This window comes from Hyla sarda, chromosome 2 (genome assembly GCF_029499605.1).
Source record: "Hyla sarda isolate aHylSar1 chromosome 2, aHylSar1.hap1, whole genome shotgun sequence".
Classification (NCBI taxonomy): domain Eukaryota; kingdom Metazoa; phylum Chordata; class Amphibia; order Anura; family Hylidae; genus Hyla; species Hyla sarda.
Window position 1 is genome coordinate 146,391,756 of NC_079190.1, and position 72,089 is coordinate 146,463,844.

A 72,089-nucleotide genomic window follows, 5' to 3' on the forward strand; every position below is an offset into this window, starting at 1 on the left:
AGTGAGTTACAGTAATTGTTGTTCATCTTTTTGCAGTGAGTAACAGGCTGATGTTATATTATTTTTGTTTATTTTATTTTTTTGTACAGTAGGACCGGCATGTTTGTATTTACTTTTTTCATTCGATAAAGCAGGCATATGATATAAAATCATTTAGTCCTCCCGGTTTTACAGTCTCCAGTGTATATGTCCAGAATGCCTCTCTCTGTAGTAGGCTCCTGTCCCAGTCCCCTCCTCTTGGTGGGGGAGGTATCACTTCTATCACCTGTACTCTCAAACTTTTAATGTCACTTTCGTGTTTGAGTGCAAAGTGATTCGCAACTGGGGTGTCCCTCATATGGATTATATCTCCCACATGCTCCTGTAGCCGTTTCTTAAGGGCTCTAAACGTTTTCCCCACATAATTTACTGGGCACGAGCACGTTAGGAGATATACAACGCCTTTTGTTTCACAGTTCGCGAATTGTTGCATTTTATATTGTTTGCCTGTTACACTGCTTGTGAACTCACTGCTTTTATGTACATATTGGCACATTGTGCATTTACTGCACGGGAAGGTTCCTTTTGGTTTTTCTGTAAACCATCCTTTTTTCTGTTCAGGTTCAAAGTTGCTCCTTATTAGTTTGTCCTTTAGATTTTGTCCACGTTTGTATGTTATTTGTGGGGTATGAGGAATTATACTATCCAGGGTTTTATCCATCCTTAATATTCCCCAGTATTTGTTTAGGATCTCCCGTACTTCATTGGCTTTTTCATCAAAGACTCCAATAACTCTTGTTACATCGTTGGAGTCCTGCTTTACTTTTGGGGTTAGTAGATGGGATCTATTAGATGTTAAAGCTCTATGGTACGCTTTCTTCAGAACTTTATTCGGGTATCCCCTACTCCTTAGTCTTACCCGTAACTCCCTTGCTTTAGTCTCAAAGTCTTCCAGTGAAGAACAATTCCTTCGTATCCGAAGATATTGTCCCGTTGGTATTCCCTGCTTCAGTGGGCGTGGATGGCAACTGTCCCACTGAAGCAGGGAATTAGTAGCTGTCTCTTTTCTATACACTGTAGTTTGTATGTGACTGTCAGGTGTGATCCATATTTTTAGGTCCAAGAATGCAATATGATCCTTACTTATACAACTGGTAAACTTTAGCCCCAGGTTATTTCTATTTAGTATTTCCACGAACCTTAAGAACTTCTCCTCAGTGGACGACCAAATTATGAGAATATCGTCTATGAACCTTAGCCATAAACTTACATGACTGGTCCATGATGCCATCTCCTCACTGAATACCTGTTGGTCCTCCCACCAGCCGAGGTACAGGTTTGCGAAACTGGGGGCGCAGGGGCTCCCCATCGCTGTACCTCGGCTTTGGTGGAAGGACTCCCCCTCAAACTGGAAATAATTCCTGGTGAGAACAAATCTCAATAGTTTTATAACCAGTGTGTTATGCGATGTATATTGAATGCCTCTGGAGCTTAGGAAGTATTGCACTGCCTCCAAACCCTTGTTGTGGGGGATGGAGGAGTACAACGCCTCCACATCAAGGGATGCTAATATCGATCCCTCCTCCAATCTTAGATCTTCCAATTTTTGTAGTACATCTGTCGTATCACGGACAAATGATGGTAGGGCATATACGAAGGGGCGCAGTATGCAGTCCACATACTGACTCACCCCTTCTGTTAGATTACCGATACCCGACACAATGGGCCTCCCTCTTAAAGGGGGATGGTCCTTGTGTATCTTTGGTACTGAATAGAAGCATGCCATTCTGGGGGTTTTTGGCTTCATGTATTCGTATTCTGTTTTACTTAGTAGGTTGCAACTTCTACCTTCATCCAGGATAGTCACTAACTCTTCTGCAAATTCTCTTGTAGGGTCCTTCCTCAGTTTGCTATAACACTCCCTGTCTGACAAGATGTCCAAGCACATCCTTTTGTATTCCTCCCTGGTCATCAAAACTATATTTCCTCCTTTGTCCGAGGGTTTGATGACCAGGGAGGGATCTTTGGCCAATGCAGTCATAGCCTGTCTCTCTTCTCTCGTGAGGTTCTGTTCCCTCATTCTTTTTTGGTCTAGCCTTTTTAAGTCATTGGTTACCATGTCAACAAATATATCTATATTAGAGTAGTCACCAATCGGGGGTGGTTTTTTACTTTTATTGCTTAGTTGACTAAAAGGGCCTTCTCCCTCTGTTCTTTCATTATTTTCTCGAGAGAGGGTTTCTAGATCCCTAAATAGTATCATGTCTTCTTGATATACTCCTAAATTTTGCCCATCTTTTATGTTTTTTATGTGAAAATATTTTCGCCATTTGATCTTTCTGGCAAAGAGGTTGACATCTCTTGTCCATGCAAAGGAACTGAATTTAACAGTCGGGACATATGTCAGACCCTTCGCCAGGAGATTCATTTCTACTTGGTTTAGGGATTTTTTTGATAGATTTATTATTTGTAATTGTTTATCTTTTTGTTGTATGTTATCTTCTGGTACTTTTGGTGTTATCACTTGTGTATGTTCGAATTGGTACTCCTGAGTACATAATCGTTCATAGTCGGTGTCCTCTCTAAAAAATGCCCCCGACCTCTATGTCCTCTAGAGCCTCTCGGTCTCCCTCTTCCTGATCCCCTTCCACCTCCTCTCTTTCCCCTATAGTTTTGATATCCCCCTCCTCTTTCGGTTTCACTTTCCTCACATTCAGATGATGATATTGATATATCTGTTTCTTGCACCGTGCTTGTTTTTATAATTTCGTATTCTTGTTTATTCTTAAAGTCTTGCAAGTCCCTTTTGAACTGTAGATGTTTCCTTTCTTTTAAATATGCTACAAATTTTGAGATACTTTCTTCCAGAAATTGTTCCTTCTTGATGAACGTTGGATCACTTTTGAAAGTATTTATTTGTTCTATTGCTTTATTTAGATTTGCTGTTATTGTTTCTAATTGAAGTTTTTCCTCCTCCAATAGAATTTGCATTAACTTGAGGGAGCTCTGCGTTGCTTCTCTCTCCCACCGTTCTTTTATGTGTGGGGTCTGGATACGGGGTGATGGTGTGAGGGGGATCCGGAGTCCTCTTGGTACTATTTTATTTTTAAGATAGTTCTCCAAACTATATATCTCCCAGTTTGATCTCACTTGATCTTTATATAATTTAGTTACATTTTTAAAGGCTGATTTAATAGAAATCATTTGACTGCAGAAGCTTATTTCCTTTTCTGAAAAAACGTCTTGTATATCCTCAAGCCATCTACTGTTGTCGACTTTGCCGGATAGTAATTTAGCCATGCCCTATGCAGGGGGATATTAACGTAATACACTAAGGTACTTGTCCGTACCGTATATTGTTAGGTCTCCCAATAATATGTAGAACAATTGATAGCGCAAAGGGAACCTTTTAAATTATTTTATTGTATAAACATAACACTCGTGGTAGTGATTAAAATGTATTAGCCACCATACACTACTTATATTGCCGTATCCATTTATAAAGATGTATCACAAGTTGTAGTCCATATGTTCCTTTCGGCCACAATATTCATTAGTGCGTTTTTAAAGTGCATATGCGAGTGTGCGTTTTCTACTTCTTATTCAAGGTGCGCTAGTACATTTGTGACCTCTCTTCTGTACGCGCCTCTCACACACCTCGATTGTCCATGTGTGGTAACCGTACTGGTTATGTGCATGTATTAACAGAAGTATTGGATGTGCTTTTATTATTCATAGAGGTATTTTGATTGTGTGCCTCTATAGCAACTTAATGTCCATCTGTTAATGGCAAATTGTGTCACAGTCTTTTAGATATTGCACATAAAACGATGCATGTTGCACATTTATGATCATGTCTATTTAGATTATTGCACACACTTATTGCACATATTCCTTATTACACATAGCACTTATTGCACTTATCTCTTTTTCGGCTTCTTAAGTAGTTGGTGCTTCTAGTTTCTTTCGGATGGGAGCCTCTTTATAGGTAATTGCCGGTCCGACGCGTTTCCTCTTACGATTCTTCCGGGACTGTATCCACCTTTTCCAGCCCACCGGAGCACCTGAAAGCTGAACTCATTTATGCAGGCTAAAGTCAGCAACTGCCGAGCCGAGAAGTTCATGACGAATCGAATTACTGGATGTTCGCTCATCTCTAACTACAACTTTTTGTCACATGACAATCACAGTCACAGTGCATAGTAATACACTAAGCTGCCTGAGAATCACATGTTTAAAATTCATTTGACTGTTATGTAACAAATATATACAATCATAGCCGTAAATGTTTGCACCCCTGAAATTTTTCAAGAAAATTAAGTATTTCTCATAGAAAAGGATTGCAGTAACACATGTTTTGCTATAAACATCCAACCAAACTCCAAAAATGAGCGGGACAAAATTATTGGCACCCTTAACTTATATTTGGTTGCACACCTTTTGGAAAAAACAACTAAAATCAGTCGCTTCCTATAATCATCAATAAGCTTCTTACACCTCTCAGCCGGAATGTTGGACCACTCTTCCTTTGCAAACTCCTCCAGGTCTCTTATTGGGTCTCTTTTCCCAACAGCAATTTTAAGATCTCTCTACAATGGGATTTAGATCTGGACTCATTGCTGGCCACTTCAGAACTCTCCAGCGCTTTGTTGCGATCCATTTCTGGGTGCTTTTTGACATATGTTTGGGGTCATTGTCCTGCTGGAAGACCCAAGATCTCGGATGCAAACCAAGCTTTCTGACACTGGGCTGTACAGTGCGACCCAAAATCTGTTGCACCCAGTGCCAGAGGCAGAAATACAAGCCCAAAACATAATTGAACCACCATATTTCACTGTAGGTACTGTGTTCTTTTCTTTGTAGGCCTCATTCTGTTTTCGGTAAACAGTAAATTGATGTGCTTTACCAAAAAGCTCTATCTTGGTCTCATCTGTCCACAAGATGTTTTCCCAGAAGGATTTTGGCTTACTCAAGTTCACTCAAATGTAGTCTTGCATTTTATGTCACTATGTCCGCAGTGGGGTCCTCCTGGGTCTCCTGCCATAGCATTTCATTTCATTTAAATGTTGACGGATAGTTCACGCTGACACTGATGCTCCCTGAGCCTGCAGGACAGCTTGAATAACTTTGGAACTTGTTTGGGGCTGCTTATCCACCATCCAGACTATCCTGCTTTGACACATTTCATCAATTTTTCTCTTCCGTCCATGCCCAGGGAGATTAGCTACAGTGCCATGGGTTGCAAACTTCTTGATAATGTTGCACACTGTGGACAAAGGCAAATCTAGATCTCTGGAGATGGACTTGTAACCTTGAGATTGTTGATATTTTTACACAATTTTGGTTCTCAAGTCCTCAGACAGTTCTTTTCTCCTCTTTCTGTTGTCCATGCTTAGTGTGGCACACACAGACACACAATGCAAAGACTACGTGAACTTCTCTCCTTTGTATCTGCTTTCAGGTGTGATTTTTACATTGCCCACATCTGTTACTTGCCCCAGGTGAGTGTAAAGGAGTATCACATGCTTGAAACAATTTAATTTTTCCACAATTTTGAAAGAGTGCCAATAATTTTGCCCAGACCATTTTTGGAGTTTGATGTGACATTATGTCCAATTATCTTTTTTTCCTCCCTTTTTTGGTTTAGTTCCAATACACACAAAGGGAATAAACATATGTGTAGCAAAACATGTGTTACTGCAATCCTTTTGTGTGAGAAATACTTCATTTTCTTGAAAAATTTGAGGGCTGCCAACATTTAAGGCCATTTTTGCCATATATATGTATATATATATATATATATATATATATATATATATATGCCTGCAAGTTATGTGTCGATTGCTTCTTTTATCAGGATCCCTGTACTAACCTGTTGGTTAAGGCTTGTAGTGTGGGGGACACTGATAACATGGGCGTTTGCCAGTCTGCGATAGGTGGCTCCGTTCCTTTGTTTTGCCCATTTTACTGTATATGTAAATGAGCTGGTGACTCCAATTGAGCAATTCCAAGCCCAAAGTGCACCCTGGCATGCTGCCCGCTTCCTCCTAGAAAATGCCTACCATAACCCCTTAAGAACATGCACTGTAAATGTACAGCCCTGCATAGCATCACTTAGCGCACAGAGCCGTATATTTACGGTGCGGCTGTGACATGAGCACAGAAGCTGTGCTTGCTTCATTCCCAGCGATCTCACTGATGTTTGCCATTAACCGCTCATGTGCTGTGATCAATACAGATCACGGCACTGCCGCGGGGATCCGATCGGCCAAGATGGCGGACGAAGGTCCCCTCACCTGCCTCCGTCCGTCTCCCAGGTCTTCTGCACTGATCTGCCTTCCAATAGACCATAGCAGAAGATAATAAGATAAGCCCTATGTATAGCACTGAACAGTATTAGCAATCTAATGATTGCTATTAATAGCCCCCTATGGGAACTAAAAAAGTGTAAAATAAATGTAAAAAAAGTTTTTTTTTTTATTGAATTTGTTTTTTTTAAAAGCCCCTTGTCACGATGCCGGCTGGCAGGTAGTGGATCCACTGTGCCAGAGAGGGATTGGCGTGGACCGTGCTAGTGGATCGGTTCTAAGTCACTACTGGTTTTCACCAGAGCCCGCCGCAAAGCGGGATGGACTTGCTGCGGCGGTAGTGACCAGGTCGTATCCACTAGCAACGGCTCAACCTCTCTGACTGCTGAAGATAGGCGCGGTACAAGGGAGTAGACAGAAGCAAGGTCGGACGTAGCAGAAGGTCGGGGCAGGCAGCAAGGATCGTAGTCAGGGGCAACGGCAGGAGGTCTGGAACACAGGCTAGGAACACACAAGGAAACGCTTTCACTGGCACGATGGCAACAAGATCCGGCAAGGGAGTGCAGGGGAAGTGAGGTGATATAGGGAAGTGCACAGGTGAACACACTAATTGGAATCACTGCGCCAATCAGCGGCGCAGTGGCCCTTTAAATCGCAAAGACCCGGCGCGCGCGCGCCCTAGGGAGCGGGGCCGCGCGCGCCGGGACAGGACCGAGGGAGAGCGAGTCAGGTACGGGAGCCGGGGTGCGCATCGCGAGCGGGCGCTACCCGCATCGCGGATCGCATCCCGGCTGGAAGCGGAATCGCAGCGCCCCGGGTCAGTGGATCTGACCGGAGCGCTGCAGTGGGGAGAGTGTAGCGAGCGCTCCGGGGAGGAGCGGGGACCCGGAGCGCTCGGCGTAACAGTACCCCCCCCCTTGGGTCTCCCCCTCTTCTTAGAGCCTGAGAACCTGAGGAGCAGACTTTTGTCTAGGATGTTGTCCTCAGGTTCCCAGGATCTCTCTTCTGGACCACAACCCTCCCAATCCACTAAAAAAAAGGTTTTCCCTCTGACCTTTTTAGATGCTAGAATCTCTTTGACGGAGAAGATGTCCGAGGAGCCGGAAACAGGAGTGGGAGGAACAGATTTGGGAGAGAAACGGTTGATGAAGAGTGGTTTAAGAAGAGAAACGTGAAAGGCATTAGGAATACGAAGAGAAGGAGGAAGAAGAAGTTTGTAAGAGACAGGATTAATCTGACACAAAATTTTGAAAGGACCAAGATAGCGTGGTCCCAACTTGTAGCTAGGGACACGGAAGCGGACATATTTAGCGGAGAGCCATACCTTGTCTCCAGGGGAAAAAATGGGAGGAGCTCTTCTTTTCTTATCCGCGAACTTCTTCATGCGTGATGAAGCCTGTAAGAGAGAATTTTGGGTCTCTCTCCATATGATGGAAAGGTCACGAGAAATTTCATCCACAGCGGGCAGACCAGAGGGCAAGGGGGTAGGGAGGGGGGGAAGAGGGTGACGGCCGTACACCACGAAAAATGGGGATTTGGAGGAAGATTCAGAGACTCGGAAGTTATACGAGAATTCGGCCCATGGAAGGAGATCTGCCCAGTCATCCTGGCGGGAGGAAACAAAATGTCGTAAATAATCACCCAAGACCTGGTTAATTCTTTCTACTTGTCCATTGGATTGGGGATGATATGCAGAAGAAAAATTTAATTTAATCTTGAGTTGTTTACAGAGAGCCCTCCAGAATTTAGACACGAATTGGACGCCTCTATCCGAGACTATCTGTGTGGGCAACCCGTGAAGACGAAAAATGTGTACAAAAAATTGTTTAGCCAACTGAGGCGCTGAAGGAAGACCAGGAAGAGGGATGAAATGTGCCATTTTGGAGAATCGATCAACGACCACCCAAATAACAGTGTTGCCACGGGAAGGGGGTAAATCAGTAATAAAATCCATACCAATCAGAGACCAAGGCTGTTCGGGGACAGGCAGGGGATGAAGAAAACCAGCGGGCTTCTGGCGAGGAGTCTTATCCCGGGCACAGATAGTGCAGGCTCGTACAAAGTCCACAACATCCGTCTCCAGAGTCGGCCACCAATAGAAGCGGGAGATGAGTTGCACAGATTTCTTGATGCCCACATGACCTGCGAGATGGGAGGAGTGACCCCATTTGAGGATTCCGAGGCGTTGGCGTGGAGAAACAAAGGTCTTTCCTGGAGGAGTTTGCCTGATGGAGGCTGGAGAAGTGGAAATCAGGCAGTCAGGAGGAATGATGTGTTGCGGAGAGAGTTCAACTTCCGAGGCATCCGAGGAACGAGAGAGAGCATCGGCCCTAATGTTCTTATCGGCAGGCCGAAAGTGAATTTCAAAATTAAATCGGGCAAAGAACAGAGACCACCGGGCCTGGCGAGGATTCAGCCGTTGGGCAGACTGGAGGTAGGAGAGGTTCTTGTGATCGGTGTAAATAATAACTGGAAATCTTGATCCCTCCAGCAGATGCCTCCATTCCTCAAGTGCTAATTTGATGGCTAGAAGCTCTCGATCCCCGATGGAGTAGTTCCTCTCCGCCGGAGAGAAGGTCCTAGAAAAAAAACCACAAGTAACAGCATGCCCGGAAGAATTTTTTTGTAGAAGAACTGCTCCAGCTCCTACAGAGGAGGCATCAACCTCCAATAGGAAGGGTTTAGATGGGTCAGGTCTGGAGAGCACGGGAGCCGAAGAAAAGGCAGACTTGAGCCGTTTAAAGGCGTCTTCCGCTTGAGGAGGCCAAGACTTGGGATCGGCATTTTTTTTGGTTAAAGCCACGATAGGAGCCACAACGGTAGAAAAATGTGGAATAAATTGCCTGTAATAATTGGCGAACCCCAAAAAGCGTTGGATAGCACGGAGTCCGGAGGGGCGTGGCCAATCTAAGACGGCAGAGAGTTTGTCTGGATCCATTTGTAGTCCCTGGCCAGAGACCAAGTATCCTAGAAAAGGAAGAGATTATAAGCACCTCTTAAGTCCAGTTTAGTAAAGATGTGGGCACCTTGGAGGCGATCAAAGAGTTCAGAGATGAGGGGTAGGGGGTAGCGGTTCTTAACCGTGATTTTATTAAGACCGCGGTAGTCAATGCAAGGACGTAGGGAGCCATCTTTTTTGGACACAAAGAAAAATCCGGCTCCGGCAGGAGAGGAGGATTTACGGATAAAGCCCTTTTTTAAATTTTCCTGGACGTATTCAGACATGGCAAGAGTCTCTGGGGCGGACAGAGGATAAATTCTGCCCCGGGGTGGAGTAGTGCCCGGGAGGAGGTCAATAGGACAATCATAAGGCCTGTGAGGAGGTAGAGTCTCAGCTTGTTTTTTGCAGAAAACATCCGCAAAGTCCATATAGGCCTTAGGGAGACCGGTTACTGGAGGAACCACAGAGTCACGGCAAGGGTTACTGGGAACCGGTTTTAGACAGTCCTTGGAACAAGAGGGCCCCCAACTCTTGATCTCCCCAGTGGACCAATCCAGGGTTGGGGAATGAAGTTGAAGCCAGGGAAGTCCAAGGAGAATTTCAGAAGTGCAATTGGGGAGGACCAAAAGTTCAATCCTCTCGTGATGAGATCCGATACACATTAGAAGGGGCTCCGTGCGGAAACGTATGGTACAGTCCAATCTTTCATTGTTTACACAATTGATGTAAAGGGGTCTGGCGAGACTAGTCACTGGGATGTTGAACCTGTTGACGAGAGAGGCCAAAATAAAATTTCCTGCAGATCCAGAGTCCAAGAAGGCCATAGTAGAGAAGGAGAAGGCAGAGGCAGACATCCGCACAGGCACAGTAAGACGTGGAGAAGCAGAGTAGACTTCAAGGACTGTCTCACCTTTGTGCGGAGTCAGCGTACGTTTTTCCAGGCGGGGAGGACGGATAGGACAATCCCTCAGGAAGTGTTCGGTACTAGCACAGTACAGGCAGAGATTCTCCATGCGGCGTCGTGTCCTCTCTTGAGGTGTCAGGCGAGACCGGTCGACCTGCATAGCCTCCACGGCGGGAGGCACAGGAACGGATTGCAGGGGACCAGAGGAGAGAGGAGCCGAGGAGAAGAAACGCCTCGTGCGAACAGAGTCCATATCTTGGCGGAGCTCCTGACGCCTTTCGGAAAAACGCATGTCAATGCGAGTGGCTAGGTGAATGAGTTCATGTAGATTAGCAGGGATTTCTCGTGCGGCCAGAACATCTTTAATGTTGCTGGATAGGCCTTTTTTAAAGGTCGCGCAGAGGGCCTCATTATTCCAGGATAATTCTGAAGCAAGAGTACGGAATTGTACGGCATACTCGCCAACGGAAGAATTACCCTGGACCAGGTTCAACAGGGCAGTCTCAGCAGAAGAGGCTCGGGCAGGTTCCTCAAAGACACTTCGGATTTCCGAGAAGAAGGAGTGTACAGAGGCAGTGACGGGGTCATTGCGGTCCCAGAGCGGTGTGGCCCATGACAGAGCTTTTCCAGACAGAAGGCTGACTACGAAAGCCACCTTAGACCTTTCAGTGGGAAACTGGTCCGACATCATCTCCAGGTGCAGGGAACATTGGGAAAGAAAGCCACGGCAAAACTTAGAGTCCCCATCAAATTTATCCGGCAAGGATAGGCGTAGACCAGAGGCGGCCACTCGCTGCGGAGGAGGTGCAGGAGCTGGCGGAGGAGATGATTGCTGAAGCTGTGGTAGTAACTGCTGTAGCATAACGGTCAGTTGAGACAGCTGTTGGCCTTGTTGCGCTATCTGTTGTGACTGCTGGGCGACCACCGTGGTGAGGTCAGCGACAACTGGCAGAGGAACTTCAGCGGGATCCATGGCCGGATCTACTGTCACGATGCCGGCTGGCAGGTAGTGGATCCTCTGTGCCAGAGAGGGATTGGCGTGGACCGTGCTAGTGGATCGGTTCTAAGTCACTACTGGTTTTCACCAGAGCCCGCCGCAAAGCGGGATGGACTTGCTGCGGCGGTAGTGACCAGGTCGTATCCACTAGCAACGGCTCAACCTCTCTGACTGCTGAAGATAGGCGCGGTACAAGGGAGTAGACAGAAGCAAGGTCGGACGTAGCAGAAGGTCGGGGCAGGCAGCAAGGATCGTAGTCAGGGGCAACGGCAGGAGGTCTGGAACACAGGCTAGGAACACACAAGGAAACGCTTTCACTGGCACGATGGCAACAAGATCCGGCAAGGGAGTGCAGGGGAAGTGAGGTGATATAGGGAAGTGCACAGGTGAACACACTAATTGGAATCACTGCGCCAATCAGCGGCGCAGTGGCCCTTTAAATCGCAAAGACCCGGCGCGCGCGCGCCCTAGGGAGCGGGGCCGCGCGCGCCGGGACAGGACCGAGGGAGAGCGAGTCAGGTACGGGAGCCGGGGTGCGCATCGCGAGCGGGCGCTACCCGCATCGCGGATCGCATCCCGGCTGGAAGCGGAATCGCAGCGCCCCGGGTCAGTGGTTCTGACCGGAGCGCTGCAGTGGGGAGAGTGTAGCGAGCGCTCCGGGGAGGAGCGGGGACCCGGAGCGCTCGGCGTAACACCCCTCCCCCAATAAAGTTTTAAATCACCCCCTTTTCCACATATTAATACAAAAAAGCGTAAAAAACGATAAATAATAAACATATTTGGTATTGTTGCATGGGTAAATGGCCGAACTATAAAATATAATGTTAATGATCCCCTACGGTGAGCGGCGTAACCATAAAAAAAAAATTCTGTCACATCAAACTGCAATTCTTTTTTATAAAAAGCGATCAAAAAGTCATATATATGCAAACGTAATGCCAAAGCAAACTACAGATCATGGCGCAAAAAATTAGCCCTCACACATCCCTGAATATGGAAAAATTAGATTGTTAGAGGTGGTCAAAATAGGGCAATTTTAAACATACTGATTTTGTAAATAAAAGTTTGAGATTTTTTAAAAGCAGTGCCATAATAGAAATGTATGCAACCATGTGTATCATTTTAATCATATTGACCCAGAGAATAAAGAAAACATGTAATTTTTACCGTAAATTGTACAGCGTGAAAACGAAACCCCCCCAAATTTGCTAAATTTTGATTTTCGTTAACATTTCCTTACACAAAAAATTATTTTTTTATGTTTACCATACATTTTTGGGTAAAATGAGTGATGTCAGTACAAAGTACAAATGGTCACACAAAAAACAAGCCCTCATATGGGTCTGGGAACTGAAATATAAAAGAGTTATGAAAAAACTTACGTCCTTACTGGGTTAAGCATAACAATTCCACTGAGATCGCTCTAAAAAAAAGGTGACATTTTACTTACTGCCTTCTTTTGGTGGGTATTGCACATGTGCCACACTTGTCGAAAGGGGACAGTAACTGGAATCTCTACTTTTGCAAGACAGATTACACAAGGATTGCACATAATTTTTAGAGTGGGCATTGTCTAGAAGAAAGGGGCTGGACATCAGAGTGCACTTGGGCTTTGGAATATAGACTTAAACAGCCTTGTCATCAGAATTACAAGCCCATACCAACAGGTAAGTGTGGGTGATGCCAATGACTAATTCCTTCTATAAAGGATATGTGGCCAACCCAAAAAAATGAAGATTTCAGATTAGGGTGTCCTGATCACACACACCCTGTTACAGTTTTTTGATACGCTGTTCTGTATATGTGGGTTTAATGCTTGTCTGACGATATGGGGAATCAGTCAGATTGGCGTGAACTTAATTTTAGTCATGGGAGTGAATACCAGCTGACGGGCAGAATTATACTGTCAATGGGTGTAAATGTGTTAGGTTGAGGGGACTCTCCTGCAATGGAATTTCCAAGCTGAAATTTTTTCTTGATGGATTCTGCTCGGACGTTCCCCCTCAATCTGCTTCAAATTACTTGTGTGCCAAGGTTTTTGCATTGAGAAATAGAGAAAATACAGTGAGGAAATTCAGCATTGTGTATAAGCCCTAATTCTGTTTGTCAACCCGGCAGCAAGCGTTCAATTCTCCTACGGCACATCTGCAGGGTATTGTCTAATGAATCAATTGGCTGTCTGTGTAATGCATTAAGATGATATGTCTCCAGTACAGGGGATGCTCTTTGTAGCAATCCTTTGCTTTCTTACTGAACTCCTTCTACTAGAAATGTTATAATGGCGTGTAGATTTTTTTTTTTCATCTTGAAAAGGCTACTCAAGGAGATCTGATCCATCCCTTTTTTTTTCAGGCACTGTAATTTGAGAAGCTTCACTACAGCCCTACCTGGACCTTTCACACAGCGGTGTTATAGTTTATCAGTTCATTGGCAGTTAAAGTGTTACTGTGACTTGCAGGGGTTTTCCAATCTACTAAAATTGCCTTCCCGACCCATCTGATCTGGTTTCGGCCACCGCTCAAAATAAACTCTTTTTTGTTGGATCACATAGGTTGCAAAGTAGGGGAGTGCATTTTGCCATCTCTACCATATTCCCTTCACATCTGTGTTGTTCTTTCTGCCTTCAAATCCATCATAGAAGGAAAACAACACAAATAATGATGGTGCCAGATCCCTTGCATGCAGGACACTAATGGTGCCCGAAGGACTCCATCGACTAATATGTCTTACCTCTTTCTTTTTGAAAGCTTTCCAAGAGCAAATAAAAAGTACATCGTCAAGAACTATTGATGTAATAGATGCATAAAATAAAATAACAGCCTATTCAACTACCTTTTATTAAGTTTCATACAAGTTACTCTATAAATGTTTTCCTTTGTATGCTTTCCTACACATTGAAATCATTAAGGCTATGCTCACACAGCAATGTCCGCACGGAAAACATCTGTGCAGACATTGCCTCATGACATAACATGCCGGTGCTGGGGCTGCTCGAGAATGCGGCGTCTCATATATGGCAATGCATTTCGTGCATTGTTCGCAGAAAGAATAAACATGACACCGGAATTTGAATTTGAACATCTGGCGCGGAATTTCTGCTATGTAAACAGCGCTGCAGAATCACACTGAAATCAATGGGGCTTCAGAATTCTGCTGTGGGAATATAGCCTATGAGGGAATTTATTAAGCTTATATACCAGATTCTTACCATAAAAAACAATTTTGCATGGAATTTTTAGTGCAAAATTTTTCAACTGTTCCCTATTTCTCACTATACCTATGGTGATAGAAAAAATGGTGGGCAGAAATAATTGGAAAAGGGTGTGGTCCTGCAGGGCCCAGAGGGTTTAACATAATTTTTACCAGAAATTGACTCCAGCTCCCAGCAAGTGTAAATTCCAAACTGAGAGAGATAAACCAAATATAATGGGAGTCTACCACCAGTTTTGGCTAAATTAGGCTGGGTTCACATATGTCTGGCATCCGACGAAGCCTAAATCTCAATGCAACTGATGCCAAGATGGAAAGGGTCCAGGAGGGCATAGTGGTGTCCTTAATGACCCTGCATTCACACCCACGCTGCACCTTAGAGCTCATTTGCATATTGAATACAAAATATTTTCCCAGACAACAACACAACGCATCAAGATACTAAAGGCAGTATTTATCCCAATAATGTTCTCTACTCAGCAGTTTAATTTGCCAAAACTGGTGGTAGACTCCCTTTAAGAGGTTTACACCTCTTCATACATCTGACACATCATACTTCAGTATACTTTAACTAAGATGCTGAAACTAGAGACTGGAAATACCCCCCCAAGTCTCTGGCCCCTTTCGTCTGTGTAGATGTAAAATACCTACATAAGGGGAGTTGCCACAGCTGCAATTCATAGACACCCACATTTTTCACTTTGTCATTTTGTGACACAGAGGCATTTTCAGTTTATTTCCTTCTAACTTGGTGATCTAGTTGCTAAAGAGATTAAATGGGTCTATTGTACATGCCAATTTAGGATTTAGTGATGACAATTGGGAGAAAGGGGATGATAAAGAAAGCTATACATATCAATGTGACACGCTGAAGGATTATGAGGATGATAACATACCTTTACCCTTTACTGAAGAGAAAACAGATGACAATTGTTTAGCCATGTGTAAGCAAGCTCATTTTGAAGGATACTGCAAAATATGGAAACATACAGAAAAAATTGAAAATATGGTCTTGTCACCACACATCTGTCATATCTTATCTTTATATAATAAAAAGTAGAGCATAACTCTACAGAACACAAATTAGCAGGATTGTGGAAAGAGAGAAGCTGGCGGGGCCAGAAAGTTTAGATAAATAAGACTGGTTTTAGACAGCAGTATTTGGCTCAGTATTTGTAAGCCAAACCCAGGAGTGGGATTAAAAAGGTATAGAAAAGGTAAAAGGGCCCATTCCGGGTGGACATCCAGCAGGAAGAACAATACCTCTCGGAAATGCACTGTCTCCATAGACAGCAATGCATTTTCAAGTGGATTCATCAGAAAGAATGAACATGAGTCCAAAAATGTTATTAACCCTTTCAGGACCAAGCCCATTTTGGCCTTAAGGACCAGAGCGTTTTTTGCACATCTGACCATTGTCACTTTAAACATTAATAACTCTGGAATGCTTTTAGTTATCATTCTGATTCCGAGATTGTTTTTTCGTGACATATTCTACTTTAACATGGTGGTAAATTTTTGTGGTAACTTGCATCCTTTCCTTGTGAAAAATCCTAAAATTTGATGAAAAATTTGAAAATTTTGCATTTTTCTAACTTTGAAGCTCTCTGCTTGTAAGGAAAATGGATATTACAAATAAAAAATTTTTTTATTCACATATACAATATGTCTACTTTATGTCTGCATCATAAAAGTGACGAGTTTTTACTTTTGGAAGACACCAGAGGGCTTCAAAGTTCAGCAGCAATTTTCCAATTTTTCACAAAATTTTCAAACTCACTATTTTTCAGGGACCAGTTCAGGTTTGAAGTGGATTTGAAGGGTCTTCTTAATAGAAATACCCCACAAAAGACCCCATTATAAAAACTGCACCCCCCAAAGTATTCAAAATGACATTCAGTCATCATTTTAACCCTTTAGGTGTTTCACAGGAATAGAAGCAAAGTGAAGGAGAAAATTCACAATCTTCATTTTTTACACTCGCATGTTCTTTTAGACCCAATTTTTGAATTTTTACAAGGGGTAAAAGGAGAAAATGTATAGTTATATTTATAGCCTGATTTCTCTCGAGTAAGCACATACCTCATATGTCTATGTAAAGTGTTCGGCGGGCGCAGTAGAGGGCTCAGAAGCGAAGGAGCGACAAGGGGATTTTGGAGAGTACGTTTTTCTGAAATGGTTTTTGGGAGGCATGTTGCATTTAGGAAGCCCCTATGGTGCCAGAACAGCAAAAAACCCTCACATGGCATACCATTTTGGAAACTAGACCCCTTGAGGAACATAACAAGGAATAAAGTGAGCCTTAATACCCCACAGGTGTTTCACGACTTTTACATCGCCGGGTTAACTGAATGTCATTTATAAACGCCGGGATGCGCGAACGCACTGCACAACCCGGCGTTTATATATGACATTCTGCGGGAAGGGGTTAATCTGCAGCGGAAATTCTGCAGTGTTCACAGTGCAGCAGAATCCCATTGGATTCCGCCAATCTAAAATTTTACATTTATTAACACCAATGTTTTTTTTTTTATTTTATTTGTAAATCCGCACAATAAGGAATGTCAGCTGTATGTGGCCATACCCTTTAAGAGGTTGTCAAAGGCTCTAAAATCAGTAAGAACAATCCTTGCTCCCCAGCCCTCAACTTCCATGCCCATGTCAATATGGTCCAATCACTTTCCAATGTCACTGGGGAATGTGCTAAGTTTCAACCACTGTGTAGGAGCCTAGATAACCCCTTTAAACATATAAAAGTATAGTACATATGGCAGAAAAACACCTGCACATTTTTTCACTTAGTGAAGAGGGGATGATGACCACGGGTATAAGAGTTAAACCATCCTGTAAAAATCTTCCAAATTTGAAGCTCTGATGGAAACTTTCAGTTTCCTATTTGGGGAATATATGGATGAGTAACAAGAAATTATCCCACTGGCAAATTATGAGGGAAGTGAATGAACCAAAACATTCAGCAGAGATTTATTTGTTATATACATCTTTGAATACATTTTTTTCCTTTATATGATTAAAAAAGCTAATTTGTTAAGCCTGTTCTTATGTCAAAGAGCTACAAATGAGCAAAATGTTGTCAGGCTGACATTTTTGTACAATAAGGTCACAATGATCCTATGGGAGTAAATCTATTAGCAGGATTCAGCCAATTAAGGTATCAGCTTCACAAATTCACAGGATGATTTTCCCAGGATAAATATTATAAACCTTTTAACACAAACAGGAGGTTTAATCCCAGTCAATGGGTTTGAAATCTAGTTTTATACCCTCGGAACATCTGCCATGAAAGGTAAATCCTAACTAGAATTACTGTTTTATATAATAATTCCTGCAGTGCGGGTGATACTTGGTGTGTATTTAACTCTTCTGCCGATGTAATGGACAACACTAGAATCAAGAGCTATAAAATAATGTGTCTCTGTGGTAGGCAATAGGTTAATTCCTGTATCATGTACTCATTTCACCATCTGCTCAGAACACTTAGGAAAGATCTGTTTTCATACTGAGGTAGTCCCCCAGGGACACATCCCCCGAGACACCCTTAGACACTTAATAAGAAAAAGGATAACACTGTTGTTTTCATTTTAGAAATATGGGGAACCATAGCATTCACATGTCATAACATTTTTCAGTTTTTTTGTGTTTAAAAAATGGTTGCATGGTTGTATTCCATATATAAAAATATTGTCTTATTGTTTTGTTTTAAATATTTTTAAACTCTAAAGAGTAGAATGCATGTCATCTTTCTTTTTTGCATAAATACTTGTATATTCAATAATATTACATTCAACACACAGAAGTATCAATGTTCTCAGACATATCTAAAGACTCTTATATGTGTTAATATCCACTAATATCCACAACATAGAACAATATCTCTTTTCTATAAAAATTACACTTAAAGTAAGTATTTAGTAGTTTGTAGAGAATTTGGAATATAATGATCTCCTCCCCATCATGCAGTCCCATTCTTCAAATTCACAGGTTGTAGGACTTTTACATAGTAACATAGTTTGTAATCCAAACCATCAGAGCTTAATCAAAACCAACATTTAATGTGGTCCAGTGTGAGAAACACACCCAAGAACACCTACCTATAAGTCACACCAGACACAGAAATCTTTATTAGGGAATCATGTTAAAAACAGACTAAAAGGTAAAGCAACAGTCAGACTACAACTGGCTGCTACGTGCAGAAGAAGATGGGTACTAGTCTTGATTAAATACAGAAAAACAATGTATATATGCCAATGGTGTACACATACACAGGTAACTGCTGTATCACAAATACTAGCATACATACATAATGTCACTATGTAACCATATTGGTAATAGCAATGCAAAAAGAAAGTAACTTGTATGAGATAAGACATAAAAATCATATCACAAGGGGTTAAGGAAGTGAAACCTTCTTTTCTCTAGACGTAGAGGATGCCCCCTAGTCATGGTTACTGGCCTAAGTATAAAAAGATCACTAGAAAGATCTCTGTACTGTCCACTCATATATTTGTACATTGTGATCAAATCACCCCTAAGATGTCTTTTCTCTAAACTAAATAACCCCAAGCTTGATAACCTGCCTTGGTCCTGTAATCCTCCCATACCATTATTTATCTTTATCGTCCAATTCTGTACCCTCTCCGGTTCAGCCACATCCTTCTTATACACATGGGCCCAAAATTGGACACAATACTCCATATGTGGTCTGACTAGTGATTTATACAGAGGCAAAACTATGTCCTTGTCATGAGCCTCTGTGCCTCTCTTGATACATAGCATAACTTTGTTGGCCTTGGCAGCAGCTACCTGGCACTGATCACTAATGAAGAGTTTACTGTCCACCAGTACCCCCAAGTCCTTTTCAGTACTAGTTTTTCCTAATGTCTTATTATTTAGCATATAATTGTATATATATATTTATTTTTACAGCCCAAGTGCATCACCTTACATTTATCCACATTAAACTTAATTTGCCATGTCTGTGCCCAAGCCTCCAGCTTCCCCTGATCTCTTTTGACAGCAAGTACATGTAAGGGCATATTAACACCTGGCAGATTTGTTATTTTCTGCAAATGAACATCTGTTTCATACATCTTTATTGTTTTGGTGGCAAGAAAAAGATTTCAGGAAACCAAATTCAGATGGATGGGACCGTTGTATAAAATGTTTATACCAAATCTACCAAGTATGAAATTACAAATTTGTCTTTTCTCCATTGCAATATAGAATCTAAAAACATGCACACACTATACAGTTAACATCATGATTGGCCAGTTATAAAGGACGATGAAGGAGAAGATGGAGCATAAACTAGAAAAATATAATGTATCATGAATCATGACACCATCATGCCTATAAAGACACAGCCTTAGCAAGTCTGCTCAAAGGCAAATGTAATAGGGTGGAGAAGTGGGGTCTTTTTAATGGGTTATCCAACATGATGTGACTTTAGTAATTAGGTGTCATACAGTATTGGACATTACCAAGGATTTGTGTTTGTGTTGGTGGTAAATGGCCGTGTCCTTTGTTGCCATGATGCAAGCCTCCCTCAGACTACAATCCCCAGAATTGTTTGTTTCAAGGTAGGAGGTGACTATTGGCCTCCCACATATGTCACCCCACCCATTGCAGGACAATCTGACACTCAAGCTGTGGATATTTTTGATGATGAATGCACGCACATGTGTGATGTAACATCATGAAGGGGCCGGCTTCACACACAACAGGCAATGCAGCGAAGCCCCCTCTTAGCACTTGCCTTGTGATGCATTGTCTATGGACACACAGTAAGCGGGGAAAGGTCTGAGAAAACACTCTTTTTGTAGGCTGCAAAAAAAAAAAAAAACTTCTAAGGAAAAGAAAGAAAATGAAATTCCATACCAGCCACCAAACTTAAGTAAAATATATTAGTAACTAGACTAACTTTGCTGCTCCTGTTTTACATTCAGAGAATCAAAAATCCAAAAAAATACCCCTTAAACCCCTTAACTACTCATGACTAATTATTTATTTTATTTTTTGAAAAATTTGATTCGGACAAATTTTCCGAAAAATTGGGTTCGGTCTGAATTTATTTGTGGCTAATCTCTATTAAAAACGGCTATTTATGGCCTGCAGAGAGCCTCAATATGGGGGTGTCGAACACTTAGCCTTGCTGTAAACACGCATAGTTGGGTTAGTGAAATAATACTGTTATTCAGTATGACATGCAGATTAGAGGCTTCGTTATTAGAATCACTGTCACACGGCGGCACAATGACAGAGCCTGGAAGTGGCATCAGTATGAGGAGACCATATAGTGGCTGAATAACACAGCGTGGAGGTGGCGGCAGCATGAGGAGACCATATAGTGGCTGAATGACACAGCCTGAAGTTGGCGGCAGCATGAGGAGACCATATACTGGCAGAATGAGGAGAACATATGGTGGCAGAATGAGAGATGCTGGAGGTGGCAGCAGCATGAGGAGAACATATGGTGGCAATATGAGACAGCCTGGAGCTGGCATCAGCATGAGAAGAACATATGGTGGCAGAATGAGACAGCCTGGAGCTGGCATCAGCATGAGGAGAACATATGGTGGCAGTATGAGACAGCCTGGAGCTGGGAGCAGAATGAGGAGAACAGATGGTGGCAGAATGAGACAGCCTGGAGCTGGCATCAGCATGAGGAGAAGATATGGTGGCTGTATGAGACAGCCTGGAGCTGGCAACAGCATGATTAGAACATATGGTGGCAGAATGAGAGAGCCTTGAGCTGGCAGCAGCGTGAGGAGAACATACGGTGGTTGTGGAAGGAGCTGGGGTGCGCTCGGAGGGGCAGCCCCAGGCTCAGGCAGTAACATCGCCCATGGAGGAGGAGCCATCAGTGTCGACTCCAGCAACAGCTAAGCCAGTAAAAAAGACTCTGTTAAAACCAGCAGTACTACAAGTCCCAGCCAGCCCAGGATATGTTAGGCAGGACGCGAGTGTAGGATGTGAGGATGTTGGGTGTGGTAGTGTTGTGAATGAGAAGAGTGCATGTGGGAGTGTTAGTGGAGTGAATGATGGTGGGAGTAGTAGTGGTATGAATACAAAGTCTGGTATGGATGATGAGAATTGTGGTGTAGATGTTGGTGGGTGTTGTGGTGTGAATGGTCGTCCTGGGTCTGAGTCTCAGGACTGGTTGATAGTACGGGATCCCTGAATCGGTCAAGATCAGGGATCCTGGGTCGTCAGATCCTTCTACTTGCACCTCTTGGGGAGGAAGGATCTAGATCGAGACAGGATGTCGGCTTTCCTGGCTGAAACCATTCCTGAGCCAGGGGTAGATCCCTCTCTTGATGTTTTGGCAGAAGATATCAGGGAAGAGGAAATGAGACTGGCGATCGAGGGGCTTGCCCCCAAGAAGTCGCCAGGTCCGGATGGCTTAGCATCCGAGTGGTATAAGACCTTTAATTATAAGATCCTAGCCGGATTGAGAATTGGAGGCCCATAGCTCTTCTCAATACGGACAGGAAGCTTCTGGCCAAGATACTGTTTAATCGGTTGGTGAAGTTTGCACCCCGGCTCCTTTCAGGGGCTCAGCACTGCTCTGTTCCAGGTCGAAGCATCTTAAGTGCTGTCCTCAGTGTCAGGGAGGTAGTGGAGCGGAGTAGTGCGGGTCTCTGGAAGGGATACTTGCTGTCCTTGGATCAGGCCAAAGCATTTGATCGGGTGAACCACGAGTACCTCTGGTCCGTCCTCCTGAGATATGGCTTACCGTGTACTTTTGTAAATTGGCTTAAGATCTTATATGCAGGGGCAGAGAGTTTCCCGCTGGTGAATGGGTGGTCTGGCCTCTCTTTTGAGGCAGGGTCCGGAGTCCGTCAGGGTTGTCCTTTGAGCCCGCTTTTATACGTGCTTGCGATTGATCCTTTCGTCCAGAGGGTAGATTTTGGGCCGTTGGTGGGAGTTGGGATGAGTCTGGCAGAGCTGGATGTCACCCAGAGAGTGGTGGCGTACGCTGATGATGTCACTATTTTTGTCTCTTCGAGGGAGGAGGTCGATGTGGTAATGTCGGAGGTGGACCACTACTCGCAGGCATCCGGGTCCAAGTTCAACCAGGATAAGTGTGAAAGTCTCCCGGTCACCCTCCCAGGGCCCCAAGACTCAACAAAAATTCTGGGCATCACATTCGGCCAGGATGATTATCCCACCAAAAACTGGGACGGTAAGCTCCAGGATGCCACTCGGAGGGTGAACCAGTGGAAGGGTTGGTCTATGACCCTCAGGAAAAGGGTACACCTGATCAAAACGTACCTTCTCCCCTTCTTTATCTATCTGGGCAGCGTAGGTATCTTGCCAGAGGCTTACTACACTAGGATCTACAGCCTGTTTTTGCAACTGTTATGGGGGAACAGGATGAACCTGGTCAAGAGGCACCTTAAATATGTTTTGCACTATCCATATTTGTGAAGTGTTGGGGTGGCACCATGGTCAATCTACTCTGATGCATCAGGCATTGGTGGGTGGAAATCCTGGCTGATCCATGCCTGATTCATCTTCACAAAGGTCAGTCTCTCCACATTTTTCATGGACAGACGAGTTCTCCTTGGGGTTGCTATGGCCCCCCCAGCTGCACTAAACACGCACTCTGATGGCACACTACTGGCCCGGCAGGACAGCTTTTCCAGGGTAAACTCTGCTAGTTGCGGCCATAAATCAAGTTTGGCGGCCCAGAAGTTCAGCGGATCTTCAAGGTGTGTTGGCATGAGCGTTTCAAGGTATGCCACCACCTACTGATTCAGGTCCTGCTCCAGGTCTACCTGCTGCTGATGAGTTGCTTCACTGTGCGGGTGAAGAAAGCTACTCATTAGTGACTGTAGACTTAGGCTGCTGCTGATGGAGCTGGTACTGCTCCTGCCACCCCACCACTCCCCAGCAGCCATGGCAGTGGAAGGTGAGCGCAGAGGGCCTTAGGCAGGTTTCACGTATGAGCTGCCACTGGTTGACATTGAAGTTACACAGGGGAGTTCCCCTATCCGCCTGGATCATCAAGAAATTGGTGATGGCTTTTCTCTGCTCGTTTAGTCGGTCCAACATATGGAGGGTGGAATTCCAATGTGTGAAAATGTCGCAAATCAGACTATGTTGGGGGATACCGTTCTGATGCTTTAGCTCAAGGAGGGTGTGCTTTGCGGTGTACGAGTGGCTGAAGTGCACGCAAAGTTTCCTTCCCATTGTTAGGATGTCTTGCAGATGGCGGGAACACTTCAGAAACCGCTTGACAACCAGATTGAACACGTGTGCCATGAAAAGCGCAGGGCTCAGGCTTCCTTGTTGAAGCTCAGATATATTCTTCCCGTTGTTGGTCACCATGGTTCCCATTTACAGTTTTCATGGAGTAGGCCATGCTTCGATTTCTTGATGATTGACTTTTAGCATTTCCTCCCCTGTGTGACTCTGTTCACCAAGGAAAACCATGTGAAGAACAGCGTGGCACTGCCGTGACACATGGTATGCTGGTGGTGCACTGAAACTTGTCCATGCAGTGGAGGCTAAGGACACGGTGGAGGATGAGGAGACACACACTGTCACAGGACCAACGGCCTGAGTGCGTGGTGGCGGAAGCTGCGTGACCTGTCCAAGTTGCTGTTGTTGCTGTGCAGAAACCACGTTCGCCAAAGAGGACATGTATTGGCCCTGACCGTAGTTACAGCTCCAGACGTCAGCGCTGCCGTGCACTTTGGTACACACTGAAAGGCTCAAGGACCGGCTAACCTTCTGTTCCACAAAATTGTGCAGGGCTGGTACTGCCTTTTTTGCAAAGAAATTACAGCTTGGGACTCTCCACCTTGGCTCGGCACAAGCCATCAGTTCTCTGAAAGGTGCAGAGTCCACCACTTGAAAAGGGAGGGACTGCAGCACCAGCAACTTGGACAGAAGCACATTCAGCTTCTGCAGAGTTGGATGAGTGGGCGCATACTGTTGTCTCTTGGACATGGCTTCGCCAATGGATTGCTGGCGGAATGACTGATTGAAGTAGTAGGAGCAGGAGCATCTGGAGCGATAGAAGATGGATATGACACACAGCCCTCTTTCGCTGAGGTGGTGGAGCCTTGGCTGGCTGAAACAGGGAGCGGCGTGCCACTGGGTGATGCAGCAGGCTGGACCACCACATCGGAGTCACGGTTCTCCCAGGCCGCTTTATGGTGACACTGCATATGTTGATGCAGGGCCGTGGTGCCAACATTGGGACCATGGCCACTCTTCACCTTCTGCCGACACATCTTGAATGTGGCCATGTTAACTTGCTTGATGAAAAACTGCCACACCGCCGAGTAGCTGATTTTCCAACCAAAAGTCCGCACTGATTGACTGCTACTGCCGCCGACTCCAGGAACCCCTGTTCCACTACCTCCCGGGAAGGTTGGCTGCCACGAAGCAGGTGATCTACCCCAGGCATGTTTGGCTTCAGACTTTCCACTTCTGCCACCATGCTGACTGCCAACCATGCTACTACCTTGCTCGCTCAGCTGCTGCCTCACCGGCAACCTGCAACCCTCTTCTCCGGATGATGATGATGAAGCCCCTTGTGCACCCGGCTCCTAAGTGCGATCAACTTTATCATCATCGAGTTGTGTCTGCACATCACCGATGTCCTCCTCAGCTTCCTCAACAGTGTCTTCTTCAGGAGCCTGAACGCTCACAAAACCACCTCCCACACCACTCTCCTCATCACTACTTGCCCGCTTAGCGGAGGAAGCGGCGGATGTATCCTCCACTTCTTGGCTGGGCAATAGTTGCTTACTGTCCTCTATTAGACCGTCCTCACTGAATAGTGGAGCTGAACCCAAGGCATAAGATACTTCTGTGGGGGAGGCAACAGCATAGGACAGAGGCAATGGGAGGACAGGGACATCTCCCGGGCCATACCAACTGAGTGTTGTGTCTGAGGAACCCACCAACTATTGACTAGGGTGTCAGATGTCACTTGTGATGAAGTAGATGACCGTGTTAACCAATCGATGAAGGCAGATGGGTTGCTGGTTGAGACACGACCCCTAGCTGATACTGGGAGCTAAGGCCTCTCGCTGTGACTCATGCTGCCACTCGCCCCTAGTCTGCTGCGACCTCTGCCTGTGCCTGATGAATTTAGGTCTTTGGCACTCCTCTGTGCACATCCTGGCACTTCTCTGCCTGACATACTTAGTGTGTATATGAGGGAAGGACAATACTCTCCACTACATTTAAAACAGTATTTGTCTAAAAACACCAGCAGGTGTTTACTTTTGGCTAGCCTTTCACATTATCTTGGTCCTTATGACTATAACAGGAACAAAATGGTACACCACTTAGATGTACGTATGTGGTATGCACTTATGAAGGGAGTACAATGCGCTCCAGTACTCTTGAAAACAGTATTTGTCTACAACACCAGCAGGTGTGTACTTTTGCCTAGTCTTTCACAGTAAGTAGGAACTTAAGACTTTAACAGGAACAAAATGGTACACCACTCAGATATACGTACGTGGTATGCACTTATGAGGGGAGTACAATGCGCACCAGTATGCTTAAAACAGTATTTGTCTACAACACCAGCAGGTGTGTACTTTTGGCTGGCCTTTCACAGTATCTGGGCCGCCCTTATGACTATAACAGGAACAAAATGGTACACCGCTTAGATGTACGTATGTGGTATGCACTAATGAGGGGAGTATAATGCGCTCCAGTACGCTTGAAAACAGTATTTGTCTACAACACCAGCAGGTGTGTACTTTTGCCTGGTCTTTCACAGTAAGTAGGAACTTAAGACTTTTTAACAGGAACAAAATGGTAAACCACTCAGATATACGTACGTGGTATGCACTTATGAGGGGAGTACAATGCGCTCCAGTATGCTTAAAACAGTATTTGTCTACGACACCAGCAGGTGTGTACTTTTGCTTGACTTTTCACTGTAACTAGGCCCTTAAGACTTGAACAGGAACAAAATGGGACACAACTTAGATGTACGTTTGTGGTATGCACTTATGAGGGGAGTACAATGCGCTCCACTATGCTTAAAACAGTATTTGTCTAGGACAATGTATTTCGCCGCCATATAGAATCTTACAGAATTCTGAGAGCGGAGATTCTGTTCACATTTCTCAATGTGAACATACCCTAAGTTGCAGCACATAAATAATAATTTTTAAATGTATCAGGGCAAAATTATGCTTTTCAACATGTCTGGACACACAAGTAAACCTCAACATCAGGGTTAGATGTACACCTGCTTTATCAGTCAAAGACAAGTGTATATGTTACGCCTAGCGCTCCGGGTCCCCGCTCCTCCCCGGAGCGCTCACGGCGTCTTTCTCCCTGCAGCTCCCCGGTCAGTCCCGCTGACCGGGAGCGCTGCACTGTCATGGCCGTTGGGGACGCGATTCGCACAGCGGGACGCGCCCGCTCGCGAATCGCATCCCAGGTCACTTACCCGTTCCCGTCCCCTGCTGTCATGTGCTGGCGCGCGCGGCTCCGCTCTCTAGGGCGCGCGCGCGCCAGCTCCCTGAGACTTAAAGGGCCAGTGCACCAATGATTGGTGCCTGGCCCAATTTGCTTAATTGGCTTCCACCTGGTCCCTGACTATATCTAACCTCCTCCCATGCACTCCCTTGCCGGATCTTGTTGCCCTTGTGCCTAGTGAAAGCGTATTGTGTGTCTATAGCCTGTGTACCAGAACTTCTGCTATCCACCCTGACTACGAACCTTGCCGCCTGCCCCCGACCTTCTGCTACGTTCGACCTTGCTTCTGTCTACTCCCTTGTACCTCGCCTATCATCAGCAGTCAGAGAGGTGACCCGTTGCTAGTGGATACGACCTGGTCACTACCGCCGCAGCAAGACCATCCCGCTTTGCGGCGGGCTCTGGTGAAATCCAATAGTGTCTTAGAACCGGTCCACTAGCGCGGTCCTCGCCAATCCCTCTCTGGCACAGAGGATCCACTACCTGCCAGCCGGCATCGTGACAGTAGATCCGGCCATGGATCCCGCTGACGTCCCTCTGCCTTATATCTCTGATATCACCACGGTGGTCGCCCAGCAATCCCGACAGATCGCCCATCTAACCCACCAGCTGTCGGAAGTATTCACCATTGTGCAGCAACTTCAGCAGCAATCATCTCCTCCGCCAGCTCCTGCTCCCCTTCCGCAGCGAGTGGCCACTCCTAGCCTCCGCCTGTCCTTGCCGGACAAATTTAATGGGGACTCTAAGTTTTGCCGTGGCTTCCTTTCGCAATGTTCTCTGCACTTGGAGATGATGTCGGACCAGTTTCCTACTGAAAGGTCTAAGGTGGCTTTCGTAGTCAGCCTTCTGTCTGGAAAAGCCCTGTCATGGGCCACACCGCTCTGGGACCGCAATGACCCCGTCACTGCCTCTGTACACTCCTTCTTCTCGGAAATTCGAAGTGTCTTTGAGGAACCTGCCCGAGCCTCTTCTGCTGAGACTGCCCTGCTGAACCTGGTCCAGGGTAATTCTTCCGTTGGCGAGTACGCCATACAATTCCGTACTCTTGCTTCTGAACTTTCCTGGAATAATGAGGCCCTCTGCGCGACCTTTAAAAAAGGCCTATCCAGCAACATTAAAGATGTTCTGGCCGCACGAGAAACTCCTGCTAATCTACATGAACTCATTCATCTAGCCACTCGCATTGACATGCGTTTTTCTGAGAGACATCAAGAGCTCCGCCAGGAAAAAGACTTAGATCTCTGGACACCTCTCCCACAGTCTCCACTGCAATCTGCGCCTAGGCCTCCCGCCGAGGAAGCCATGCAAGTGGATCGGTCTCGCCTGACCCTGGAAGAGAGGAATCGCCGTAAGGAAGAGAATCTTTGTCTGTACTGTGCCAGTACCGAACATTTTTTGGTGGATTGCCCTATCCGTCCTCCACGTCTGGGAAACGCACGCTCGCACCCAGCTCTCGTGGGTGTGGCGTCTCTGGATGCTAAGTCGGCTTCTCCACGTCTCACGGTGCCTGTACGGATTTCTACTTCAGCCAGCTCTTCCCTCTCAGCCGTGGCCTGCCTGGACTCTGGTGCTTCTGGGAATTTTATTCGGGAGTCCTTGGTGAATAAATTCCGCATTCCGGTGACCCGTCTTGTCAAGCCACTCCACATTTCCGCGGTCAACGGAGCCAGGTTGGATTGCACCGTGCGTTACCGCACGGAGCCCCTCCTAATGTGCATCGGACCTCATCACGAGAAAATTGAATTTTTTGTCCTTCCCAATTGCACTTCCGAAGTTCTCCTTGGACTACCCTGGCTTCTACACCATTCCCCAACCCTGGACTGGTCCACTGGGGGGATCAAGAGTTGGGGTCCCTCTTGTTCCAAGGACTGCCTTAAACCAGTTCCCAGTACTCCCTGCCGTGACCCTGTGGTTCCTCCTGTATCCGGTCCCCCTAAAGTCGTTAGGGACTCTGCCTGCCACAGAAAATGCCTCTCCCCCCCTCCCAGTCCCTTCAGGCAAGCCTCTGTGTCCCCTCATGGCCCCCGTCCTTGTGTCTCCCTGCCCCGTGCCAAGCTTCACCCTCTGCCCTCCCTCCCCATTCCTACTCCTGCTGTACTGCCTGCCATTGAGGAAACCATCCATTCCTTCCCGGTGTCCTCATCCCAGGGGAGGCAGTCACCGGACAAAAAAAAGGGGAGACCTAAGGGGGGGGGGTACTGTTACGCCTAGCGCTCCGGGTCCCCGCTCCTCCCCGGAGCGCTCACGGCGTCTTTCTCCCTGCAGCTCCCCGGTCAGTCCCGCTGACCGGGAGCGCTGCACTGTCATGGCCGTTGGGGACGCGATTCGCACAGCGGGACGCGCCCGCTCGCGAATCGCATCCCAGGTCACTTACCCGTTCCCGTCCCCTGCTGTCATGTGCTGGCACGCGCGGCTCCGCTCTCTAGGGCGCGCGCGCGCCAGCTCCCTGAGACTTAAAGGGCCAGTGCACCAATGATTGGTGCCTGGCCCAATTTGCTTAATTGGCTTCCACCTGGTCCCTGACTATATCTAACCTCCTCCCATGCACTCCCTTGCCGGATCTTGTTGCCCTTGTGCCTAGTGAAAGCGTATTGTGTGTCTATAGCCTGTGTACCAGAACTTCTGCTATCCACCCTGACTACGAACCTTGCCGCCTGCCCCCGACCTTCTGCTACGTTCGACCTTGCTTCTGTCTACTCCCTTGTACCTCGCCTATCATCAGCAGTCAGAGAGGTGACCCGTTGCTAGTGGATACGACCTGGTCACTACCTCCGCAGCAAGACCATCCCGCTTTGCGGCGGGCTCTGGTGAAATCCAGTAGTGTCTTAGAACCGGTCCACTAGCGCGGTCCTCGCCAATCCCTCTCTGGCACAGAGGATCCACTACCTGCCAGCCGGCATCGTGACAGTATACTACTGTAAGATAAGCCCCAATACAGCCAATAATACCACCATACAGTGATCATATAGTGGTCAGATACCACATCTACACAGGTGCTTTGCAGCATATTATCATGCTGGAGACTATACTAAGGAATATAGCACAAATCAAATGTAATCACAGGCAGAGTAGATAACTAGTTTTGCATCTCTGACCTGTCCGTTTTATTTGTACTGTTTCTTTGTAGGTCCTCCTGGAAATGTATGGATAAATTGAAAACTGGAAGTTATCTTTTACCTTGTGTCTAGTGTTCAATCATCTGTATCACACCTATTAAGCCTGCAGACTGTTTGCAGAACTACTTTAACCATGGAGGGAGAGCAGAGCTGCAGGTCACAAGATTGAATATATCAGTTTTTCAGGATTTTTTTTTTATTTGACTATGCTACAGGGAAGTCCATTATATAATGTCTTTGATGGCAATTCTAATGTGATCTTTGTCCCCCTATGTTTATTCTTAGCAGTATACAAAATGACTGTCATCTCAGGTTTTCCCAGGTTGCAGTGTGACCCGAGACATTACATCACTAGTCAGGTGTTCAAAGGAGCCTGTCTGCTTTAATAGAAAGAGTGACCGCTGGGTGGGAGGGAGATTATTCTGCAGGGAATTGTAGTTTTGTAATAGCTGGAGGCACCAGAAAACACTGGTCCATTGTTTACAGCAAAGTATGGGAGCTCAGGTGTGCTTCAATAGATGATTGATGTGTGGGTGGGAGAAAAGTGACATCATGCTTACAAACAAGGGATCCTGAGACCTGTAGTTGAAGGGAGGGAACTCCAACAGAAAATAGCAATTTCACAAAAAGAAATCAGCAGCATTCATCTAAGTTTCCACCAAATCTGTTCCATGGTGCTTTTTCTAGTGAAAAAACGCTGTGGCCAGATGTTAGCTGTAAATCAATGAAAAATCGCAAAATTTATTTTCCACTTTGGGTTTTCAGTTTGGAGTTTTTTTAAAAAATCCTTTTAGCATTTTTCCAAATTTTTTGGGCGTTTTTCAACTCCTTTTAAATTTTTCAAAATCGCAGCATGTTGAGCCTATGGTGTTTTTTTCACTGAAATCATAGCGTTTTTCTCCCATCATTTGGGTTTTGACTTTGGTGTTTTTGCAGGCGTTTTTTATTCTTTTTTGGATTTTAGCAACCAAAAAAAGGGATGGAGATACCTTTTTTTATTAAAGTTCGTAGGTTACATAAAAAAAAAAAAAAAAGACAGTAGGGATGGAAACATTTTTTTTTAACGAAATTTATATTTTTTAGAATTACATTTTTATAAATTTTTAAACAGGGACCAATTTATATGGGCAGGGAGGGACCTTAAAATGTAGCTGGCAATATTAAAACTGTAGAAAGGGCCATTTAATTGTAAAAATTTAATATTTTTTATAATTAAGTTTGTGAAACTATTTATTAGTAATGTATTTTAATTATGTGTTTAATAAGGTGTCTGTGTTTTACTTTTGTCACTTTTTTCTTTATTTTTTAAATGTTTAAGGTAGTCCTACTACTCCCAGCATGGAACAGACTGTTCCATGCTGGGATTAGTAGTACCTCTAATAACAGACAGATCGCCCCGGGTGTCACTTCTGACACATTTAATAATCTGTGATGTGAAGAGAACTTCCCATCACAGAAGGAAGGGGACCAGAGAAGTGTGGCCGTACCACCCGCATCCTTATAGAGGAGGATCCATACCGTCCGTCCTTATAAAGGAGGATCGCAGCGGGTGTCAGGAGTGACACCCGCTGTGATCTGTCTTTAACTACAGGTATTACTGCTCCCAACATGGAGCACACTCTGCTCCATGCTGGGAGCTGTAGTACCTACTTTAATAGACAGATCGCAACGGGTGTCAGAAGTGACACCCGCTGTGATCTGTCTTTTAATGCAGAATGTGCTCCATGTTGGGAGCAGTAGTACCTGCAGTTAAGGACAGATCACAGCGGGTGTCACTCCTGACACCCGCTGTTATTGTCCTTCATCCTTCTGAGATTCAGAGCTCCACATCTCTGCACTGTACTCCGGGCCGGCCAGTGATGTGAATAGAAATTCCTATCACTGATTAGTGTTGCCCACGAATATTCGCGAATATAGCACTATATATTCGCAATAACGAATATTCGTTTTTTTGTTTTTTTTCACAGTACACATCACAGTGATCACCCTTCTCTGCTTCCAGCTTGTGTGGTGTAAAGAAGGCTCTAATACTACTGTGTGTGAATGGCGTGCAAATTGTCGCATATTCGAATTTTTGCATTTGCAAAAATAAAACGCGAATATTATGAATATGTGTATATATATCGAATATTCATTCATATGTTCGTGAAATATCACAAATTAGAATATGGCCTATGCCGCTCAACACTATCACTGATTCATATTTCCCGCTGAGAGTGGTAATTCGCTGGAACCATCCAGCCAATCACCACTCTGAGCAGCAGAGAGAAAGCCGCTCTGCATCTCTTCAATATAAAGGGCAATCACATCGGTGTCAGGAGTGACACCTGGGGCGATCTGTCTATTAGTACAGGTACTATTACTCCCAGCATGGAACAGTCTGTCCCATGCTGGGAGTATTAGTACTACAGAAAAAGTGCTCTCTGTTGACAACTCTGTCCACAGGAATTTGCTCATGCTCTTGACATGGACAGAGGTGTCAGCAGAGAGTACTGTGGTCACACAGAAAAGAAATTGAAAAAAAAAAGAACTTCCTGTGGAGCACACAGCAGTTGATAAGTACTGGAAGGATTAAGATTTTTTAATAGAAGTAATGTACAAATCTGTTTAACTTTCTGGCAGCAGTTGAGTTAGAAATTTTTTTCCCCACCGGAGTACCCCTATTAATATCACTATCCTCAGCTGTCATGTGCCATATTTATTGGCATCATAACTAGAGATGAGCGAACTTTTAAAAATTTGCTTCGGCCGATTCGCCAAATTTTCCGAAAAGTTTGCTTAGATCCAAATTTTTACGTGGCGAATCTATATTAAAAAAGGCTATTTCTAGCCTACATACAGCCTCTATAGGGGTATAGAACACTTTGCTGTGTTCTAAAATGCATATGGAGTGTGCTGGGGTAGTGAAATAATACTGTTATTCAGAATAACATGCAGATTACCGGCATCGCTTTTAGAATCACTGCCGCACAGCAGCACAATTGTCACGATGCCGGCTGGCAGGAGGTGGATCCTCTGTGCCAGAGAGGGATAGCGAGGACCGTGCTAGTGGACCGGTTCTAAGACACTACAGGTTTTCACCAGAGCCCGCCGCAAAGCGGGATGGTCTTGCTGCGGCGGTAGTGACCAGGTCGTATCCACTAGCAACGGCTCACCTCTCTGGCTGCTGAAGATAGGCGAGGTACAAGGGAGTAGGCAGAAGCAAAGTCGGACGTAGCAGAAGGTCGGGGGCAGGCGGCAAGGTTCGTAGTCAGGGGAGATAGCAAAGTTCTGGTACACAGGGTATAAACACACAAAAACGCTTTCACTAGGCTCTAGGGCAACAAGATCCGGCAAGGAAGTGCAAGGGAGTAGACTAGATATAGCCAGGAAACAGATGGGAACCAATTAAGCTAATTGGGCCAGGCACCAATCATTGGTGCACTGGCCCTTTAAGTCTCAGGGAGCTGGCGCGCGCGCGCCCTAGAGAGCGGAGCCGCGCGCGCCAGCACATGACCGCAGGAGACGGGAACGGGTAAGTGACCTGGGATGCGATTCGCGAGCGGGCGCGTCCCGCTGTGCGAATCGCATCCCCAACGGCCATGACAGGGCAGCGCTCCCGGTCAGCGCTGACCGGGGAGCTGCAGGGAGAAAGGCGCCGTGAGCGCTCCGGGGAGGAGCGGGGACCCGGAGCGCTAGGCGTAACAGTACCCCCCCCCTTAGGTCTCCCCTTCTCTTTATCGGGTAACTGCCTCCCCTGGGATGAGGACACCGGGAAAGGAAGGAGGGATTCCTCAACGGCAGGCAGAACCGCAGGAGTAGGAATGGGGAGAGAGGGCAGAGGGCGAGACCTGGCACGGGGCAGTGTGACACCAGGACGAGGGCCATGAGGGGACACAGAAGCTTGCCTGGGAGGGGGGGAGGGGCATTTCCTGTGGCAGGCAGAGTCCTTAAAGACCTTAGGGGGACCGGATACAGGAGGAACCACAGAGTTACGGCAAGGGTTACTGGGAACCGGTTTTAGACAGTTCTTGGCACAAGAGGACCCCCAACTCTTGATCTCCCCAGTGGACCAATCCAGGGTTGGGGAATGAAGTTGAAGCCAGGGAAGTCCAAGGAGAATTTCCGAGGTGCAATTGGGGAGGACCAAAAGTTCAATCCTCTCGTGATGAGATCCGATGCTCATAAGAAGGGGCTCCGTGCGGAAACGTATGGTACAGTCCAACCTGGCTCCGTTGACCGCGGAGATGCGGAGTGGCTTGACAAGACGGGTCACCGGAATATGGAATTTATTCACAAAGGACTCCCGAATAAAATTCCCAGAAGCTCCAGAGTCCAGACAGGCCACGGCTGAGAGGGGAGAGCTGGCTGAAGTGGAAATCCGAACAGGTACCGTGAGACGTGGAGAAGCCGACTTGGCATCAAGAGACGCCACACCCACGAGAGCTGAGTGTGAGCGTGCGTTTCCCAGACGTGGAGGACGGATTGGGCAATCCACCAGAAAATGTTCAGTACTGGCACAGTACAAACAAAGATTCTCTTCCTTACGGCGATTCCTCTCTTCCAGGGTCAGGCGAGACCGATCCACTTGCATGGCCTCCTCGGCGGGAGGCCTAGGCGCAGATTGCAGTGGAGACTGTGGGAGAGGTGGCCAGAGATCTAAGTCTTTTTCCTGGCGGAGCTCTTGATGCCTCTCAGAAAAACGCATGTCAATGCGAGTGGCTAGATGAATGAGTTCATGCAGGCTAGCAGGAGTCTCTCGTGCGGCCAGAACATCTTTAATGTTGCTGGATAGGCCTTTTTTAAAGGTCGCGCAGAGAGCCTCATTATTCCAGGAAAGTTCAGAAGCAAGAGTACGGAATTGTATGGCGTACTCGCCAACGGAGGAATTACCCTGGACCAGGTTCAGCAGGGCAGTCTCAGCAGAAGAGGCTCGGGCAGGTTCCTCAAAGACACTTCGAATTTCCGAGAAGAAGGAGTGTACAGAGGCAGTGACGGGGTCATCACGGTCCCAGAGCGGTGTGGCCCATGACAGGGCTTTTCCAGACAGAAGGCTGACTACGAAAGCCACCTTAGACCTTTCAGTAGGAAACTGATCCGACATCATCTCCAGATGCAGGGAACATTGGGAAAGAAAGCCACGGCAAAACTTAGAGTCCCCATTAAATTTGTCCGGCAAAGACAGGCGGAGGCTAGGAGTGGCCACTCGCTGCGGAAGAGGTGCAGGAGCTGGCGGAGGAGATGGTTGCTGCTGCTGTAGCTGAGACTGAATCTGCTGTAGCTGAGACTGGAGTTGCTGAGTCATGGTGGTCAAGTACGACAGCTGGTGATCTTGTTGGGCAATCTGTCGGGCTTGCTGGGCGACCAGTGTGGGGAGGTCGGCGACAACAGGCAGAGGAACTTCAGCGGGATCCATGGCCGGATCTACTGTCACGATGCCGGCTGGCAGGAGGTGGATCCTCTGTGCCAGAGAGGGATAGCGAGGACCGTGCTAGTGGACCGGTTCTAAGACACTACAGGTTTTCACCAGAGCCCGCCGCAAAGCGGGATGGTCTTGCTGCGGCGGTAGTGACCAGGTCGTATCCACTAGCAACGGCTCACCTCTCTGGCTGCTGAAGATAGGCGAGGTACAAGGGAGTAGGCAGAAGCAAAGTCGGACGTAGCAGAAGGTCGGGGGCAGGCGGCAAGGTTCGTAGTCAGGGGAGATAGCAAAGTTCTGGTACACAGGGTATAAACACACAAAAACGCTTTCACTAGGCTCTAGGGCAACAAGATCCGGCAAGGAAGTGCAAGGGAGTAGACTAGATATAGCCAGGAAACAGATGGGAACCAATTAAGCTAATTGGGCCAGGCACCAATCATTGGTGCACTGGCCCTTTAAGTCTCAGGGAGCTGGCGCGCGCGCGCCCTAGAGAGCGGAGCCGCGCGCGCCAGCACATGACCGCAGGAGACGGGAACGGGTAAGTGACCTGGGATGCGATTCGCGAGCGGGCGCGTCCCGCTGTGCGAATCGCATCCCCAACGGCCATGACAGGGCAGCGCTCCCGGTCAGCGCTGACCGGGGAGCTGCAGGGAGAAAGGCGCCGTGAGCGCTCCGGGGAGGAGCGGGGACCCGGAGCGCTAGGCGTAACAACAATGACAGAGTCTGGTGGTGGCATCAGTGTCAGGAGACCATATAGTGACTGAATGACATAGCGTGGAGGTGTTGGCAGCATGAGGACACCATATAGTGGCTGAATGACACAGATTGGATGAGGCTGAAGCATGAGGACACCATATAGTGGCTGAATGACACAGCGTGGAGGTGTTGGCAGCATGAGGAGACCACATAGTGGCTGAAAGGCACAGGGTGGAGGTGTTGGCAGCATGAGAACACCATATAGTGGCTGAATGACACAGCATGGAGGTGTTGGCAGCATGAGGAGACCATACAGTGTCTGAATGGCACAGCGTGGAGGTGCTGACAGCATGAGGAGACCATATAATGGATGAATGGCACAGCCCGTAGTTGCCAGCAGCATGAGTAGGCACTAGGCCTTCACAAGCCCTAAGATTAAAAGATGAATTAAGAAATTTAAACCTAAGATTTTGGATAGCGGGTGCTACCTATGAGAAATTTTAAAATTCCCAGACCCAGACCCCACAGCGGCATCAGTAAACCATATATTGCCTGAATGACACAGCCTGGAGTTGGCTGATGCACAAGTACACAGCAGGGCTTCACAATTTCCCCAAAAAAACACAACAATTTTTGAAATTTTTGAAAAAGATTTTGGATAGCGGGTGCTACCTATGAGAAAATTTGAAATTCCCAGACCCAGGCCCCACAGCGGCACCAATGGGCTGACAGAGTGTAGAAGGAAGCAGCATTGAGTACACACCAGGGCTTCAGAATCCCAAAGAAAAAACAACCATTTAAGAAAAAAATTTAAGAATACTTAGGACAGCGGGTGCTACCTATATATTGCCTGAATGATATAGCCTGGAGTTGGCTGATGCATGAGTACACACTAGAGCTTCACAATCCCCCCCAAAAAACACAACAATTGTAGAAATGTATGAAGAAGACTTTTGCATAGCGGGGGCTACCTATGAGAAAATTTGAAATTCCCAGACCCAGGCCCAGCAGCGCCATCAGTAAACCATATATTGCCTGAATGACACAGGCTGGAGTTGGCTGATGCATGAGTATGCACCAAAGCTTCACAATCCCTTATAAAAAAAGACAAACATTTTTTACGAAAAATTTTAACGAAAATTTAGGATAGCGAGTGCTCTCTATATATTACCAGAATGACGCAGCCTGGAGTTGGCTGCAGCATGAGACCATTGAAATGTGTGATTTTTTTTTTTTGAAATTTAAATCAAAATTTGTGTCCCGGACCCCGCCGTGTGGGTACAAAGGACCTAATCTCACAAGCACCCACAGGGCTCATGTGGCCGTAAGATGTAGGCGCAATGTCTCCATAGCCCTGCCCGGCCATTTTTGGCTTTTGTACCGTTAAGAACAAACGCATATCCAAGAGTCCAGAAGACTCTATAATGCAGGAAGGTGGACCACCAAAAGACATTCTTCTATAAAATAATTTTTTATGAAATAAAGAAGCAGAGTTCATCCCTCTTCGTATTTTTTTGGAAAATGTTACTTAAAAAATCACACGCAACAAGCGTTCAATAGTGTAATGGTTATTATTGTGGAAAATTCAAGTTTATTACTGTGATAATTATCAGAAAATTTGAAAAAAACACCAGCCAAGAGTGTTCAATAACCCCATACATTGCACCATAAATGTTGAAATTTAAATTAAGCATGTATGTATTTCAAAAATCCTAAAATTAAGGGCCCAAGCCCAGAAGCATCATGAAGTCAAGTAGTTCCTGAAAGACACCAGAGCAGTCCGGAGTAGGCATCAGCAGTACCCAAGAGGCTTTAATAACCCCTTACATTGCACGATCAATCGTGAGATCGAGCAATAACAGGTATGTTATGCCCTCAGATGTCCGGGGCTGCACACACGCTACACTGAACGGACCAGCGTGTGTCTATCTTTCACTGACAGGTGCGGGTAACCCGCTGAACCCCGCTCGCGATAGGGATCCGGGATTGCAATTATTTGCCAGGAAAGAAGAATCACAACTAAGTGTGGGTCATAAGCTCGGGTTCATTAAGTCCCTGCCCTTTGTACACACCGCATGTCTCTACTACCGATTGGATTGTTTAGTGAGGTCCTCAGATCGTCCCCGGCGGGGTAGGAGAAGGCCCTTGCAGAGCGCCGAGAATTTAAAGATCATTGTTGAAATTTGCATTAAGCATGTATTAGCTACTGCTAAACTTCCAAAAATGTAAGGCCCAAGGCTAGAAGTGTCAGTGAGCTAAGTAGTTCATGAAAGACACAGGATGAGTCAGGAGCAGGAATTCACAGTACCCAAGAGGGTTTCATAACCCCTTACATTTAAAGATCAATGTTGAAATTTGCATTAAGCATGTATTTAGCTACTGCTAAAAATCCAAAAATTAAAGGCCCAAGGCCAGAAGCGTAAGTGAGGCAAGTAGTTCCTGAAAGACACAGGATAAGTCAGGAGCAGGCATTCGCAGTACCCAAGAGGGTTTCATAACCCCTTACATTTAAAGATCAATGTTGACATTTGCATTAAGCATGTATTTAGCTACTGCTAAGCATCCAAAAATTGAAGGCCCAAGGCCTGAGGCATCAGGGAGGCAAATTGTTCCTGAAAGACACAGGATGAATGTTACGCCTAGCGCTCCGGGTCCCCGCTCCTCCCCGGAGCGCTCACGGCGTCTTTCTCCCTGCAGCTCCCCGGTCAGTCCCGCTGACCGGGAGCGCTGCACTGTCATGGCCGTTGGGGATGCGATTCGCACAGCGGGACGCGCCCGCTCGCGAATCGCATCCCAGGTCACTTACCCGTTCCCGTCCCCTGCTGTCATGTGCTGGCGCGCGCGGCTCCGCTCTCTAGGGCGCGCGCGCGCCAGCTCCCTGAGACTTAAAGGGCCAGTGCACCAATGATTGGTGCCTGGCCCAATTAGCTTAATTGGCTTCCACCTGGTCCCTGACTATATCTAACCTCCTCCCATGCACTCCCTTGCCGGATCTTGTTGCCCTTGTGCCTAGTGAAAGCGTTTTGTGTGTCCAAAGCCTGTGTACCAGTACTTCTGCTATCACCCTGACTACGAACCTTGCCGCCTGCCCCCGACCTTCTGCTACGTCCGACCTTGCTTCTGTCTACTCCCTTGTACCGCGCCTATCTTCAGCAGCCAGAGAGGTGAGCCGTTGCTAGTGGATACGACCTGGTCACTACCGCCGCAGCAAGTCCATCCCGCTTTGCGGCGGGCACTGGTGAAAACCAGTAGTGACTTAGAACCGGTCCACTAGCACGGTCCACGCCAATCCCTCTCTGGCACAGAGGATCCACCTCCTGCCAGCCGGCATCGTGACAGTAGATCCGGCCATGGATCCCGCTGAAGTTCCTCTGCCTGTTGTCGCCGACCTCCCCACACTGGTCGCCCAGCAAGCCCGACAGATTGCCCAACAAGATCACCAGCTGTCGTACTTGACCACCATGACTCAGCAACTCCAGTCGCAGCTACAGCAGATTCAGTCTCAGCTACAGCAGCAGCAACCATCTCCTCCGCCAGCTCCTGCACCTCTTCCGCAGCGAGTGGCCACTCCTAGCCTCCGCCTGTCCTTGCCGGACAAATTTAATGGGGACTCTAAGTTTTGCCGTGGCTTTCTTTCGCAATGTTCCCTGCATTTGGAGATGATGTCGGATCAGTTTCCTACTGAAAGGTCTAAGGTGGCTTTCGTAGTCAGCCTTCTGTCTGGAAAAGCCCTGTCATGGGCCACACCGCTCTGGGACCGCAATGACCCCGTCACTGCCTCTGTACACTCCTTCTTCTCGGAAATTCGAAGTGTCTTTGAGGAACCTGCCCGAGCCTCTTCTGCTGAGACTGCCCTGCTGAACCTGGTCCAGGGTAATTCTTCCGTTGGCGAGTACGCCATACAATTCCGTACTCTTGCTTCTGAACTTTCCTGGAATAATGAGGCCCTCTGCGCGACCTTTAAAAAAGGCCTATCCAGCAACATTAAAGATGTTCTGGCCGCACGAGATACTCCTACCAACCTGCATGAACTCATTCATCTAGCCACTCGCATTGACATGCGTTTTTCTGAGAGGCATCAAGAGCTCCGCCAGGAAAAAGACTTAGATCTCTGGACACCTCTCCCACAGTCTCCATTGCAATCTGCGCCTAGGCCTCCCGCCGAGGAGGCCATGCAAGTGGATCGGTCTCGCCTGACCCTGGAAGAGAGGAATCGCCGTAAGGAAGAGAATCTTTGTCTGTACTGTGCCAGTACCGAACATTTTTTGGTGGATTGCCCCATCCGTCCTCCACGTCTGGGAAACGCACGCTCGCACCCAGCTCTCGTGGGTGTGGCATCTCTTGATGCTAAGTCGGCTTCTCCACGTCTCTCGGTGCCTGTACGGATTTCTTCTTCAGCCAGCTCTTCCCTCTCAGCCGTGGCCTGCCTGGACTCTGGTGCCTCTGGGAATTTTATTCGGGAGTCCTTGGTGAATAAATTCCGCATCCCTGTGACCCGTCTTGTCAAGCCACTCCACATTTCCGCGGTCAACGGAGCCAGGTTGGATTGCACCGTGCGTTTCCGCACGAAGCCCCTCCTAATGTGCATCGGACCTCATCATGAGAAAATTGAGTTTTTGGTCCTTCCCAATTGCACTTCCGAAGTTCTCCTTGGACTACCCTGGCTTCTACACCATTCCCCAACCCTGGACTGGTCCACTGAGGAGATCAAGAGTTGGGGTCCCTCTTGTTCCAAGGACTGCCTTAAACCAGTTCCCAGTACTCCCTGCCGTGACCCTGTGGTTCCTCCTGTTTCCGGTCCCCCTAAGGTCGTTAGGGACTCTGCCTGCCACAGAAAATGCCTCTCCCCCCCTCCCAGTCCCTTCAGGCAAGCCTCTGTGTCCCCTCATGGCTCCCGTCCTTGTGTCTCCCTGCCCCGTGCCAAGCTTCACCCTCTGCCCTCCCTCCCCATTCCTACTCCAGCTGTACTGCCTGCCATTGAGGAAACCATCCATTCCTTCCCGGTGTCCTCATCCCAGGAGAGGCAGTCACCGGACAAAAAAAAGGGGAGACCTAAGGGGGGGGGGTACTGTTACGCCTAGCGCTCCGGGTCCCCGCTCCTCCCCGGAGCGCTCACGGCGTCTTTCTCCCTGCAGCTCCCCGGTCAGTCCCGCTGACCGGGAGCGCTGCACTGTCATGGCCGTTGGGGATGCGATTCGCACAGCGGGACGCGCCCGCTCGCGAATCGCATCCCAGGTCACTTACCCGTTCCCGTCCCCTGCTGTCATGTGCTGGCGCGCGCGGCTCCGCTCTCTAGGGCGCGCGCGCGCCAGCTCCCTGAGACTTAAAGGGCCAGTGCACCAATGATTGGTGCCTGGCCCAATTAGCTTAATTGGCTTCCACCTGGTCCCTGACTATATCTAACCTCCTCCCATGCACTCCCTTGCCGGATCTTGTTGCCCTTGTGCCTAGTGAAAGCGTTTTGTGTGTCCAAAGCCTGTGTACCAGTACTTCTGCTATCACCCTGACTACGAACCTTGCCGCCTGCCCCCGACCTTCTGCTACGTCCGACCTTGCTTCTGTCTACTCCCTTGTACCGCGCCTATCTTCAGCAGCCAGAGAGGTGAGCCGTTGCTAGTGGATACGACCTGGTCACTACCGCCGCAGCAAGTCCATCCCGCTTTGCGGCGGGCTCTGGTGAAAACCAGTAGTGACTTAGAACCGGTCCACTAGCACGGTCCACGCCAATCCCTCTCTGGCACAGAGGATCCACCTCCTGCCAGCCGGCATCGTGACAATGAATCAGGAGCAGGCATTCGCAGTACCCAAGAGGGTTTCATAACCCCTTACATTTAAAGATCAATGTTGACATTTGCATTAAGCATGTATTTAGCTACTGCTAAACATACAAAAATTAAAGGCCCAAGGCCAGAAGGCCAGAAGCATCAGTGAGGAAAGTAGTTCCTGAAAGACACAGGATGAGCCAGGAGCAGGCAATGGCAGTACCAAAGAGGGTTTCATAACCCTAATTGATAACCCAAGAGGGTTTCATAACGAACCATAATTGGGAAATGTTGGTGTAGCAGCTTGGTCAATCTACTGTGAGGCATCTGGCATTGGTGGCTGGAAATCCTGCCTGATCCATCCCTGATTCATCTTGACAAACGTCAGTCTCTCCACATTTTTAGTGGACAGACGAGTTCGCCTTGGGGTGACTATGGCCTCGGCCGCACTAAACACCCGCTCTGATGGCACACTACTGGCTGGGCAGGACAGCTTTTCCAGGGCAAACTCTGCTAGTTGCGGCCATAAATCAAGTTTGGCTGCCCAGAAGTCCAGCGGATCTTCAATGGTTGTTGGCATGGTCATGTCAAGGTATGCCACCACCTGCTGGTTCAGGTCCTGCTCCATGTCTACCTGCTGCTGATGAGTTGCTTCACTATGCGGGTGAAGAAAGCTACTCATCAGCGACTGTAGACTCACACTGCTGCTGAATGAGCTGGTACTGCTACTGCCACCCCTCCCCTCCCCAGCAGCCATGGCAGTGGAAGGTGAGCGCAGAGGGCCCCCCGAGTCAGACCTGCGAGTAGATGGACCATGTGGCCAACTGACTACGTAGAATCTCTCTGTAGTAGGTCAGTTTGTCCTCCCTCTCAGTGGGTGTAAAAAAGGCCCCCATTCTGGGCAGGTAGCAAGGGTCTAATAAGGTGGGGATCCAGAAGTCATCCCGCTGACGAATTTTGACAATTCAGGGGTAACTACGCAAGCAACTGAGCATGCATCGTGCCATTTGCGGCAGTGACTCGGAGGGACTACCTTCCTCCATCTGCACTGCATACTGCCACGGTGTGTCTGGGTCCTCTGTCTAGCCTTCCTCATAACCCTCCAGCTCCTCTGGCTGCTCCTGCTCTTCCTCTCCTGTCCAATGACTAGAAACACCAGCCATCTCATCTAAACTGTGCTCCGCTCTGCCCCGCTCTTCCGCCGGTGAATACTATTGTTTGGACTTACACAGTATGTAGCCCCTTGACAGCTTAACAGGTACAAAATGGTACAAATGCACTACAGTCCACTGAACAATCACTTATTTCTGAACAGCAGCAGGACCCAACAGTGCAGCACCACAAAAAAACAAAAAATACAGGGATTAAATCCTAAATTGCACTCTGTCACACAATTCTGAGCAGCAGAAGATTTGTGGAGCAAAAAAATAATAAAATAAAATAAACTCAATTGGGCTGAAAAATGAGGAGATAAGGTGCTTCAGAAGGTTCAGGCAGCTTTGAGATCTGTATGAGGCAGCTGACAGCTATCTGCCCCTCTCTGCTGCAATGCTCAATAACGTGAATAGGAGGTTTAGCTATCAATGATCCTTCTCAGTGTAACAGCATAGCACTCTGCACTCCTGTCTTTCCCTAATGCTGATGTGACTAGTAGTGTTGCTCGCGAATATTCGCAATACGAATTTTATTCACGAATATCGCATATTCGCGAATATTTGCGAATATAGCGCTATATATTCGTAATTACGGATATTCGTTTTTTCTTTTTTTGTTTTCTTTTTTTTTTTCACAGTACACATCACAGTGATCATCCCTCTCTGCTTCCAGCTTGTGTGGTGTAAAGAAGGCTCTAATACTACTGTGTGAGACTGGTGTGCGAATTTTCGCATATGCGAAAATTAGCATATGCTAATTTTCGCACATGCCCATTTTTGCTTATGCTAATTTTCGTATATACTAATTTCGCATTCGCGATTTTTCGCATATGCGAAAAATAAAACGAGGATATTATGAATATGCGAATATTCGCGAATATATGACGAATATTCGTCCATATATTCGCGAATATTCGCGAACTCGAATATGGCCTATGCCGCTCAACACTAGTGACTAGCAGTTGCAGTGTAACGCTGTGGTATGAGCTATTCACACACACACAGTCCCGTCCTCTCCATCTGAGTGCATAGATGAAATGAAGAGAGGCAAGATGGCTGCCAATTATATAGGGGCTGTGACATCACAGGGGTCAGTGAACACTGATTGGCTGCATCTCACATGTGATTCAGGGTCAGCCCGCCTACCTTCATTCCCGCCGCTGTTTCCCGCCCTCCCATAATCCCCTGCCCCATGTACTCACATGTGGATCCTCCATCTTAGGTCTCCAATAGCCTGGAATGCTGTAAAATGTAGTTTCATGAAATTCATAATGAATTCGGGTTTGTCAACTTCGATTCGCTCATCTCTAATCATAACTTATTAAAGGGAACCTGTCACTATCTTTTACTCTATATAAATATTAAGTGGCAACATGTAATAGAGGTTAATATCACATGTCCTACCATGCCAGGATGTCTACTGGCACATCTGTAAATGTGGAGAAATCAACTTTTATAAATGTCACACACAGGGGAATTTACGATTGGTTTTACCCTGGTTTTGTGGTGTACATTTGTCCCACAGTTTGTCTCAGATGCTGTTTTGAGACTTTTCATTGTGATTTTTGCTTTAAAAGGTTATTCAAAAAGAACATACCAAGTCATGATTTCCGTTGATATTATGCAGTGGTCAGAAATTTGCAGAGGAAGCATCATACAAAGTGGAGTACTGAAGAAAAGTGATCAGCGCCAGATTTATCACATGCCCTGCACCATTTAAGTAATTTGGTGCAGCTACACAGTTTCCACCACTTGAATTAATGGGGGAAAAAGACATTCCCCTACACCAGTCTAAATGAATATCCCGCATAGTGTGTAAATGAGGCTCAAGTAGTCACCAAGCATGCCGCTTGCTGAAGTAGTCACAGGCCCCCTGGCTGTAATCACGCAAGGTCTTAACTCCTTAATGACACAGGACAATATATTTACGTCCTGTGCCGGCTCCTGCGATATAATGCTGGGTCAGATGGTGACCCCGCTTCATATCAGGTCTGTCCCGGTGGCCATCAACGGCCGGGACCAGCGGCTAATACCAGACATCACCAATTCGGGACTGAGCAAAGTTGACCGCCGCGTCTGAAGTGAAACCAAAAACATCCCGGCAAAAGCATCCCATGGAAAATTTTAAGGGTTATGATTTTTAAAAAGTAAGGAGGAAAAAACGAAAATGCAAAAACTGAAAAACGCTGAGTCCTTAAGGGGTTAAAGCATATCTCCAGTTATAGTAGATTTCTTTTTTGTCATAAATATATTTCAGAAGCTGCTATCAGGTAGAGACTGGACTTTAAGACCCCTACAGTTTACTAGCATGAAGCCACTGGAGCACTTGTTAGTGTGCATAGCGTCTTTACTCAAAACTGTAAAGCATGTCAATAGAATATCTTCAACAGGAGTAAGTCAACAGGAGTTGAAGCTATCATGTACTCTGTACTAGCTCCTTTCTAATGAACAGTGGGGTTCCCATGCCTGGACTACCATCAATGAATATTTTTTAGGTGGTGGCATACTTCAAACAAGATCATGTTTTTCAGTAGGGTTAGATGTAGTAGTTCTCTATCTTTTGTCATTAAATGGAGTATTTTACATTCTAGAGGGTACTATAAGTAGGCAAAAAGATATACTGGTGTCATAGTAACATCCCAAATATCAGAGTGTTATGCACTTCAGGTTTTGTATCAACACTGTCTCTTGTAAATATCTTATGTAGAATATAGAATATAGAATCAGGGCCTGGTACAAAATAACTAATGGATATTGATTGATAATGATTATGGCCAAGACCTTGGCTGTTCTGCTCTATTATCAGATCTGATGTATATCAGTTCATTGCCTTGCATTGTTCCTTTAGAGAATTTTACACACAGCTTTATGTGGCAGTGTTTCCTTCATTTTCGTGAGACAAAGTCAGAAGTAGATCCAGAAGAAGGAAAATATAAAACCTTCTGTTATACTTCCCATTCCATTGCATTCCACTTCTGGCTTTATCTATGTGCAAGTGGGACATTGGGCAACAAATCCCCCCATAATATCTTCTGTATAAGATATTTACAAGAGGCTGTATTGGTATGGAACCTGAATTGCATAACACTTTTTGGGATGTTACCATGACACCAGTATATCTTTTTGCCTACCTAAAGCACCATCTAGAATGTGAAATAATTAAATAACAAAAAAGGGAGCATAGGTAGGTATGTATGTAGGTACGTAGGTATGTAGTATTTTGCACCCAAGCCACTTCCTCCATACTGCATTGTGACAGGTCTGCATAATCTTATGAATAGCTTTTTAATATTGTTTAAAAATTGTTAAAGTGGTATTCCAGTGTTTGATAAAAATTCATATTTTGTTTAAGATGGGTTAAAATAGAAAATAAATGTCAACACCTACATATGCCTAGTCCCTTGCAAGAGGAGAGCTCAGTGCAGTGCAATAACTGGCTGTGACCACTAGACACCACTGTGACCAGTGATTGGCTGAGGGCGAAGGTCCTGCACCAAGCTTTCCTTTCAGAAGCAGGAAAAAGACAGGAGATCAAAGAACTGGAAGGAGCTGAATGGGAGTTTCAATGGGTCAGCAGTGGGACTGGGGGTAGGTAAATATAGCTTTCTTTCCTATATTATCCTGGCCCCAGCAAAATATACATTTTAACAATATGGACTACCCCTTTAAGCAGTAACTATGGCCCTTTTTTTGTAGTTTTAAATAAATTTGATCATGTTGTACTGTAATTTTATTGTTACACTTCTGGTTTTGAATGCGAAATCTTAAAGCAAATTTGTCATATCACAGAAAAAAGAAAAACATAATAATTATATATGTTACTCAATAGATGCTTTACATGTCTTGTTATGTGAAAAGTCTGTATCTGGGTCAACAATCCCTTTATCCTGCTGCTCACACTCATTTTGAGATCCACTGCTAAGGAAGGGGCATGTCCGAGGCAAGCCCTGAGCCAGCCCTCAATCACCATGCGTTCACTTCCTCCCTGAGTCTGCTGTGTAGTGCTTTTTTTTCAATAAGACACTGTTTCTGTAAAAAGGGGATACATTTTTTTCTATGAAGCATATTAGAAAGGTTAATGTTTTGCCAAGATGTATAACATATTAAAAAGTACCCATTTAATGAAAAAGTGCCACAAAATGCTATATGTGAAAACCTCTTTAAAGACTTTCTTTGCTATAACCTGTTCTTCATTTTATAATATTATAACATTTTTATTTGTAGTGTTTTGGTCATTTGTTATATATGCTTATGTTACGCCGAGCGCTCCGGGTCCCCGCTCCTCCCCGGAGCGCTCGCTTCACTCCCTCCGCTGCAGCGCTCCGGTCACGTCCTCTGACCCGGGGCGCTGCGATCCTGCTGCCAGCCGGGATGCGATTCGCGATGCGGGTAGCGCCCGCTCGCGATGCGCACCCCGGCTCCCCTACCTGACTCGCTCCCCGTCTGTTCTGTCCCGGCGCGCGCGGCCCCGCTCCCTAGGGCGCGCGCGCGCCGGGTCTCTGCGATTTAAAGGGCCACTGCGCCGCTGATTGGCGCAGTGGTTCCAATTAGGGTTTTCACCTGTGCACTTCCCTATATTACCTCACTTCCCTTGCACTCCCTTGCCGGATCTTGTTGCCTTAGTGCCAGTGAAAGCGTTCCTTGTGTGTTCCTTGCCTGTGTTTCCAGACCTTCTGCCGTTGCCCCTGACTACGATCCTTGCTGCCTGCCCCGACCTTCTGCTACGTCCGACCTTGCTTCTGCCTACTCCCTTGTACCGCGCCTATCTTCAGCAGCCAGAGAGGTGAGCCGTTGCTGGTGGATACGACCTGGTCACTACCGCCGCAGCAAGACCATCCCGCTTTGCGGCGGGCTCTGGTGAAAACCAGTAGTGGCTTAGAACCGGTCCACTAGCACGGTCCACGCCAATCCCTCTCTGGCACAGAGGGTCCACTACCTGCCAGCCGGCATCGTGACAGTAGATCCGGCCATGGATCCCGCTGAAGTTCCTCTGCCAGTTGTCGCTGACCTCACCACGGTGGTCGCCCAGCAGTCACAACAGATAGCGCAACAAGGCCAACAGCTGTCTCAACTGACCGTTATGCTACAACAGTTGCTACCACAGCTTCAGCAGTCATCTCCTCCGCCTGCTCCTGCACCTCCTCCGCAGCGAGTGGCCGCTCCTGGGATACGCTTATCCTTGCCGGATAAATTTGATGGGGACTCTAAGTTTTGCCGTGGCTTTCTTTCCCAATGTTCCCTGCATCTGGAGATGATGTCGGACCTGTTTCCCACTGAAAGGTCTAAGGTGGCTTTCGTAGTCAGTCTTCTGTCCGGAAAAGCCCTGTCATGGGCCACACCGCTCTGGGACCGCAATGACCCCGTCACTGCCTCTGTACACTCCTTCTTCTCGGAAATCCGAAGTGTCTTTGAGGAACCTGCCCGAGCCTCTTCTGCTGAGACTGCCCTGTTGAACCTGGTCCAGGGTAATTCTTCCGTTGGCGAGTATGCCGTACAATTCCGTACACTTGCTTCAGAATTGTCCTGGAATAATGAGGCCCTCTGCGCGACCTTCAAAAAAGGCCTATCCAGCAACATTAAAGATGTTCTGGCCGCACGAGAAATTCCTGCTAATCTACATGAACTTATTCACCTAGCCACTCGCATTGACATGCGTTTTTCTGAAAGGCGTCAGGAACTCCGCCAAGATATGGACTCTGTTCGCACGAGGCGTTTCGTCTCCTCGGCTCCTCTCTCCTCTGGTCCCCTGCAATCTGTTCCTGTGCCTCCCGCCGTGGAGGCTATGCAGGTCGACCGGTCTCGCCTGACACCTCAAGAGAGGACACGACGCCGTATGGAGAACCTCTGCCTGTACTGTGCTAGTACCGAACACTTCCTGAGGGATTGTCCTATCCGTCCTCCCCGCCTGGAAAGACGTACGCTGACTCCGCACAAAGGTGAGACAGTCCTTGATGTCTACTCTGCTTCTCCACGTCTTACTGTGCCTGTGCGGATGTCTGCCTCTGCCTTCTCCTTCTCTACAGTGGCCTTCTTGGACTCTGGATCTGCAGGAAATTTTATTTTGGCCTCTCTCGTCAACAGGTTCAACATCCCAGTGACCAGTCTCGCCAGACCCCTCTACATCAATTGTGTAAATAATGAAAGATTGGACTGTACCATACGTTTCCGCACGGAGCCCCTTCTTATGAGCATCGGATCTCATCATGAGAGGATTGAACTTTTGGTCCTCCCCAATTGCACCTCGGAGATTCTCCTTGGACTTCCCTGGCTTCAACTTCATTCCCCAACCCTGGATTGGTCCACTGGGGAGATCAAGAGTTGGGGGTCCTCTTGTTCCAAGAACTGTCTAAAACCGGTTCCCAGTAACCCTTGCCGTAACTCTGTGGTTCCTCCAGTAACCGGTCTCCCTAAGGCCTATATGGACTTCGCGGATGTTTTCTGCAAAAAACAAGCTGAGACTCTACCTCCTCACAGGCCTTATGATTGCCCTATCGACCTCCTCCCGGGTACTACTCCACCCCGGGGCAGAATTTATCCTCTCTCTGCCCCAGAGACTCTTGCCATGTCCGAATACGTCCAGGAGAATCTAAAAAAGGGCTTTATCCGTAAATCCTCCTCTCCTGCCGGAGCCGGATTTTTCTTTGTGTCCAAAAAAGATGGCTCCCTACGTCCTTGCATTGACTACCGCGGTCTTAATAAAATCACGGTTAAGAACCGCTACCCCTTACCCCTCATCTCTGAACTCTTTGATCGCCTCCAAGGTGCCCACATCTTCACTAAATTGGACTTAAGAGGCGCCTATAACCTCATCCGCATCAGAGAGGGGGACGAGTGGAAAACGGCATTTAACACCAGAGATGGACACTTTGAGTATCTGGTCATGCCCTTTGGACTGTGCAATGCCCCTGCCGTCTTCCAAGACTTTGTCAATGAAATTTTTCGTGATCTGTTATACTCCTGTGTTGTGGTATATCTGGACGATATCCTAATTTTTTCTGCCAATCTAGAAGAACACCGCCAGCATGTCCGTATGGTTCTTCAGAGACTTCGTGACAACCAACTCTATGCCAAAATTGAGAAATGTCTGTTTGAATGCCAATCTCTTCCTTTTCTAGGATATTTGGTCTCTGGCCAGGGACTACAGATGGATCCAGACAAACTCTCTGCCGTCTTAAATTGGCCACGCCCCTCCGGACTCCGTGCTATCCAACGCTTTTTGGGGTTCGCCAATTATTACAGGCAATTTATTCCACATTTTTCTACCATTGTGGCTCCTATCGTGGCTTTAACCAAGAAAAATGCTGATCCCAAGTCCTGGCCTCCTCAAGCAGAAGACTCCTTTAAACGACTCAAGTCTGCCTTTTCTTCGGCTCCCGTGCTCTCCAGACCTGACCCTTCCAAACCCTTCCTATTGGAGGTTGATGCCTCCTCAGTAGGAGCTGGAGCTGTTCTTCTACAAAAAAATCCTTCCGGGCATGCTGTCACTTGTGGTTTTTTCTCTAGGACCTTCTCTCCAGCGGAGAGGAACTACTCCATCGGGGATCGAGAGCTTCTAGCCATTAAATTAGCACTTGAGGAATGGAGGCATCTGCTGGAGGGATCAAGATTTCCTGTTATTATCTACACCGACCACAAGAACCTCTCCTACCTCCAGTCGGCCCAACGGCTGAATCCTCGCCAGGCCCGGTGGTCTCTGTTCTTTGCCCGATTTAATTTTGAGATTCACTTTCGTCCTGCCGATAAGAACATTAGGGCCGATGCTCTCTCTCGTTCCTCGGATGCCTCAGAAGTTGATCTCCCTCCGCAACACATCATTCCACCTGACTGCCTGATCTCCACTTCTCCTGCCTCCATCAGGCAGACTCCTCCAGGAAAGACCTTTGTTTCTCCACGCCAACGCCTCGGAATCCTCAAATGGGGTCACTCCTCCCATCTCGCAGGTCATGCGGGCATCAAGAAATCTGTGCAACTCATCTCCCGCTTCTATTGGTGGCCGACTCTGGAGACGGATGTTGGGGACTTTGTGCGAGCCTGCACTATCTGTGCCCGGGATAAGACTCCTCGCCAGAAGCCCGCTGGTTTTCTTCATCCTCTGCCTGTCCCCGAACAGCCTTGGTCTCTGATTGGTATGGATTTTATTACTGATTTACCCCCTTCCCGTGGCAACACCGTTATTTGGGTGGTCGTTGATCGATTCTCCAAAATGGCACATTTCATCCCTCTTCCTGGTCTTCCTTCTGCGCCTCAGTTGGCTAAACAATTTTTTGTACACATTTTTCGTCTTCACGGGTTGCCTACGCAGATTGTCTCGGATAGAGGGGTCCAATTCGTGTCTAAATTCTGGAGGGCTCTCTGTAAACAACTCAAGATTAAATTAAATTTTTCCTCTGCATATCATCCCCAGTCCAATGGACAAGTAGAAAGAATTAACCAGATCCTGGGTGATTATTTGCGACATTTTGTTTCCTCCCGCCAGGATGACTGGGCAGATCTCCTTCCATGGGCCGAATTTTCGTATAACTTCAGGGTCTCTGAATCTTCCTCCAAATCCCCATTTTTCGTGGTGTACGGCCGTCACCCTCTTCCCCCCCTCCCTACCCCCTTGCCCTCTGGTCTGCCCGCTGTGGATGAAATTTCTCGTGACCTTTCCATTATATGGAGAGAGACCCAAAATTCTCTCTTACAGGCTTCTTCACGCATGAAGAGGTTCGCGGATAAGAAAAGAAGAGCTCCCCCCGTTTTTTCCCCTGGAGACAAGGTATGGCTCTCCGCTAAATATGTCCGCTTCCGTGTCCCTAGCTACAAGTTGGGACCACGCTATCTTGGTCCTTTCAAAATTTTGTGTCAAATTAATCCTGTCTCTTATAAACTTCTTCTTCCTCCTTCTCTTCGTATCCCTAATGCCTTTCACGTCTCTCTTCTCAAACCACTCATCCTCAACCGTTTTTCTCCCAAATCTGTTCCTCCCACTCCTGTTTCCGGCTCCTCGGACGTCTTCTCGGTCAAGGAAATTTTGGCTGCCAAAAAGGTCAGAGGGAAAAATTTTTTTTTAGTAGACTGGGAGGGTTGTGGTCCTGAAGAGAGATCCTGGGAACCTGAGGACAACATCCTTGACAAAAGTCTGCTCCTCAGGTTCTCAGGCTCCAAGAAGAGGGGGAGACCCAAGGGGGGGGGTACTGTTACGCCGAGCGCTCCGGGTCCCCGCTCCTCCCCGGAGCGCTCGCTTCACTCCCTCCGCTGCAGCGCTCCGGTCACGTCCTCTGACCCGGGGCGCTGCGATCCTGCTGCCAGCCGGGATGCGATTCGCGATGCGGGTAGCGCCCGCTCGCGATGCGCACCCCGGCTCCCCTACCTGACTCGCTCCCCGTCTGTTCTGTCCCGGCGCGCGCGGCCCCGCTCCCTAGGGCGCGCGCGCGCCGGGTCTCTGCGATTTAAAGGGCCACTGCGCCGCTGATTGGCGCAGTGGTTCCAATTAGGGTTTTCACCTGTGCACTTCCCTATATTACCTCACTTCCCTTGCACTCCCTTGCCGGATCTTGTTGCCTTAGTGCCAGTGAAAGCGTTCCTTGTGTGTTCCTTGCCTGTGTTTCCAGACCTTCTGCCGTTGCCCCTGACTACGATCCTTGCTGCCTGCCCCGACCTTCTGCTACGTCCGACCTTGCTTCTGCCTACTCCCTTGTACCGCGCCTATCTTCAGCAGCCAGAGAGGTGAGCCGTTGCTGGTGGATACGACCTGGTCACTACCGCCGCAGCAAGACCATCCCGCTTTGCGGCGGGCTCTGGTGAAAACCAGTAGTGGCTTAGAACCGGTCCACTAGCACGGTCCACGCCAATCCCTCTCTGGCACAGAGGGTCCACTACCTGCCAGCCGGCATCGTGACAGCTTAACTCCAGTTGAGGTTATCAAGTTGCTCTGCATTTTATTTGAATGGGTCTGGGTCCTGAATAATACACACCTTTCTGTTAACGCATGATATAGATAGCGTCATTGGGTTTATCATCTTTTTTTAGTGATGAGGTGGATTAGCTTTTATCCCAGGGCATTGACTGCAGCTTAAAAGGCTTGAAACTAGTAGGCAGTTTGCAACTGTAGCTAATAGAGGAGGGATCAATTGCAATCTGACCAAAAATCTATAAAACGTGGCTTGCAAAATGTCATGGGGTGACTGGCTTACTCAGATTTGAGCACCGTTATATTGCAGGGGATCTCTTTACAGAGACATAAAATGCTATAGTATATTTGTAATTTTACATTTATTCTTGAAAATTGCTAAGTTTTCACAAGAACAAAATACAAAGAGTTATACATATCTAAAAGACTGTATATAAATCAATGTCTTAATGCCTATAATATTGCTATGATTGTAACTAACAAAAAAAAGGGTTTGGTTTCATTGCAGAGGGAAATTTATAAAGGAATATTTTATCAATGTCAAGAAAGTACAGGTCAAGGTTAGTTTCCTGTAGAAGCCATAATATGACTCTAAAACGAAGTATGAAAACACATGCTAGATTATTTATTTATAAACCCTTTTCACATGTCTAACATAGGAATATGATATTGAGAAAACATCTGTGACCTTCAACCTATGAGCATGCGGTCTTACTTAACAACATCCCCATATTGAAACTGCCAGAGCAGAACAATGTTTTTATATAGATACTTTTAATAAAACTAGCAAACACCTACAATTATCTAAATTATATTACATCAGTTTTCTATTTTTATTACTTTTGACATTTTATTTGTTTAAAAGTTGTGATATATTTATAATATGGCTACTGGGATGATGTTCAGTGTTGTAAGACCAATATGGGATTATACAGAATGTATTTACTCATTTATGTGTTCACATGTTGTGCATCAATTGATGTTAATGGGGTACTCCACTGGAAAACATTTTCTTTTAAATCAACTGGTGCCAGAAAGATAAACAGATAACTGTAAATTACTTCTATGAAAAAAAATTGTAATCCTTCCATAACTTTTTAGATGATGTATACTACAGAGGAAGTTCTTTTCTTTTTGAATTTCCTTTCCATCTGACAACATGCTCTCTGCTGACACATCTATGCATAGTAGGAATTGTCCAGAGCAAGAGAGGTTTTCTATGGGGATTTGCTCCTACTCTGGACAATTCCTAAAATGGACAGAGGTTTCAGCAGAGAGCATGTTGTCAGACAGAAAGGAAATTCAAAAAGAAAAGAACTTCCCCTGTAGTTTATAGCAGCTGAAAGGATTGGGATTTTTTAAATATAAGTCATTTACAAATTTACTTCCTGGCACCAGTTGATAAATTTTTTTTTCCAGTGGAGTACCCCTTTAAAGCCTCTATGGGGGAGATTTATCAAAACCTGTGGAGAGGAAAAGATGATCAGTTGCCCATAGCAACCAATCCGATTGCTTCTTTCATTTTTACCAAGGCCTCTGAAAAATGAAAGAAGCAATCGGATAGATTGCTATGGGCAACTGGTCAACTTTTCCTCTGCACAGGTTTTGATGAATCTCCCCATATGTGTTTATTACTCTTGTTTAGGCTTGTTGTCACGATCACGCCCTATCGGTCCAGCCAAGACGCTAGAGAGAGTGTGATGGTGCAAAGATTAAAGCCACCAGACCTCTGGGTATCCACTACTAGTCCCAGCAAGTCACCAAATTAACCCTTTGATAAACGTGTTTCCTTCAGAAAGGTGAGCTCCTATATTTAGAGATCAAAGACCAGAGCTGATTAATTAAACATTTAATTAAACAAAAAGAAAAGTCCTTACAGCATAAAGGTATAGCAGTCCTTGTGAGTGAATCTCCAGGTGTTGCTTTGGGTCTTTGTCCAGCTCTTTAGAAGGGAAAAAAACTCCATCCTCCCCCCCTCCCCTCTGATCCAACCAGGTGGGGGGCATCTCTCTTCAGGGTCCCTTATCTCATGATGAGACCAGAGACATCTCATATCCTGATGCTACGAAGGATTTTGACTTCAAAAGAAGTATAACACAGGCAGACAGACTGCCCAATAAAACTGGAATACACAAAAACAAATACACAGTCTGATGAACCCTCACCCATGCCTTAGATTATATATTATACACAAATACAATTATAATACACATGTATGATTCCATAATCAGGGCTTGGGCCTGACACTTCTATTATGTCAGGCCCTTCACTTGATGAACAAAGCACTGGCATCTGATCAAACACCTTTAAAAAAAAAATGTTTGTCTGACAATTTAGCGAATTGTCAGATAAGCATGAACCTACACTTCATAATGGGTGTGAGTCAGGTGATAGGTGGGATATTAGAGTAAGGGGTGTGGATGTTTTATATTGAGGGGTGTGTATGCATGATGATTATTAGGTTAATGCCCAGCTGACTATTAATTGAACTAAATCAAACAAATTCCTCAGACATGTAGTAGGTTTAACGTGCGTCACTGATGGCACCTTTAGACTGAAGTAGATCAAACTTATTTATTTCCCATCATACAACACATTTCACAGTGTTGAATCACTGCTTCATCAGGATCAGAAACGCATTGGGAATAAATCAGTTTGATCTTCTCCAGTGAGGAATCTGTTTGTATCGTTTGCGGGTAGGAGCAGCTGAAGTGGAATGTTTTCTCAAATTTTCTATATCCTGTGTTGCATGCACAAAAAGAACCCAAACTGACACCCTTTAAATCTGTACATCATGCTATATAATGGGCGTCCATTATGATCCCCGTATATTTAAAGGTCACTCCTGAAACTAGAATATACACCAAAAGTAAAAACTGGAGTTTAAATGCCTTAAAATCACAAAATCTTTATTTTGAAATGCATAAAAACACACTATATTGTGGACGAGAACAATAGAAGAACAATTCCTGGACTGCTGCCAAGGCACTAGAAGTTCATATATAATATAGCCAGTAGCACTATTACAAAGAATAATATACAATAATTATCATAATCATCTACACTGGACCACCATTCCTATTTCCCCATGTGTGATTAATAGACGACTTGCATATACCCTATCTAAGATTCTAAAGTGCAACCTGCTTACTTGTCAACAATGGTGAGTCCCGCTACAACAAGTCACACTCTGGTGTACAAAATCAATAGCCAATTGTAAACATGTAGGTAAAGTGGCCAGTGCTACAAACAAAATTGTCTAATGTAAAGTGCTAGATGTTTACCTATGTTGTGTCAGCGTGCCTCGGCTCCCCAACGCCGTTTCGTTCCCTACTTTTTCAAGGGGCAGTCTGCCTTTTTGTAGCGGGACTCGCCATTGTTGACAAGTAAGCAGGTTGCACTTTAGAATCTTAGATAGGGTATATGCAAGTTGTCTATTGATCACACATGGTGAAATAGGTATGGCGGTCCAGTGTAGATGATTATGATAATTATTGTATATTATTCTTTGTGATAGTGCTACTGGCAATATTGTATATGATCTTCTAGTGCCTTGGCAGCAGTCCAGGAATTGTTCTTCTATTCATCTCGTCCACTATATAGTGTGTTTTTATGCATTTCGAAATAAAGAGTTTGTGATTTTAATGCATTTACACTACAGTTTTTTTTTTTTTTTTGGCGTATATATCCTGTGTTGTGCCTGGTCTGCACAACACGATTTGGTGAGCGCTTATTTACACCTTCCATATACTGGTGATTTTTGGTCTCGCTACACTATGGAGCACTTCCTGTTTCCTTTCTTATAAATAACTGAACTAACTCAATGGGAGGACATATAAAAGGAAATATAAAAAAGTATTAATAGGCTACAATTAGCTATTTAATGATAGAGTCTCATTTTTTGTGGGGAATGGCTACAAGTCCTCTTTTATGTCTTTAACATGTAAATTATAGCTCGATATGTGGTTGCCAAACTTTTGGACAAAATAAAACTATTTAGATGTAAAAATATTTTTTATTGTGTCTATTATAGCCTTACAATTGTATTTAAAGTATTATCAATGTTTAAATAACTTTGGTTGTGCACTTTATTGGGTCACTATTGCTGGAGAGTTAATCTGAACTCTTGTGTTGTCAGACAGACAGATAGATTAATGATGATGTCTTCATAAATCATGTTGGTATACTGTAGGAGGGTTTCTAAAATTAACAAGCATGCTGGTAATTTAAAGCCCCTTTATAAACCTTATTATTGGCCGAACGCTCTTACCCTATAATTGGCCCATGTAAAATGAATGAGAAAACTTGTTTGTCTGTTGATCAGATTTTATGTGCAGCCAAGTGAATCATTGTCATTGTGGTGACCAACAGGGTGCTGTATAGTTAGACTAGAGTTTTCTACGCTAGGAGTGATAACCACCACACTACCAAGGATAAGCAGTTGCCTATTCCAGGCGCCAGGCAATAAACACCTCAAATGCCAGGTTAGGGAAACCACTCTAATTTTACTTCAGGAACTTGCAGTACAAACAGGAACAGTTCACTTTAGTGCAACATTTGCTGAAGAATGCAGCAAAGAACCACACGTTCTTCTTGGCATTATTGGACTTGTAATCATTATAGAGTAGCTTGTGACTAAGATTTAGCTGAGAGGTCTGAACTTGAATTGGACAGACTAACTGACTTGCTGACTTAACTTAGGTGAGCTTAACTAGACTTTAGACTTGATAAAAGAAGATATAGACTTAGAGACAGAATCGATGGCTGTCACAGTTCTAGAGTTTCTACACATAGGATTCCAAGGTTAGGGCTTAACGACCTAGGTGAAACTATTTGGAACTAAGCTGCCTGAGGCTTTCACTCATATTATTTGTTACTTGATTTGTCTGAATTTGACTTGGACAGACTGGACTGAAGAAGCATCTGGTCAGTGGGAATCTGTATGCAGGCGTTTATAGAACCTGTCCCCATTAGAGGTATGGGACAGGCATGCTGCAGAGTTTGCTTTAAAAAGTCTCTATTGTGGAGCCAAAATGTAGAATCCTATCACAGATGGGTAAATAGACAATACTTTTTTTACTTCAATATTGCCTTGTGGAGTGCTGGTTCCTACTTGGATTTGCTTTGTATCTCTGGAGCTTAGCACCCCTAGACAGTACACAAGAGACATTTTTCTGCACTTTATGCAACATTATTTAGACAAGGCACATTTCAAATTTGTGATAAACTAAATGGCAAAAGTATTCAATGGGCACTGTGGCAGAAGATATTTCAGCTCAATAGGAGCTATTTATTTGAATAAACACAGCAGAAATTTTTTATCACAACATGGCAAAAAGATCTAGATTGCAGAATTATTTGTGCATGGTTTGGTATAATTATTTTTGAAAGCATTATTGTTAAGGTAACATGGACATTGTCCGAACAACTGAACTATTTACTGAATTATTATTATTATTGTTATTTGTATTATTGTTATGTAATTTAAATGCTGTTTGGCAAAATTATAACATCTATAATATTTAATGAGGACTGTTCATTAAAAAAAACACGGATTTCTTTATATGTCCATATTTTAGATGACAGCAAAGTGGGCAAATGTCAAACTTCTGTTTAAATACACAATTAAAGGGGTATTCCAGGATTTTTTTTATTTGACCATGCTACAGGGGCTGTAAATTTAGTGTAGTTCATAATATAGTGTCTGTACCTGTGTGTGACGGTTTTCTCACAATTCTTCTGTAATTTTCACCCCACTATTTATTTTTAACAGCATACAAAAAGACTGTTGTCTCGGATTTTTCCCAGCTTGCAATGCGGCCGAGACCTGACTCATTAGTCAGCAGATGACAGGCAGCCTGTCAGCTTCAATGGGTGGAGGGGATTGTTTGGTGGGAGAGAGATCAACTACAAGTAATGCAACAGCTGCAGGCACCCTAATTGAAAACCACAGGTCTTTTGAATGGATGCAGCTCATTTATGTTTCAATGGGTGGGGTGGCTGATGTGTGGGAGGGAGGAAAATGGAATTGTGGGATTTGTAGTCAAAAAAAGAAAAGTCAAACAGGAAATACAAGTTCACAAAAAGCTAGCCACTGTGTTATGGTAATCTCATGACATAGCCATTTAGCCTCAAGACAAGCGCAGATCCTTCCTAAGCATGTCCATTACTGCCTGCGAGGTATGTACTAAAATCACCTTATGGTGGATAACACCTTTAATACATTGTGATGTCTAGATTGATTGATAGATAGATAGATAATAGACTGAGAGATAGACAGAGAGATAGATGATAGATAGGTAGATAGGTAGGTAAGGTAGGTAGGTAGATAGATAGATAGTATTAAAAAAAATGGAATGGTTCAAAATAAAGCCTTAAAGTACACTCCTAATGCTCTTTCTCCAAACATCTTAAACATAGCCAGCTAAGCTCTTATAAGCCCTTATAATTATCTATCCTATTTGTGACAAGCATGGTCTAATCAGTCTCTTAGGGAGTTACCCTGCAGATCATGGATAAGAGAGTCTGTAGTGTGCTTCAATTCTTTTATCAATCTATTTTGGCAGTAGCATAAAATGTCAACATGTTATTATGGAGAATACCAGAGCTATAAATAAGAATAAGAATACGTAATATGTTAAAATTATTAAAAACATCTAATGAGCATGCTTTAATACATGAAACAATCAGTTATGTAAAAACCATAAGATATAGTTTACTCTAATCCCACATTAAAAGATTAGAAACAACATCTGAAGAAATCAGAAAGAGTCTAATTGAGGTTCTCGGCTTTAATCCTTTGAGTAGACTCCCTCTTGGTTAGAAAGATCTGTCAGTGAAGAGTCTTGGGACTTCTTTAGAAAGAGTAAACTGCAAAGGATGGACATGCAGTATATTTTATGACTTTAACAAGAGGGAGATGGTCTTATTTGTTAAAAAAGATATATCGATATATGGTACATGCAAAGACGTATATTTCAAAGCGAATTACTGAGAGAAAATTATGACATTTGAAGAGTAGAAAGTTGAGATTGCAATTTAATAATTTATGGTTTAATAATTTCAGAACATTTTTTGAAATGATAATGTTAACATGCTAATGCACATTAGAGTACAGGTGTTCTCCTGCTTGAAGTATAGTACCTACCATGCATATCTCATGTGGTTGAGTACAGGTGCATAAGACCAAAAGCTAGATTTGGTGCTACACGAGCACTGCAACTAAAATGGTAAGAAGTAGTGGTAGTGCTAACCAGAACCAGAAGGGGACCTTATTTTAAATTATTGTAAGGGGCTTCCTCACCACAATGTAAAATAATGTAAACATAAAAACAATAAGGTCTTGTCAAGGATTGCCAAGCTTATGTGTTAGTGATCTGTCCAGCGATCATTGTCTCTAAATGCACATAAGAAGAGAAACAAAAACTTAACTTTAAGAAAAACTTTTTTTGTAAACTGTGAAAGCATTTAAGGTTGCCAGAACTCAGCAATAAACCTAAAACTCATGTTTAATACTGCCCAATAGACTTACATCCTGTGTAACACTACTAGGAGTGTATCCAAGTACTTTTAAACTGATTCTAAGGCTACCATAAAGGGGTACTCAACCCCTGGACATCTTATCCCCTCTCCAAAGGATAGGGGATAAGATGTCTGATCGTGGGGTCCTGCCACTGGGTGGGGTCCCGCAATCTCTCCTGCAGCACCCCGTGTCATCTGCTGCACAGAGCAAACTTCGATCCGTGCCTAATGACGTGCGATACAGGCGCCGAAGTATCATGACTTCAATACAAGTGTATGGGAGTAGGGGTGAAGGCCGCCATGCTCCCTATGCAAACCGGTATAACACTGCTAGGTCATCTGGGAATGTATACCAGTAGTTTTAAAGTGGTTTCAAGGCTAAGTTAATGTCAAAGTTACAGAGACATGCGGTAACCCCCTGCTTAAGCAGATTTTGTATGTTTTTTAAAGGGGTTCTCTGGTGCTTACACATTTTTTCCCCTATCCAAAGGATAGGGGATAAGATGCCTGATCGCGGGAGTTCCGCGGCTGGGGACCCTCGGGATCATGCATGCGGCACCCCGTTTGTAATCAGTCCCCAGAGCGTGTTCACTACGGGTCTGATTACAGGCGACCACCGGGCCGGCGGCGTGTGACGTCATGCCTCCGCCCCCGTGTGACATCATGCTCCGCCCCTGAATGCAAGCCTACGGGAGGGGGCGTGACAGCTATCATGCCCCTTCCCGTAGGCTTGCATTCAAGGGCCGAGCGTGATGTCACACGGGGGCGGAGGCGTGACGTCACACACAGCCGGCCCGGTGGTCGCCTGTAATCAGACCAGGAGCGAACACGCTCCGGGGACTGATTACAAACGGGGTGCCGCGTGCATGATCCCAGGGGTCCCCAGCGGCGGGACTCCCGCGATCAGGAATCTTATCCCCTATCCTTTGGATAGGGGAAAAGATGTGTAAGCACCGGAGAACCCCTTTAATGTTAAAAAAAAAGGTGCATAAAGTATTCCTGGTTGTTGGTAGATGCCTGTCATTGCTCAAATGCACATGAAGGCATGGGAAGATGCAATGGCTTTTTTTCAAGTGTACCCAAAATTCTCCTTTTTGGCAGTTGCAACAGGATTGGTATGTGTCTCAAAATATTTAAAAAAAGTAAAGAATTGTAAACATAAAATTTGTGAAAAGTGTAAATAAAAATCATCAAAAATTCTTGCTTTTTAGGAAAAAGTGTCTCAAATCGCTTTTGAAAACTTTGAAATATTGAAAATTTTTAAAAAATTATCAAAACTCTCCTTTTTTGGAATCAAGCGTCTCAAAATAGTGAAGAAATCGATTTAGTAAAACATTTAAATTTTGAAAGTTGATTTAAAAAAATCCTCCACTTTTGATGAGTTGCAAATGTCTTAAAATAGTAAAAAAGAAAAATCTTTTGTAAACATTGTAAAGTTGTAAAAATGATTAAACTTCTTTCAGGATGGGAGTCCCAAAATATTTAAACGTGTTATCCAGGAAAAAACTTTTTTATATATCAACTGGCTCCAGAAAGTTAAACAGATTTGTAAATTACTTCTATTAAAAAATCTTAATCCTTTCAGTACTTATGAGCTGCTGAAGTTGAGTTCTTTTCTGTCTAAGTGCTCTCTGATGACACCTGTTTCGGGAACTGGCCAGAGTAGAAGAAAATCCCCATAGCAAACCTATTCTGCTCTGTGCAGTTCCCGAGACAGACAGAGATGTCAGCAGAGAGCACTGTTGTCAGACAGAAAAGAATAACTCAACTTCAGCAGCAGATAATTATTAGGAGGATTAAGATTTTTTAATAGAAGTAATTTACAAATCCGTTTAACTTTCTGGAGCCAGTTGATATACAGTATAAAAATAATATTTTTTCCGTGAACACCCCTTAACCCCTTAAGGACCAGGCCATTTTACACCTTAGGACCAGAGCGTTTTTTGCACATCTGACCACTGTCACTTTAAACATTAATAACTCTGGAATGCTTTTAGTTATCAATCTGATTCCGAGATTGTTTTTTCGTGACATATTCTACTTTAACATAGTGGTAAAATTTTGTGGTAACTTGCATCCTTTCTTGGTGAAAAATCCCCAAATTTGATGAAAAATTTGAAAATTTAGCATTTTTCTAACTTTGAAGCTCTCTGCTTGTAAGGAAAATGGATATTCAAAATATTTTTTTATTTTATTCACATTTCCAATATGTCTACTTTATGTTTGCATCATAAAATTGACGTGTTTTTACTTTTGGAAGACACCAGAGGGCTTCAAAGTTCAGCAGCAATTTTCCAATTTTTCACAAAATTTTGAACCTCGCTTTTTTTCAGAGACCAGTTCAGGTTTGAAGTGGATTTGAAGGGTCTTCCCATTAGAAATACCCCACAAATGACCCCATTATAAAAACTACACCCCCCAAAGTATTCAAAATGACAATCAGTAAGTGTTTTAACCCTTTAGGTGTTTGACAGGAATAGCAGCAAAGTGAAGGAGAAAATTCACAATCTTTATTTTTTACACTCACATGTTCTTGTAAACCCAATTTTTGAATTTTTACAAGGGGTAAAAGGAGAAAATGTATACTTATATTTGTAGCCCAATTTCTCTCGAGTAAGCACATACCTCATATGTCTATGTAAATTGTTCGGCGGGCGCAGTAGAGGGCTCAGAAGCGAAGGAGCGACAAGGGGATTTTGGAGAGTACGTTTTTCAGAAATGGTTTTTGGGGGGCATGTTGCATTTAGGAAGCCCCTATGGTGCCAGAACAGCAAAAATAACCCACATGGCATACCATTTTGGAAACTAGACCCCTTGGGGAACGTAACAAGGAATAAAGTGAGCCTTAATACCCCACAGGTGTTTCACGACTTTTGCATATGTAAAAAAAATATTTTTTTTTCCACTAAAATGTGTGTTTCCCCCCAAATTTCACATTTTTGCAAGGGTTAATAGCAGAAAATACCCCCCAAAATTTGTAACCCCATCTCTTCTGAGTATGGAGGTACCCCATAAGTTGGCATGAAGTGCATTACGGGCGAACTACAATGCTCCGAAGAGAAGGAGTGATATTTGACTTTTTGAGAGCAAATTTTGCTCAGGGGGCATGTCGCATTTAGGAAGCCCCTATGGTGCCAGAACAGCAAAAAAAAAAACACATGGCATACCATTTTGGAAACTAGACCCCTTGAGGAACGTAACAAGGAATAAAGTGAGCCTTAATACCCCACACGGGTTTCACGACTTTTGCATATGTAAAAAAATATATATATTTTTTCACTAAAATATGTGTTTCCCCCCAAATTTCAAATTTTTGCAAGGGTTAATAGCAGAAAATACCCCCCAAAATTTGTAACCCCATCTCTTCTGAGTATGGAGGTACCCCATAAGTGGACCTGAAGTGCACTACGTGCGAACTACAATGCTCAGAAGAGGAGGAGCACCATTGAGCTTTTGGAAAGAGAATTCGTTTGGAATGGTAGTCAGGGGCCATGTGCATTTACAAAGCCCCCCATGGTGCCAGAACAGTGGACCCCCCCCACATGTGACCCCATTTTGGAAACTACACCCCTCACAGAATTTAATAAGAGGTGCAGTGAGCATTTACACCCCACTGGCGTTTGACAGATCTTTGGGACAGTGGGCTGTGCAAATGGAAAATTACATTTTTCATTTTCACGGATCACTGTTCCAAAAATCTGTCAGACACCTGTGGGGCGTAAATGCTCACTGCACCCCTTATTACATTACATGAGGGGTGTAGTTTCCAAAATGGGGTCACATATGGGGGGGTCCATTGTTCTGGTACCATGGGGGCTTTGTAAACACAAGTGGCCTTCAATTCCGGACAAATTTTCTCTTCAAAATCCCAATGGCGCTCCTTCTCTTCTGAGCATTGTAGTGCACCCATACAGCACTTTACATCCACATATGGGGTATGCTCTTACTCAGAAGAAATTGGGTTACAAATTTTGGGGGGCTTTTTTTTATTTTCCCTTGTGAAAATGAAAAATTTAGGGTGACACCAGCATTTTAGTGAAAAAAAATTTTTTTTTTCACTTTCCCATCCAACTTTAATGAAAATTTGTGGGGTGTTCAGGCTCACTATACCCCTTGTTACGTTCCGTGAGGGGTGTCGTTTCCAAAATGGGGTCACATGTCTGTATTTATTGTTTTCTGTTTATGTCAGAACCACTGTAAAATCAGCCACCCCTGTGCAAATCACCAATTTAGGCCTCAAATGTACATGGTGCGCTGTCACTCCTGAGCCTTGTTGTGCGTCCGCAGAGCATTTTACGCCCACATATGGAGTATCTCCGTACTCAGGAGAAATTGCGTTACAAATTTTGGTGGTCTTTTTTTCCTTTTACCTCCCGTGAAAATAAAAAGTAAAGGACAACACCAGCATGTTAGTGTAAAAAAAAATTTTTTTTTACACTAACAGGCTGGTGTAGACCCCAACTTTTCTTTTTCATAAGGGGTAAAAGGAAAAAAAGCCCCCAAAATTAGTAACGCAATTTCTCCCGAGTACGGCGATACCACATATGTGGCACTAAACTGTTTCCTTGAAATACGACAGGGCTCCGAAGTGAGAGAGCGCCATGCGCATTTGAGGACTAAATTAGGGATTGCACAGGGGTGGACATAGGGGTATTCTACGCCAGTGATTCCCAAACAGGGTGCCTCCAGCTGTTGCTAAACTCCCAGCATGCCTGGACAGTCAGTGGCTGTCCGGAAATGCTGGGAGTTGTTGTTTTGCAACAGCTGGAGGCTCTGTTTTGGAAACACTGCCGTACAATACGTTTTTTATTTTTTATTAGGGGGACAGTGTAAGGGGGTGTATATGTTGTGTTTTACTCTTTATTATGTGTAGTGTAGTGTTTTTAGGGTACAGTCCCACTGGCGGGTTTACAGTGAATTTACGGCTAGGAGTTTGCGCTGCGGTGAAAAATTTGCCACAGCCCAAACTTGAAGCAGAAAACTTACTGTAAACCCGCCAGTGTGAATGTATCCTGTACGTTCACATGGGGGGGGGGGGCAAACCTCCAGCTGTTTCAAAACTACAACTCCCAGCATGTACTGACAGACCGTGCATGCTGGGAGTTGTACTTTTGCAACAGCTGGAGGTACACTGGTTGGAAAACCTTCAGTTAGGTTCTGTTACCTAACTCAGTATTTTCCAACCAGTGTGCCTCCAGCTGTTGCAAAACTTCAACTCCCAGCATGTACTGATCGCCGAAAGGCATGCTGGGAGATGTAGTTATGCAACAGCTGGAGAGATCGCAACTACAACTCCCAGCATGCCCAGAGAGCTGTTTAGGCATGATGGGAGTTGCAGTTTTGCAACATCTGGAGAGCTATAGTTTAGAGACCACTGCACAGTGGTCTCCAAACTGTGGACCTCCAGATGTTGCAAAACTACAACTCCCAGCATGCCCAGACAGCAAACTGCTGTCTGGGCATGCTGGGAGTTGTAGTTTTGCAAGATCTGGAGGTGCACAGTATAGAGATCACTTTGCAGTGGTCTCAGACTGTAGACCTCCAGCTGTTGCAAAACTGCAACTCCCAGCAAGCCTAAACAGCTCTCTGGGCATGCTGGGAGCTGTAGTTTTGCCACATCTGGAGGGTTACAGTTTAGAGACCACTATAGTGGTCTCAGACTGTAGCCCTCCAGATGTTGCTAAGTAACTCACCGGCTTCCGTTGGATCCAGGGAGCTGCGTCGCGGTCCTCTTCTTCCGCCGATCGTCGCCCGCTGCCGCCGCTGATCGTCGCCGCTGCCGTCGCCGATGGGTAAGTGGATCTTCGGCGCCGGTCCCTGTCGGTTTCCCCGTTCTGCCCCGCCTATTGTGGGAGGGCAGGACGGGGAAACCGAAAGTAAACCCCTCCGCCCCCGATCTGCTATTGGTGGTCGCGTCTAGACCACCAATAGCAGAGATAGGAGGGGTGGCAACCCTGCCACCTCACTCCTATCGCTACAGGGGGATCGTGGGTGTCTTAGACACCCGCGATCCCCCTTCTATTCCGGGTCACCATAGACCCGTATGACCCGGAATCGGCGCAAATCGCAAGTGTGAATTCACTTGCGATTTGCGCCGATCGCCGACATGGGGGGGTCTAATGACCCCCCTGGGCATTTGCGCGGGGTGCCTGCTGATAGATATCAGCAGTCACCCCGGCGCGATCCCCGCCCGGCGCGCGGCGGGGACCGAAATTCCCACGGGCGTACAGGTACGCCCTTGGTCCTTAAGTACCAGGGAGCAAAGGCGTACCTGTACGCCCTTGGTCCTTAAGGGGTTAATGACAAAGGACGTATATTTATGTCTTCCGCCGGCTCCCGCGGTATGCAGCGGGGTCACGCGGTGACCCCATGTCATATCTGGTCGGTCCCGGCGGCCATCAGCGGCCGGAACCCGCGGCTAATATAGGACATCACTGATCGCGGTGATGCCCTGTATTAACCCTTCAGACGCGGCGATCAAAGCTGACCGCCGTGTCTGAAGCCAAAGTGAAATTATCACGGCTGCTCAGCTGGGCCGTTTCGGGACCGCCGCGGTGAAATCGCGGCGTCCCGAACAGCTTACATGACACCGGGAGGGAGCACACCTGCCTCCTCGGTGTCCGATCGGCGAATGACTGCTCCGTGCCTGAGATCCAGACAGGAGCAGTCAAGTGCCGATAACACTGATCACATGCATGTTAATACATGCCAGTGATCTGTGTAAAAGATTAGTGTATGTAATGTTATAGGCCCCTATGGGGGATATAACACTGCAAAAAAAAAGTAAAAAAAAACTGTTAATAAAGATCATTTAACCCCTTCCCTAATAAAAGTTTGAATCACCCCCCTTTTCCCATTAAAAAAAATAAAACAGTGTAAATAAAAAAAAAAAATACATGTGGTATCGCCACGTGCATAAATGTCCGACCTATAAAAATATATCATTAATTAAGTCAATGGTAAAAACACGTAAAAAAATTCCAAAGTCCAAAAAAGCGTATTTTGGTCACTTTTTATACCATTAAAAAGTGAATAAAAAGTGATCAAAAAGTCCGATCAAAACAAAAATGGCACCGATAAAAACTTCAGATCACGGCACAAAAAATTAGCTCCGCCCTGTATGAAGAGGACATTTTTAAATGTATAAAATTTTCCTGCATGTAGTTATGATTTTTTCCAGAAGTACGACAAAATTAAACCTATATAAGTAGGGTACCATTTTAACTGTATGGACCTACAGAATAATGATAAGGTGTCATTTTTACTGTAATATTCACTGCGAAGAAACGGAAGCCCCCAAAAGTTACAAAATGGCGTTTTTTCTTCGATTTTGTCGCACAATGATTTTTTTTTCTGTTTCACTGTGGATTTTTGGGTAAAATGACTAATGTCACTGCAAAGTAGAATTGATGACGCAACAAATAAGCCATATTATGGATTTTTAGATGGAAAATTGAAAGGGTTATGATTTTTAAAAGGTAAGGAGGAAAAAATGAGAATGCAAAAACTGAAAAACCCTGCGTCCTTAAGGGATTATAGAAGAAATAGCTTTTGTATGAAAAGCCTTAAAAAATTAGCTATATCAATGATCTTGAGCAGGATTGGTGTTCTACAGGTAATTGTAATAGCCAGTGGACAGCAGGAAGTGGTGGACTACAGTTAGTTGTAGTAGCCAGCGGACAGCAGGCATTGGTGGACTATAGCTTCCTGTCTTCCCTAGAGATGAGCAAACTTTTCAAAAATTTGATTCGACCGATTCGCCAAATTTTCCGATAAAGTTTGTTTCGTTACAAATTTTTTTGCGGCAAATCTATATTACAAAAGGCTATTTCTAGCCTACATACAGCCTCTATAGGGGTATAGAACACTTTGCTGTGTTCTAAAACGCATATGGAGTGTGCTGGGTTAGTGAAATAATACTGTTATTCAGAATAACATGCAGATTACCGGAATTGCTTTTAGAATCACTGCCGCACAGCAGCACAATTACAGAGCCTGGTGGTGGCATCAGTGTCAGGTGACCATATATTGACTGAATGACACAGCGTGGAGGTGTTGGCAGCATGAGGAGACCATATAGTGGCTGAATGGCACAGCGTGGAGGTGTTGGCAGCATGAGGACACCATATACAGTGGTCCCTCAACATACGATGGTAATTCGTTCCAAATGACCCATCGTTTGTCGAATCCATCGTATGTTGAGGGATCCGTGCAATGTAAAGTATAGGAAGTTACACTCACCTGTCCCCGCCGCTCCGGACCCCGTCCTCACCGCTCCCGATGCTGTCCCAGAGGATCCCGAAGAAGACACCGGAGCAGCGGTGCAGGGTCCGGGCCTCGCTTTCTGGTGAAGTTTTTACGGTGCTGCGCGGCACGGCGTGCGCACTGACGTAATAACGACGCCGGAAAGCGAGGCCTGGACCCTGGAGAAGATACAGAAGACGCCGGAGGATCGGGAAGTGGACCAGGAGCAGCGGGGATATGTAAGTGAACCTGTCCGGGATGCTTAAACTGCTATCCGACAGCAGCTTAAAGGGGTACTCCGGTGGTGTTTTTCCGTTTTTAACATACCCTATTTGTTTCATTTCTATTCTTGTTGTTTAGCCTACTCTATTTCCGTTCTTTGTTGTCTTTTATCCCCCACTTTGTTTTCCTATCTTTGCTTCTATTTCCTGTTTCTTGCTGTGCTGAAAACTACAAATCCCAGCATGCCACATGCCTTGCTGGTTTGGGGCGGCTCCTTTTTTTTTTGTTTGTTTGTTCCACCCTTTACCCACCCTTCTATTTCCCCGGGTCGGCCCCCTTATACACAGCACACTAATATAATCAGCCTTGGTTGGGATACACTGGCATACACACACAAAAGGGACTACAACTCCCAGCATGTGTCATTCAGGATTCTTCAGTCTGTGGTATAACACCAGAATGGAATGCTGCCTCTGTAGTCTCCTGGGGGTTGTAGTTCACCACACCTCTATAGGGCATACACCAGTGTTTCCCAACCTGTGTGCCTCCAGGTGTTGCAAAACTACAACTCCCAGCATGCCCTAACAGCCTTTGGGCATGCTAGGAGTTGTAGTTTTGCAACAGCTGGAGGCACACTGGTTGGGAAACACTGGTGTAACATGATGAGTATGCTGAATAGGCTAGAACAGTGTTTCCCAACTAGTGTGTCTCCAGCTGTTGCAAGATCCAGTATGAGATTTCTTCCCCTGCAGTCTGTACATCCCCGGCCTGTGCACCTCGTAATCCTTCCCTTCAGATAACACATTTATCTTCTGTGTTCCGTTCTCCTGTGCAGACCTGCGTCCTCAAGAGCAGAGCAGGGGGGGGGAGGTGATGAGCTGTGTACTATGGCTTCTCATGCAGAACTCCGGGAGGGGGGAGATGAGGGGCGTGGCTTATTCCTGTCATGCAGACAAGAGATTCAGAAGATTCAGAACATGGTGGACGACGGTAAAAGAAAATCCTCTGAACTACAGAACTTCCTGCCCAACAAACAGGTAAGAAAAACACACACATGCTGCCAAAACATATAACACATGTATATTGCAAAAAAACTAGACTTACAAAGAAGATGCCATATAGTCAAAAAAATTAACCACCGGAGTTCCCCTTTAAGCATTTTGCGCTGTCGGATAGCAGTTAATGCGATGGCCACGACATATAAAAGCATCGTATGTCGATGCTGACATCGACATGTAATGGCCTCTGAGAGGCCATCGTATGTCGATTTTATCATATGATTGGGCCATCGCATGTCGGGGAGTTACTGTAGTGGCTGAATGACACAGCGTGGAGGTGTTGGCAGCATGAGGAGACCATATAGTGGCTGAATGGCACAGCGTGGAGGTGTTGGCAGCATGAGGACACCATATAGTGGCTGAATGACACAGCATGGACATGTTGTCAGCATGAGGAGACCATATAGTGGCTGAATGACACAGCATGGAGGTGTTGGCAGCATGGGGAGACCATATAGTGGATGAATGGCACAGCTCGGAGTTGCCAGCAGCATGAGTAGGCACTAGGCCTTCACAATCCCTAAGATTAAAAGATGAATTAAGAAATTTAAACCAAAGATTTTGGATAGCGGGTGCTACCTATGAGAAAATTTGAAATTCCCAGACCCAGGCCCAACAGCGGCATCAGTAACCCATATATTGCCTGAATGACACAGCCTGGAGTTGGCTGATGCACGAGTACACACCAGGGCTTCACAATCCCCCCCCCCCCCCCCCAAAAAATGCAATTTTAGACATTTTTTAAAAAGGTGCTACCAATGAGAAAATTTGAAATTCCCAGGCCCCTCAGCGGCATCAGTAACCCATATATTGTCTGAATGACACAGCCTGGAGTTGGCTGATGCACGAGTACACACCAGGGCTTCACAATCCACCCCCCCCCCCCAAAAAAAAACACCATCATTTTTGACGAAAAATGTTAACAAAAATTTAGGACAGTGAGTGCTCTCTATATATTACCAGAATGACGCAGCCTGGAGTTGGCTGCAGCATGAGGAGATCATTGAAATGTGTGATTTTTTTATTTGAAATTTAAATCAAAATTTGTGTCCCGGACCCTGCCGTGTGGGTACAATGGACCTAATCTCACAAGCACCCACAGGGCTCATGTGGCCGTAAGATGTAGGCGCAACATCTCCATAGCCCTGACCGGCCATTTTTGGTTTTGGTACCTTTATTTAAGAACAAGCGCAAAACCAAGAGTCCAGAAGACTCTATAATGCAGGACGGTGGACCACCAAATGACATTCTTCTATAAAATATTTTTTCATGAAATAAAGAAGCAGAGTTCATCCCTCTGCATATTTTTTTTTGAAAATTTTACTTAAAAAATCACACTCAACAATCGTTCAATGGTGTAATGGTTATTATTGTGGAAAATTCAAGTTTATTACTGTGATAATTATCAGAAAATTTGAAAAAAAAAAACACTACCCAAGAGTGTTTAATAACCCCATACATTGCACCATAAATGAAGACATTTTAATTAAGCATGTATGTATGTATTTCAAAAATCCTAAAATTAAAGGCCCAAGCCCAGAAGCATCATGAAGTCAAGTAGTTCCTGAAAGACACAGGAGCAGTCAGGAGTAGGCATCAGCAGTACCCAAGAGGCTTTAATAACCCCTTACATTGCACAATCACTCGCGAGATCGAGCAATAACAGGTGTGTTATGCCCTCAGATGTCCGGGGCTGCACGCGTGCTACACTGAACGGACCAGTGTGTGTCTATCTTTCACCGACAGGGGCGGGTAACCCGCTGAACCCCTTTCGCGATAGGGATCAGGGATTGCAATTATTTGCCAGGAAAGAAGAATCACAACTAAGCGCGGGTCATAAGCTCGGGTTCATTAAGTCCCTGCCCTTTGTACCCACCGCATGTCTCTACTACTGATTGGATGGTTTAGTGAGGTCCTCGGATCGGCTCCGGTGGGGTAGGAGAAGGTCCTAGCAGAGCGCCGAGAATTTAAAGATCATTGCTGAAATTTGCATTAAGCATGTATTAGCTACTGCTAAACTTCCAAAAATTGAAGGCCCGAGGCCTGAGGCATCAGGGAGGCAATTATTTCCTGAAAGACACAGAATGAGTCAGGAGCAGTCAGGAGCAGTACCCAAGAGGGTTTCATAACCAACCCCTTACATTTAAAAGTCAATGTTGAAATTTGCATTAAGCATGTATTTAGCTACTTCAAAACATCCAAAA